General features: G+C 35.2%; 1 protein-coding gene across 1 annotated transcript; it reads left to right on the top strand.

The window, feature by feature from the left end:
- Window positions 1-30,174: 30,174 nt before the first annotated feature.
- LOC131044567 (uncharacterized) lies at window positions 30,175-70,577 on the top strand. Its single transcript, XM_057977921.1, has 4 exons — window positions 30,175-30,475; window positions 31,376-31,438; window positions 31,901-32,147; window positions 70,313-70,577. Exons 1-4 carry the CDS (start codon window positions 30,175-30,177, stop codon window positions 70,575-70,577), a joined length of 876 nt encoding a protein of 291 aa, XP_057833904.1.
- The last annotated feature ends 1,512 nt before the right edge of the window (window positions 70,578-72,089 follow it).

Here is a 72,089-nt window from a genome sequence, read left to right as displayed (position 1 = left end):
TATGAAGAAGAAAATGTAGCTCATAATATTACTCAGATCATGTCAGAAATAGAGACACAAGGTGGTAAAGAAGAAGAAGAAGGAGCCAAAGAAGAAGAAGTCACATAAGAACAAGAAGAAACCACAAAAGAAGAAGAAGAAGAAGCCATATAAGAAGAAGAAGGTGCAGAAGAAGAAGCGACAGGTCACTCTAGAGAGATTCAAATTGACTTGAATATTGGAGATGCTTCTAACCCTCATCAAATCCACCATGAAGAAACTACTATTGAGAAGGGAGCTACTGGATTTGGGATAGTGAACTTGGTTGAAGTTGCTGAAAAGGTGAATCGAGAAGAGAAAAGGACAAAGGTTATGTTACATAAGCACAATCCACCCTAATTTTCTTGGGCCTCAATTGCTATTGAATTTTGGAAATTGTTAGAAAAGAGGGAGGAAAAATGGAAAAGGGAGAGAGAAGTGTAAGAAGAAAAACTAAGAATGAAAGATGTAGAGATAAATATGTTGGAGGATAGAATAGACCATATTGCTACTCTACTGCCTCAAGCAATTGAGTGTAGGCCACCTCCTAGGGTATATTCCCTCTACTTGAAGGAATTGTATATTTCTTACAATATAATTAGGAAGTTGTCTAGATTAAGTTCATCAATAATAACCCCTGAAGAATTAATCAATGCTTATAACACCTCCTCTCCCCAACAAAAAAAATTGCTTTGTGATTTTTATCTTCACAATTATTCCATTCCATATACTCCATATTGGAATTCACTACTCTCAATTGGAGATATTCACCTAAGGGAATTTTTGCACTATATTCAAAATGAAAACACGAGACATGAGAAAGCCAAGGAATATATGGACATGGAACAAATTGTTCCTTTGCCATTGAGGGCTGAGGTAGGAGATCTTGATGAAATATATTACAGATGGAATCAACTTACTACCAAACTAGAGGTTAATAAGAGGATCTCATCATTAAGGGAATAAGTTTACAGTGAATATGAATAGATGGTAGGGACAACATCTAGAACGGTGTATGGACATCTACCCTGAAGATGAAATTGGCTACTTGAGGATCTAAAATGAATGGAGCCTCATTCCCTTAGAAATTATCATGCAACACTCAGAAGAGTAGCTACTTACATTCAATTGGGATGAGCTCAGTAAGAAAAATGGATACCCTTGATCTTCTAGCCACCTATGCTATGGTGGTTTGTTCCACACTGGAGAGAATTGTAGTATTATGATATGGAACAAGAAAAAGATAGATGGGAGAATTTCAAGAAGGATTGGGGGTTCTATTGGAGCCCTATTGCCAAGACTAGAGGGGAAACTTTGGTCGTTGATTTCAGACTACTTACCTGGAAGGAAAATCATAAACTTTTTGCTGGTGGACCAACAAAACCTTCAGTTGGGGGGTGTGAGGAGCCTTAGTTTTATACTTTTATTTGCATTCATTTTGCTATCTTTTAGAACTTTTATATTTGCTGATAGACTTTATATCATGCTTTAACCAACCTTATGGACCTATTTTGATAATCATGTCATCTATACTTTAAGACCTTTATTTTGACAAAACCATGAACTTTATGAATGCAAGTATAAGTATTTACTCATTTTGTGTGATTCATGAATATGTGCAATGGATGATCATGAAATGTGGATGGAATGCTTTCTCTAATCTTCGTGTTGTGGCTATGTGGAAACATTCATTGAGATGAAACATGGCTTCCTTTATAGCAACATGGTAACGTGGGAAAAGGATTGGACAACAAGGTGAGAAGAGGTCAAGGATTTTTGGAACTTGGGCACTAGTTGTCTAAGCTCATTAAGGAATCCATAGAACAATCATGATTCATTAAATAGTTTTGCTAATGGTTATGATGGATGTTAGAGATTATATAGGAAAGATCTACAGATGTTCAAGAATGGGACAGAGTCCTAATTGTCTTAGTTTTCCTAGATTTTGAAGTTTAAATTAAAGCTTCCACCTAGCTATTGGGAAGAGGAGAGACTCTTATGGGAATTGTTGTAATGATGGATGATATAAATCCATCTTGTATTCCTTAGATAGTTAATTACTATTTTCTTATCAACAAATGTTATGTTGTTCACTTGATTTCTGAATAAAGAGCATATCTACTTTATGAACAAGTTTATGAAGTAACTTTCATTGCAGAAGACTCACCCAGGCAGGCCCACTTGGTGAGGATTCTATCTGGTTATCTTTTATACCTTTTGTCTTTTGAGTTATTTAAATATGATCTATTGAATTGCTCATTGTCTGCTCCTACAACCATATATTATTTCTCTGTGTCTCTTCCTGCAGCTACGACAGAACAAAATAGTTATTTTTGTATAAGTTAGAATAATTTACATTTTGATAGTAGAATTTAGTATAATTTTCTTGATTTATGATTTTAAAAGTAATTTCCTTTCCTATGAAGATTTATTTAGCATTTCCATTCACTTAGAATAGGATAGACTTGTTCCTAGACACTCTTGGTGCATATATCTTGTTGTCTCATTTCAAGTTGTACATCCTCAGATTGATAGATAAATGAGACAGGGTAATGGGGTTTGGATAGTTGCTCAGTTAGGAACTTGTGTCTCTAAGTTGAGTACGAAGCTGTGTATAACATCCATTATTTTGTACCAATAGAGAGAGGGGTATAAATTATTTTAATTCAGTTAAATGGATGTCATTTTTTCATATTTATAGTTAAATATTATTACGATTAATTAAATAAGAGTAAATAAATAATAAATTTTTTGGAGGATGATATTTCCAAAATAATAATAATCAAAATGCATTTATTTAAATGTCAACAATATTTTTTCTCATTAATGTTTTCTTCCAACTTGTAATGCAAAGAAACGAATACTAGTCATTACACAAATTGTTTAAGAAGAACAACACATGGTTAAATGTTGTCTCTACAAATAAAGACATCAGTTACCCCAATGCATGCAAATAAAAGTTGCATTGATGGTTAGCATAGTCTTTATAACCTTTGAATGATAAAATAAATGTTAACATTGTGCATCAAACAACAAAATTCATATGGAGTGAGTGATGATATTGTGAAGACAAAGTAGAAAATAACTAATGATATTTGATATTTATTTATTAGGTGATGAAGGAAGAAAATGACCGATTCGATAGATATGAGTAGATAAGGAAAAAAGTAAAAACTAAGACAAAAAAGCATTGCATATCTTCAAGCCATGGTAATGCTATGTAATAAGTTTTCATGGAAAATATGATATAACAAAATCTTTACAAACATTAATGATAAAAATAGACATATTATTTCCTAATTATAAAAAGTTTGTAATTCACAAATATACAGTTATTTATTATACTTGTTGGTTAACGGATTTTGTTCTCTCCGAAATATAACAATATTGACCCTTAGCCTAGACAAGAGAACAAACTATTAACAATAGCTAGAGAAATTGCAATTACTTTGTAACTTTCCTCTAGATTTGAGAGGTACAACTCCCTCTTATGATATAAATTTAGGTTTTTCTGGGTATGCTTTTAACCAAAAAGTGGGAAAGGCAAGCTTTACAAATTTTACAAAGAAAAGAAAGATGATACTAACTTCACAAGATCTTCACAACAAAATATGAAGAACAACCTTGATATAACTCAAATATCAATCATCTACTAGGAACCATACAAAGATCAGTACTAGCATAATCATTGCATAGATAAGAATCCAGCAAAAATAGCATGCATAATATCTATCTCGAATTCAACATAACATAAGAAATCATCCTCCATCATAACACAAAGTCTATGACTTAAGAACATATATTAAAGCATTTAATGAATCATTCAGTTCTAGATATAAGATGATAGCATTAGATGCAAACTAAAATCCTTATTGAAATAACATAAAGTCTACTCCAAATAGAATTTCATTTAAGTTTTCTCAACTAGCAATGCTACTATAAACTGAAAAACTACTTAGATTCAAATTTTCAGAACCTCCTTAACTGCTTCCTCCCTATCTTAAATAGTTTGGCCTCTAGGGTAAGTACACCAAGATGGTGAACAAAAAGGGGGTTATAAGTCGCCACTTTTTTTTTTTTTTTTTTTCTGAAAATAGGTAAACCTGGACTTCAAAGAGCTATTTGAAGGTCATGCACTCAAAACTAGGCATTGAAAAACGAATAAGAATTGTAGTACTCTGAATCTAGTTTCTAAACTACTAATTTTTTTAAAAATTGGATAATATTAAGAGGGTAAAACCTTTCATGCACGAAAAACTGTTCCTGATTTTTTCAGAAAAATATAACATAGTTGTTTTCATGCGCTACACAAAATATATAGTTAGATTTAGTATTTTTCAAAACCCTTTGGTAGGATGATAGGTAAGAGTGAGATCTAGAAGTTGTGTATTTTTTTGTAATTGTTCGTCGATTATTTTATTTTTTATGATTTTTTGAAGTGAACACATCCTAGAAATTTGGTACCTGTTTGTGCGCTGGGCATAACTTGCATCAAAATAATCAAAAATGCAATTTTTTTTTTAAAGTGTATAGAATTTAGTGTAGAACAATAATATATAATTTATTTTGAATTTGGTCAAGTATATCAAAAGTTATTAAAAAAATGGTAGACATATGTCTATGAGGACTATCAAGGCACTAATAAAGAAAATTAAAGTTTACTATGCTAATGTTGTCCAAAAATTAAAAAAATTATATGGTCAGAAAACTAAGAAGATGTGTGAGATTGTGGTGGTAATTTTAGAGATACCCACTTCATCATTTGTAAACCTGATGACGATGAAGTCAATAAATCATGGTGGAGGATGAAAAAAAGTGTAAAGGAACAAAAATGGGGGGAAAATGGGCTTGCAAGCCTTAGGGTCGTTTTCCAACCCTCTTACCAAGCCAAAACCTGCACAGGTTTTGAAGAATCAAAAGTACTATTCACAGTTCTTCATAACCCGTACGGGTTATGAAGACATAATAATGTATGCTTGTAAACTTAGCATTTACTACACATGTTTTAGACATATCTAGATAATATGTGTTTATGTATGTATATATGCATATCTATAGTTATATATACATATATTTATATAGATATATGTATATATGTTTGTATACATGCATGTACCTCTTCTTTTCCTCTCTCTCTCTCTCATCTTACTTCCCCCATCATTGTCTTTGTCTATTCTGAGCCCTAATTATCTTTCTTGAGTTCTATCCCATCTCTCTTCCCCTCACACTTTTCTATTTTTTGATTGTCTCACCCTTCTCTCCTTCTTGTTCTCTCTCTACCTCATGTCTCTCACCCTCTCCTCCTCTGTCTCTGTCTCTGTCTCTGTCTCTATCTCTCTCTCTCTCTCTCACACACACACACACACATTATCCTATCCTATTCTCACCCTCTCCCCCTTCTCTCTCTTTCTCTCCCCCTCCCTCTCCCTCTCCCCCCTTTCATTATCTTAAAACTCTCTTTCTCTCCCTCTCTCTCTCTCTCTCTCTCTCTCTCTCCCTCTCCCTCTCTTTATCCTATTCTCCCCATCTCCACCCTCCCTCTCCCTTCCACTCTCCCTCCCCCCCTCTCCTTTTCCCAATCTCCCTCTCTCTCCCTCTCCCCCTCTCCTTTCCCCAATCTCCCTCTCTCCCTCCCCCTCTCCTTCTCTCCCTCTCTCCCTCTCCTTTTCCCAATCTCCCTCTCTCTCTCTCCCTCTCTCTCTCCCCCTCTCCTTTTCCCAATCTCCCTCTCTCTCTCCTCCCTCCCTCCCTCTCTCCCTCTCCCTCCCTCTCTCCCTCTTCCCATCTCCTTTTCCCAATCTCCCTCTCTCTCCCTCTCCCCCTCTCCTTTCCCCAATCTCCCTCTCTCCCTCCCCCTCTCCTTCTCTCCCTCTCTCCCTCTCCTTTTCCCCATCTCCCTCTCTCTCCCTCTCTCTTTCTCCCTCCCCCTCTCCTTCTCTCCCTCTCCCCCTCTCCTTTCCCAAATCTCTCTTTCTCCCAATGTCCCTCTCTCTCCCTCTCCCTCCCCCTTTCCTTTTCCCAATCTCGCTCTTTCCCTCTCCCTCTCTCCCTCCCCCTCTCCTTCTCTCCCTCTCTCCCTCTCTCCCTCTCTTCCTCTCCCCCTCTCCTTTTCCCAATCTCCCTCTCTCTCCCTCTCCCCCTCTCCTTTCCCTAATCTCCCTCTCTCCCTCTCTCCCTCTCCCCCTCTCCTTTTCCCAATCTCCCTTTCTCTCCCTCCCCCCCTCTCCTTTCCCCAATCTCCCTCTCTCTCTCCCCCTCTCCTTCTCTCCCTCTCTCCCTCTCCTTTTCCCAATTTCCCTCTCTCTCACTCTCCCTCTCCCTTCCTCTCTCCCTCCCCCTCTCCTTCTCTCCCTCCCTCTCCCTCCCTCTCTTCATCTCCCCATCTCCTTTTCCCAATCTCACTTTCTCTCCCTCTCCCCCTCTCCTTTCCCCAATCTCCCTCTCTCTCCTTCTCTCCCTCTCCCCCTCTCCTTTTCCCAATCTCACTCTCTCCCTCTCCCTCTCCCTCTCTCCCTCCCCCTCTCCTTCTCTCCCTCTCTCCCTCTCTCCCTCTCCCCCTCTCCTTTCCTGAATCTCCCTCTCTCTCCCTCTCCACCTCTCCTTTCCCCAATCTCCCTCTCTCCCTCCCCCTCTCCTTCTCTCCCTCTTTCTCTTTCTCTCCCTCTCCCCCTCTCCTTTTCCCAGTCTCCCTCTCACTCCCTCTCCCCCTATCCTTTCCCCAATCGCCCTCTCTCCCTCCCCCTCTCCTTCTCTCCCTCTCTCTCTCTCCCTCTCCCCCTCTCCTTTTCCCAATCTCCCTCTCTCTCCCTCTCCCCCTCTCCTTTCCCCAATCTCCCTCTCTCCCTCCCCCTCTCCTTCTCTCCCTCTCTCCCTCTCCTTTTACCAATCTCCCTCTCTCTCCCTCTCCCTCTCCCTTCCTCTCTCCCTCCCCCTCTCCTTTCCCCAATCTCCCTTTTCCCAATCTCCCTCTCTCTCCCTCTCCCCCTCTCCTTTCCCCAATCTCCCTCTCTCCCTCCCCCTCTCCTTCTCTCCTTCTCTCTCTCTCTTTTTCCCAATGTCCCTCTCTCTCCCTCTCCCTCCCCCTCTCCTTTTCCCAATCTTGCTCTCTCCCTCTCCCTCTCTCCCTCCCCCTCTCCTTCTCCCCTTCTTTCCCTCTCCCCCTCTCCTTTTCCCAATCTCCCTCTCTCTCCCTCTCCCCCTCTCCTTTCCCCAATCTCCCTCTCTCCCTCCCCCTCTCCTTCTCTCCCTCTCTCCCTCTCCGCCTCTCATTTTCCCAATCTCCCTCTCTCTCCCTCTCCCCCTCTCCTTTCCCCAATCTCCCTCCCTCCCTCCCCCTCTCCTTCTCTCCCTCTCTCCCTCTCCCTCTCCCTTCCTCTCTCCCTCCCCCTCTCCTTCCCTCCCGCCCTCTCCCTCCCTCTCTTTATCTCCCCCTCTCCTTTTTGCAATATTTCTTTCTCTCCCTCTCCCCCTCTCCTTTCCCCAATCTCCCTCCCCCTCTCCTTCTCTCCCTCTCTCTCCCTCCCCCTCTCCTTCTCTCCCTCTCTCCCTCTCTCCCTCTCCCCCTCTCCTTTTCCCAATCTCCCTCTCTCTCCCTCTCCCCCTCTCCTTTTCCCAATCTCCCTCTCTCTCCCTCTCTCTCCCTCTCCCCCTCTCCTTTCCCCAATCTCCCTTTTCCCAATCTCCCTCTCTCCCCCTCTCCCCCTCTCCTTTCCCCAATCTCCCTCTCTCCCTCCCCCTCTCCTTCTCTCCCTCTCCCTATCTCTCTCTCCCTCCCTCTCTCCCTCTCCCCCTCTCCTTTTCCTAGTTCTACATAGCCCGTACAGGTAGAACTAAGGCCAAAACTTCTAATTCTACATAACCCGTATGGGTTATGAGAAATTGTAAACATTGACATATGGGGTTTCCATAACCCGTACGGGTTATGGAAAAATCTTTATATATTTTAGTCCCAACGGCCTAAAAAAAAACATTGCAAGTTGTTTGAAGGCCCCACTGCTTTTGCACATGATTTTCTGGGACAGTAACAATCAGGTTTTCAGATTCTTTTGTCACTTTTTCCTTGGAATGATTGATTTTTAAGTTATTTTATAATTGTTACTTTAGATAATAACAAAATCATGATCATTTTTTGTTTTTTTGCTTTGATTATGATTTATTTGTCTTGTATTTTGGTTTTTTTTGAAGTTATTTTTATTATTGTTACTTTAGATTATAACAAAATGATGATCATTTGTTGTTTTTTTGCTATTTTATTGTGGATTGTCATCATGATGTTATGTGTAGGACAATGGGAAAGAATAAGAGAGGAACAAATTAACAAAGAGAGGCAACAAAGGAAAGACAAAGGGAGCATATGAAGAGATTACGTGAAGGTACGTCATCTAATGCACCTAATGAAAGTGATGAACATTCAACAATTGAAATTGATATGATTAATGCACCAAATCAAAATGATCAACATACACCAATTCAAATACATATGATGAATGCACCTAATGAATGCAATGAACATAGACCATTTGAAAATGATTCGGTGAATGCACATGTTAATGAAATTGAAGAAGATTTACCATTTGAATTTGATGTGATCAATGCACATAATAAACCTAATGAAAACGAAGAGCATGCACCAATCTTAAAACCTCTTAGAATAATTCATAGAAAACCAAAGTTCCTAATAGATATTGATGAAAATATTATGAAGCCAATGCATGATAAAATTTCCGAAAGAACTTGTAGAAGAACGGTTAGAAGAATTTGGAATAACTATTTTGAAAACTTAAATCAAAGTGGAAGATGCCAATTAGTTGTTGAAATGATTAAAAATCTGAAATTTAGAGAGACAATGAAAATTTTGGGGTTAAGAACATCCGAAAATAATAGTGAAAGAACCATTGTGAGAAATCTATTTGATGCATACCAGGCCATTGGTTCAAAATCACACACTAAAGATGCTAATGTTATCGTCATGTCCTCACATCAACCATAATGGGAAAGGAAATGAAAAAATCTCGTTTAATAAGCAAAACAAGCAAGTCATTAAGGATAAGTAGAATCACATTACACTATGCCTTAGAGAGGCGAGAGAAAATTGAAGATCCTAACAATAATTCTCTTTGGGCATTCTCTGGTAGACTCCCATGTGAGGACAAGGTTGTTGTTGATGCACTAAGAACGTTAATTGAGAGATTTTGGCATGACAACACAAGGGTTTCACCCAACCAAAGAAATGTTGTTAGACGGTGAATTGGAATTAGTAATCGTGAGCCACATCCAAAAAACTATTTAGATACAACTCAAACACAATTTTATGAAAGGTTTCTTCAAAGCTTTCCTCAGATTAAAATTAGTCAAAGATTTTTTGAGATGACAAAACCATTTTATGTTAAGATTAATCATTTTGTGTATGCATTTTTTGTGGGATGAATGTGAATCAAAAGAGTGTGTTGACCAATGGTCTTGTAGACCTTTGCAAACCCTAGATACATATCAACTTCCTAGAGCACTACAAATGAACCAGATTGAAGCATCAATGGATTTTGATCATGTATCAGACATAGTTGAACCAGGTAACTTAGGTTTCAGTGTGCTACAATTTTAAGCTTAATTTATTAGTATTAACTTATGTTGATTTTGGTATTAACTTATATCCTTCTATTAAATGCAGGTCATGTATATGCAGTTATTGCAGACGAGAACAACGAAGAAGGAACAGGTTACTTTTTGTGTCATTGTATTGAGGCCAAAAAGAAATTGACTTCTACAGTGGTTGATGGAGAGGGTATTGAGTACCCAATAGGATCCATTTTTGTGACAGGGACATGGCTTAGAAGGTACCACGTTGTTGTGTCAAGTTGTATTGAGACCTCTTAAACTCATTTATTTAGTATTTGTTGTATTGATTTTGGCATTATTCTTGTATAAAATGTAGGTACCCTATCAAAAATTCTAATGCCTGGTTGTTTGAGGACTTTGAGACACATAGACATATTCTTCATTACTCAAACCTTCTTGTTGCAACAAATATTCATTTGATTAAATATTGTGGTAGACCTCTTAACAAGGATTTGTGGAAAGCTCGTGAATCAGACCATGAGGCAATACTTGAGACACTAAGGGCTAGAGCTGATCCAGAAGGTTCACTTGATTGATTTTGGGCCATCTAGAAGAATAATTCTACAATATCGTAGAATAATTTTGACAATTTTGTATATATCTTTTGTGAAACATTGTAACTTCGCTTTTTTGGATGTGCTCTACATGCATATGAGTTGTAATATGCATATGAGCTATAATGTGCATATGTAGATGCCAAATTTTGTATATAAAAACATCAATGAGTTGTAATGTGCATATCTAGATGCTAAATTTTGTATAAAAAAACAACAATGAGTTGTAATGTGCATATCTAGATGCTAAGTTTTGTATAAAAAAACAACAACGAGATGTAATTTGCATATTTAGATGGAAAATTTTGTAAATATAAACAGTAATGAGCTTGATAGTTTATATAAGATGCCAAATTTTATATATGAAAGTGTCCATGGGGCTGATTTGCAAATTTTCAATATGAATATGCAATTTTTTTTTCCAAGTGTTTTGGGAAAGTTTTGAGTTATTATTGAATTACCCGATTTGAAGGGCTAGTACAAATAGTCCAAATCTGAGATATGATTTTGGTAGGCAGTGACAACATGACCCCATAGGTTCAAACGGATCATCCATAAGTGTCATGGTCTCCGAGTTACGCTACGTCAAAGTTTGACCATTTTTTCTGCTTTGAGCGCTCAAGGGAAAATGTCGCTACGAGGTGGCTCATAACGATCGGATGTCTTGGGGAGTGAGACAAGGGCACACCAAGCATAAACATGGCCACCCAGATGTGCTCACCTTGATGGTTCATTCCCACAACAATCAAAATGAAAGATGCACTATTTTGCCACCTCTCACTGACGGTTTTTGATGCGACAGAAAAAATCTCACCACAAGAAAACGAAATGGAGTTGCCCGAAACTGAGATAGGATTTTGTAGATAGAAATAACATGACCCCATAGGTTCAAACAGATCATCCATAAGTTCCATGGTCTCTGAGTTAGGCTATGTCAAAGTTTGACCATTTTTTCCGCTTTGGGTGCTCAAGGGAAAACATCGCTATGAGGTGGCTCGTAACGATCGAACACCTTGGGGAGAAAGACAAGGGCACACCAAGCATAAAACCGGCCACCTGGACATGCTCACACTGACGGTTTGTTCCGACGACAAGCAGAACGAAAGATGCACTATTTTGCCACCTCTCACTGACAACTTTTGACGCGACAGAAAAAATCTCACCACAAGAAAACGAAATGGAGTTGCCCAAAACCAAGATAGGATTTTGTAGGAAGTGATAGTACGAACCCATAGGTTCAAACGGATCATCCATAAGTTCCACGGTCTCCGAGTTAGGCTACGTCAAAGTTTGACCCTTTTTTCTGCTTTGGGTGCTCAAGGGAAAACATCACTATGAGGTGGCTCGTAATGATCAGACGCCTTGGGGAGTGAGACAAGGGAACACCTAGTGTAAACCCGGCCACTCGGATGCGCTCGTACTGACGGTTCATCCCCACGACAAGAAAAACAAAAGATGCACTATTTTGCCACCTCTCACTGACGGTTTTTGATGCGACAGAAAAAATATCACCACAAGAAAATGAAATAGAGTTGCCCAAACCCAAGATAGGATTTTTAAGGTAGAAATAACATGACCCCATAGGTTCAAATGGATTGTCCATAAGTGCCACAGTCTCCGAGTTAGGCTATGTCAAAGTTTGACCCTTTTTTCTGCTTTGGGCGCTCAAGGGAAAACGTCGCTACGAGGTGGCTCGTAACGATCGAACACCTTGGGGAGTGAGACAAGGGAACACCTAGCATAAACTTAGTCACCCAAATGCACTCGCGCTAACAGTTAATTCTCATGACAAGCAGAACGAAAGATGCACTATTTTGCCACCTCTCACTGACGGTTTTTTATGTGACAGAAAAAATCTCACCACAAGAAAATGAAATGGAGTTGCCTGAAATTGAGATAGGATTTTGTAGGCAGCAATAACATGATCCCATAGGTTCAAACAGATCATCCATAAGTGCCACGGTCTCCGAGTTAGGCTACATCAAAGTTTGATCATTTTTTTCGCTTTAGGCGCTCAAGGGAAAACGTCGCTATGAGGTGGCTCGTAATGATCGAATGCCTTGGGGAGCAAGAAAAGGGCACACCAAGCATAAACCCAGCCACCTAGATGTGATCGCATTGATGGTTTGTTCCCATGACAAGCAAAATGAAAGATGCACTATTTTGCCACTTCTCACTGACAGCTTTTGATGGTTTTTTATGCAACAGAAAAAATCTCACCATAAGAAAACATAATCGAGTTGCCTAAAACCGAGATAGGATTTTGTAGGTAGCAATAACACGACCCCATAGGTTCAAATGGATCATCCATAAGTGCCACGGTCTCTGAGTTAGGCTACATCAAAGTTTGACCATTTTTTTCGCTTTGAGCGCTCAAGGGAAAACGTCGCTACGAGGTGGCTTGTAACGATCAGATGCCTTGAGGAGTGAGACAAGGGAACACCTAGCGTAAACCTGGCCACCTAGATGCACTCACGCTGATGGTTTGTTCCCACGACAAGCAGAACTTCACTAAGTGATGAAATGATGAAATGATGAACTTCACTAAGTGCTTCAACTCTTCTTTTATAGGTGATGAAATGATGAACTTCACTTCATAAGCATGAAATGATGAACTTAAGCATGAAATGTCTTAATTGGTTCTTGAAATGATGAACTTCACTCCATAAGAACGAGTTTATGAAATAATAACTTCACTCCAATCTCTTCACGCATGAAGGACTCAAAGAAAATTCACTCAATCAAAATACAAAATATCAACATTACCGATATCAGTACTTGGGTATACACAATATGAGAAATAGATAGTTTACAAGTATATGCCATATGAGTTACACGTAATGAACAAATTGGATCACATTTCAAGACATATACACAACTAACAAATTTGATCACATTTCAATAGCAAATAACTAAGTTTCAGGAATATCATGTTTCATATATATCAATGAACAAATTGGATCGAATATCAAGTTTCATATATATCAAAATGAACAATAATCATGTACCTATATATAAAAATGGCATAGATGCCAAATCAATAATAGTTACAAAAATGTGGCATGTGCCATGACTGTCAAAGTCGATATATACATATACAAATGTCGAATATATAAAAAATTGGCCCTTCAATGACCACAAATATAACTATATGTCTCTATCCGTATCTATGACTGTGGCAGATCATCAAAATCGAGCCTCTTCAAAGCAGTACGTGGCTGCAAAAGGACAATTCAAATGTCTAATCAGATATATTTTCTCAATATAACATCAAAATAACTAAATACTGAACTCTAAATTGTTTGAAGTTGAAATGTTGATTACCTCATCTTTGTCTTCTACAATTCGGTGAGGCTAAGGATCCGTGGGATGTCCTGCAGGAGGCTGTAACTGGTAAAACAACATTAATACATGTTAATGATGTATATGTCAAATAACACATAATAACTAAAAATGAATAGACTAAAAAACTAAAGCATATCGGAGCCTTAGATGGATGTGTTGTGGTCATAGAAGGCAAAGTCATTGATGAATCAGTTACAACCATTTCCTATATCCATGGTAAGTGATCCAAAAGGAGTTAACTAGACGGTTTCAACTCCGTTGTGCACTTAGTGAAAAGGAGTTGATCTAAGACAGACATACCTTTTTCCTTGGTCATGTTGGATCCCATAATATACGTGTAGGACTTCTACTGAAATGGAATGGTAGAATAACAGTAGGAAGTTTGCAAGGAGCCTGTAATAGTTTAAAGACAATCATACAAGTTAATAACCCAAAGTTGTTGACAAACTAGATAAAACAAATATTTTTAACATATGTAGAAAAAATGCACACCGAAGCCTTGTATAGTTCTCCTGTAACCTTAGGAGGCCTTGTCAAATCTGATGTAGCTATTACCATTTCCTCTATGAAAAATGATAACGTATGATATAGACATAAAAGGATTTAGTTATTTTGAACAAGCAAGAATGCAATCCAAAGTGAATATGAAGATATCACCTCTTCCCTCTGCTGAACCTCATCGACATCAGGTGCATTCATTAATTTTGTAAACCCCATATGTTTCTGTATATAGAACAAATAAATTAAGTGCATTTATCAGTATCTACATATACATGTTTAATCATAATACATTTCAACAATTGAATTTAAATTGTAGTGAATTACCTTCTATCGTTTGGGTGTCTGAGAGGATATCTTTTTTTGCCTTAGAGTGCTAGAGGATGGCTTTCTCACACGAGATGTCCTTGAGGTAGGTGGGGTAAACTAATGGAAAAAAATTAACATAAGGGAAAAGAGCATGTATTTAATATATCACTTAAGTAAAAAATATATAAATCTAAATGGTACCGCATAGCTATCTTGGCCAAAGTCAATGGCTAAAAGCGTGATATCATCAACTTTGGACATCTCAGCCACTAATAAGCCCTACCAAATATCAAGTAATGATACATATAATTAACAAAATATATTTTGAATCCAATGTATTATTATATTTTTAACAAATTTACAAATCTTTACCTCTGGTGGCGAAACTACTCGTGACCATGGAGTCGACTGAATAGTATGTGGTGTACTCCCACCACCTGTTGCACCCTGCAATGCATTTTATTTATATGTCACTTTAAATTGTTCTAAAAATAAAAATTCATTTCTTTTTATAAGATTTAGTCACTTAATTGATAACATGTCATAAACAGAATTAAACGCACCTATGTCTGAGAGAGAGGGTACAACATATTGAGCAGTTTGTTGGTGAGGGCCACATCCTCTACAGTGGAAGCATGGAATCTACTCCTGCAACATGTACATGAATGAGATGTATCACCATCCTCATCCGCGTCAGTGTCTACACCAGAACATACACACTGGCAGGTGGGGCACATATGTTGAATGGGCTGGCTCATGCCAAATGATGCATGAGGTGCTGTTGATGAAGGAGGTGCCACTAAGGAAGGAGGTACTACTGATGAAGGAGGTGTTGCTAATGAAGGAGGTGTTGTAGGTGCTGGTACATCCTCTGCTCCGACCAGCTATGTCCCATGTTGAACAATGACATCAGTCAATGATGCAGCTGCCTGAAGAGTCTGTAATTCCGTAGACTCCTTCAAGGATATAGGGATAGTGACATGAACCATGGGTTTAGGAGTTGTATGCCTCCTATGTTGTGGATCTACCACCCTATGGGCCCCAGGTCTATCCTACGCAGAGCCTCTCCCTCTACCCTGAAATTGTCGGATGTCAAAGTAATTCGGCTTCTCGCTAAGGATAAACTCACAATACAACTTTCTCAAAAAATATAGAGGCACCTCCCAATTATTACAAGGTGGTTGGTCAAAGACCATATACCACCTATCCCAAAAAGCATCTTTCAACCTAGCATGAACACACCAATGTATAGGAAATCGAGTCGTATTTAGTTCTAGGTTGTTACTGGTAACAGGATCGGTGAAAAGAGCACATATGTCAGCTTTAACTATGCTCGTTTTCTTCACTTGATCATATGACAACCCATCCGCATAAAATGTTTGACATCTATCCCTCTATGAACCCCATTTCGTAACCTCCCTAAATACCTCATTTGCACTATTAGCCATTGTTTCTAGTGTTCTGGCAAGGGTTGAGTGGTGCTCAAGCTTAGAGGTCCTCAACCTATTCACCAATATAGAAATTTGGCCACTATTTTGTGTAAGGCGATTGATGAGATCCTCTTATGTGGCATCTACATGATCTAATGGAGGACGTGGAGGGTTTCGAGGTGGTGGTGGTTGTTGAGGAGCAACATTTTCAGGATTTTGAGGGTTTTCTTGTTTCTCTTGTGCAATGTTAACAGGGTTTTCCTGTGTTGCTTATGTAGGAGGAGGTCTTTGTTGTCTATTTCATTTTTGGGGATTGCTTGAAGAATCTGACATCAAATTAATAAAATCAAAACTTAAATCAATTAAAAAACTCTAATTTAATTAAAATGCAAAGAAAAATAATCAAACAAATCAAATCTTACTTGTTCGATGGGGTGCCATTGTTGAAAATTGCTTTTGATGACGGGAAAATAAAAAAATGTTGCAAACCCGTGTGGGTTCGATGTTTTTTTTGGTTTCTCCTTGCTGCTATTCCACGGGTTTTGGCGTTGAAAATGGCCAAAACCCGTGGCCTAAGCAAAAGAAATATGTTTCTCAAAACCCATAACTTTAAATTTTTTTATTTAAAAAAAATGTTCCTCAAAACCCATACCGGTTTTGAGGAACTTTTGGTTTTTTTTATTGTTTTTTCTGTTACCAAGCCTAGCACGTTTTTGAAATTTTAGAACCCGTACAGGTTATGAATTTTTTTTTTTTTTTTGGCATGTGGCCACTTTTCTGTTCACCATCTTGGTGCACTTACCCTCTAGCTAATTAAAAATAATTGCTTCTTAAAGATAGTTGGCAAAAGAGTTTTAAAACATAACTTAAAAATAAACGGTTCACTAGGACCAATAGTTTGAGCCAAAGACTTGAAAATTAAACAAACTAATTAAAGAGTAACTAAAGAACTACCATGTCTCCATCTGCCTCTTCATCTTCCAGTTCTTCCGCATCATCTGCTAAATCTTGGTTTCCTACTGTTGCATCTATTACACCAACCTAGGATTTTTGTGCCACCTATGAGTTCCTTCTTTTTTTGTATGCCCTGAAATTGATGAGAATTGGTGATATCTTTTCTCTTGTGGGTTTATTTGTAGCCTCAACTCTAATCCTCCACTAGGCAATCTTTTGGCTATCTTCAGTATTTTTTCCAGGAACATCCTTGACTTCTGCATTGATATAATTTAACACCACCATTACATCTTTTAGACATTCTAGGGAATTGGATCTAGCATTAGCTACGGAGAGACTATCTTCTACTTTTAGGCAAAATGTTCTTCTCACTATATATCCTCCTAACAACTCCATTCCATCATCTCCAAATATATTTATACCAATTATGGTGAAATGGCTCTTCAGATCTCATTGAAGATTTAGATTCTGAACAACCAAAGCTATAAGATAGGATTGGAATTCCTTTGTGACATGATTTTTCCAATCTAATATTTCTATCCAAATGGCAATGTTGTTTGTAACAGGATCCTCAATGATATGCTCTGAAGTCAAGACATTAGGAGTCAACGTGATGATTTCTTGCATCTCTAGAAGGACAACTGATAGTCTACCATTTTCTCTTTTTGACATTTGTAGCTCAACTCAATGCACATTGATCATCTCATTGAGAGTATCATAATTTCTCAAACCGTTCTCAATAAAAGACATCCCCTTTACCAAACTATCCCAACCATCGATTGCTTTGGCTATGGCCTATGATCATTTGACAAATTCCAACTTATTAGAATTGATAAGTTCTATGATAGACACTCCCATAGATGAACTAGTTGCAAAGATTTCAGCAGACCAAGTAGACTGAATAATGGAAGTGAGGGCGTCTACATATTGTGTGATCTCTTGATTCTTCCTTTCTACAGCTTTGGTTCTTTTGGATAAAATAGCAACATAGAGTTTGGCATGGTAAATATCACCTTTGGTTGTTGAAGGACCCATATTGATTCTGCTTGTGTTAAATTCTCCTTCTATAATTTATTGCTCACTTTTGCCTACACTGGGACTAGCAATCTCTAACACATGGTGTTCTATTTGTGGGTCCACAATCATCCTGTCCATTCGCCGTGCCTTCTTAGGTTTGGGTGTTTCCCCTAATAGGTGTATTACTATATCAACTCTAATCTTAGTGACTGGTGAGTATTTCTTCTTCTTCTTCTCAATCGCCTTTTTGAGCCATGGAGTGGATGAAGTATTCATTGAATTTTTTATAGCCAAAGTATTGGTAACAACATCAAACAGTAGCATGAGAACATTAGATGTGCGTGTCTATGGATCCACATCATCAATTAGGGAAACTAAAGGGTTTTGTTCTCCTAATTGATCAAGAAATTGAGTATCTTCTTCACTAGAGATAATCTGCAAAGTTGTTCTCTTCTTCTTTGGTGGTGTCACAACACCCGCTTCACAATCACATTTTAATTTCTGATTTTCTCAAGGGGGTCATTATCTCCACCAAATTGTGAATCTGTTCAAGATGCACTAGCTTCAAATATCAATTTCCCTATTGCTCTTTGAGATGTTTGAACAGTTATATCATTTTCCTTGGGTGTTCTCTTATGTGATGAGGAACTAAAATGAGTTTTAACCTTATGATTTAACAAAAAATGTGACCTATTTAGAACATGATAAGTTCTAGCCTTAATATATGCCTCTTAATTTTTTGGTCATTGGAATGGAGGTATTTTACAACATTCTAATATGATTCATCTATCATATTTGAACCATCATCTACAAAAAAATTAGGAACTGAAGGAATGACATTGAAAGCTATCATCTGACTTAAAGTTAGTCACATGAAATTTCTCCTGAAAACTTCCCTTTCATCAGCACAATCCTCCCAGAAATCTTCTAAATTTGGCACATGACCATACTGAGTGGCCCCATAGTAATTTTGTCAAACATAAACCTTACTATCAAAATGATCTCTCATGGGTAAAGAGCGAAAACCAAGATCAACTAGAAACTTGTCAGAAAACTTAGCAAATTCATTGTTTTACATGAAAATTTAGACAAAATCATAGGAAAAGAATATCCTTTCTTTCTTATTTGAACATATTTAATGTTCATAAATGCCATTTGGTAGCAAAGTTCCAAAAAGACAAGATAATCAAAGGCATAATGGGGTAATTTCAAAGGTTCTTATTCATAACCTCCAATTCTAAGACATGAGAAGCTTCTGAAATGAACATAGAAGCTACCATAATTCTAAATCAAAGTCATAGTTTCTTCTAATATTCTCTTTCCAGGGTTTCCTTCAATGTCCCTTATGAGTGTCATAGATGTGAGAAAAATTTCTCATGCCTTCTCCTTTTTGTAGATAAGGAAAATAATTTTAAATGGGGGCACCATCTGTAAGGTTACCCACTTACCTTAAGTCTAGCCAAGAAACCCTCCCAACAGCCAGCACATAGGAAAGCACAAAACACAAGTGAAATTGTTTCCTATCTTTGAATTTTACAAGTTCTTTGTGGAGTGAGTCACTCATAAAATTTGCCTAATCAACCTGATTTGTATCATAAAAAATAGTGAGAATGAATTGACACATCCAAGTAAGTGCACCAAGATGGTGAACAAAAAGGGGGGTATAAGTGGCCACTTTTTTTTTGAAAACAGGTAAACCTGAACTTCAAAGAGATATTTGAAGGTCACACACTCAAAACTAGGAGTTGAGAAAACAATAAGAATTGTAGTACTCTAAATCTAGTTTCTAAACTAATAAAGTTTTTTAAAACTAGATAAGATTAAGAGGGTCAAAAATCTCTTGCACGAAAAAATGTTCCTAATTTTTTCAGAAAAACATAACATAGCTATTTTTGTGCGCTGTAGAAAATTTATAGTTAGATTTAGTATTTTGTAAAACCCTTTGGTAGGATGATAGGTAATATTGAGATATAGAAGTTGTGTATTTTTTTGTAATTTTTCGTTGAGTATTTTTGTTTTTATGATTTTTTGAAGTGACCGCATCTTGAAACTTTGGTACGTGTTCGTGCGCTAGGCATAACTTGCATAAAAAAAATCGAAAATGAAAACTTATTTTTTTTTAATTGTATAGAATCTAGTGTAGAACAATAATATGTAATTTATTTTGAATTTGGTCAAGTATATCAAAAGTTATTAAAAAAATGGTAGACGTATGTCTGTGAGGACTATCAAGGCACTAGTAAAGAAAATTAAAGTTTACTATGCTAATGTTGTCCAAAACTAGAAAAAATTATATGGTCAGAAAGCTGAGAAGATGTGTGAGATTATGGTGGTAATTTTAGAGATACCCTTTTGATCATTTGTAAACCTAATGATGATAAAGTCAATAAATCATGTTGGAAGATGAAAAAACGTGTAAAGGGACAAAAATGGAGGGAAAATGGGCTTGCAAGCCTTAGGGTCATTTTCCAACCCTCTTACGAAGCCAAAATCCACACGGGTTCTGATGTGCAAGATAACCCGCTTGGGTTTTGAAAAACAAAAAGTACCATTCATAGTTCTACATAACCCATATGAGTTATGTAGAACTAAAACCATCATTTTGAGTTTCACAAAACCCGTACGGGTTATGAAAAACCATCATTTTGAGTTTCACAAAAGTTGTATGGGTTATGAAAAACCATCATTTTGAGTTTCACGAAACCAGTACGTGTTATGAAAAACATCATTTTGAGTTTCACAAAACCCATACGGGTTATGAAGACATCAAAATGTATGGTTGTAAACTTAGCATTTACTACAGATGTGTATCAACATACATATATAATATATGTTTATGTATGTATATATGTATATCTATAGTTATATATACATATATTTATATAGATATATGTATATATGTTTGTATACATGCATGTCTCTCTTCTTTTCTGCTCTCTCATCTTCCCTCCCCCATCACCGTCTCCATCTATTCTGAGCCCTAATTATCCTCCTTGAGTTTTATCTCATCTCTTACCCCCTCACACTTTTCTTTCTTCCAAGTCTCTCACCCTCTTCTCCTTCTCATTCTCTCTATCTCATCTCTCTCTCTCTCTCTCTCTCTCTCTCTCACACACACACACACACACACACACATTATCCTCTCCCTCTCCCTATCCTGCTTCTCTCTCTTTCTCTCCCCCTACCTCTCCCTCTCCCCCTCCGCCTCTCTCTCTCTCTCTCTCTATCTCTCTCTCTCTCTCTAACTATCCCTTCTCTCTCTCTAACTCTCTCTCCCTCCCCCTCTCCTTATCCTATTCTATTGCTCTCTTCCTACCTCCCCTCTCTCTCTCTCTCTCTCTCTCTCTCTCTCTCTCCTTCTTATCCTATTCTATCCCTATCTTCCTACCCCCTACTCTCTCTCTCTCTTTCACTCTCTCTCCATCCCCTTCTCCCTATCATATTCTCTCCCTCTCTTCCTATCTCCCATTCTCTCTCTCTCTCACTCACTCTCTTCCTATCCCCTTCTCTCTCTCTAACCATCTCTCCCTCCCCCTCTCATTATCCTATTCTATTGCTCTCTTCCCCTGCCTCTCCTTATCCTCTCTCTCTCTCTCTCTCTCTCTCTCTCTCTCTCTCTCTCTCTCTCTCTCTCTCTCTCCCACTTCCTCTTTGGTTCCTAGTTATACATAACCTGTACGGGTTATGCAAAACTAAGGCCAAAACTTCTAGTTTTGCATAACCAGTACGGGTTATGAGAAATCATTCCTCAAAACCCGTACGAGTTTTGAAGAGCTTTTTTTTTATTATTAAATATAATGTTCCTCAAAATCTGTAAGGGTTTTGAGTAACTTTTTGTTTTTTTATTATATTTCGCTAGGCTTGGTGTTACCAAGCCTAACACATTTTTGAATTTCATAGAACATGCATGGGTTATGAAATTTTTTATTTTTTTTTTGCATGTGCCCACTTTTCTGTTCACCATCTTGGTGCACTTGCCCATCCATTCTTCAAAAAATTAAATCCCATGTCTACCAAATACACGACATAACAGAACAATGATATCGACAATGTTATTTTTGAATGATTTTGTTTTTATCTGGGAGGGTAATTTAGATTTTCCTGGACAAGGGGTTTTCAACCAACCCTAAGTAATGGTATCAAGACACCAATCTATCTGGTTCTATAGGAATTTCCATCCCGACTGGAAATATTAATTCACTTCATCTTCCCTCTCAGGAATGTGTAGTACGAGAGAAACATTTTCTATATCAATTTTAGCTACAGAGTTTGATTCATTCTCTGAATTTCATGGGAGTCGGGATGATAATGTTTCATATAGGTGAAGACTAATTTTGGATATGCAACAAAAGAAGGATAACCCCCTGCTTGAGACAAACCGGATTTCACAATTTTGTGTGTAATAGGAGACCTTTCTTTGTTATGCAATCTCTTATGAATGTCATGCATTTTAAATGACCCTATCTCTACATCCTTAATATGGTCTAGCATACTCTCAATTGGTTGGGAGATTTTGGGTTCCATAGAAACCAGAGGGAGAAAAGCTAGGGTTTCCAACAAAGGATGAAAACTCAAATTGGGATAAAATAGAGGAAAATCATGGGAAGAACAGATTTTCATGAATGCTATATTATCAGACTTCCTCTACCTTATCAATGGGAACAAGGAAAACTGAAAATTTCAACAAATTGGACAAAGAAAAACCTTTCTTCTCAAACCTAATTTTCGTGCTCATGCTTGAATGCTCCTTTAAATTCACCAGAAGTTTCAAATGCAAATGACACGAGCTAAGGTGACAAACATATGCAAACCTAGAGCAATTAATTCATTTATTTCGGTGGTTGTCATACTGCATTGATATTTGAATTGAAACATTAAATTAATGTTTCGTCTGTCACACTTTACAAAAAGGTACCATGCTGACATCACTACATCGGTTGTTGATGATATAGTTGTTTCCATTAGAGAATTCGACCATTGCACTCTTTGAGAAACATAGAAAAATAGAATGTGTGTTCTGAAAATCCCTAAAGTATGATCCGCCGATACAAGACTCGTGAGGGACCTACTGACGCAATACTATCAGGAGTCAGAGATTAGATGGAACAAGGCTCGACAACAATGAGAACAAATGGGTTACACTTCAGTGATAAGCTGACAAAGCGAGGTTGGGTCCCTTTGGACATAATTTAGACTTAACACCTAGAGTAATGTTGATCGTTCGATTGGGTAATTTAGAAACTAAGGAATTTAAAGCATGATACGAATGACCCAAAAGGTTTTTCTAATTTAGCGAAAATGAGGGGTAACAATGCTAGCATTTCCAACTTAATAACTAACTAAGAGATTCGTTATACCTCTTCTTTACTTAAATGTGGGGGGGTATATAAAGAATTTGTCAACTAGTGCACTTCCTCTCAATTCTGCTCCAAATCAACTTCATTCTTTTATCTCATTTTGATTGCATGAATCTTTTGTTCAATTTGTCATTGTCACTAATTTAAATTCAATGTTCCCACTTCATCGTTGAGTTAAATTTTACGAATTTTTATTCTTCAAAGAATTGATTGGTCTTGGTCTAGGTTTTGAAATTTCAAATGCTTTTGGACTTTATGGAAGTAATTAATATTTATTATGCTGCAATTGAGGTAGGATTAGCACTCATTTTGCAACTAAATTTCACATGGTTATCAACACCATACCAAGTAAGGTTCCACAAGTAAATGGATAGCTAAAAAAGTATTATGAAGATAATCAAGATAGAAAAGTCGTTACTTCTTCTCTTTCCTCCTTATGTATATGTACATGTATATGTATTTGTACATGTACACGTACACATACATGTACACGTACATGTACACGTACACGTACACGTACGCATATATATATATATATATATATATATATATATATATATATATATATATATATATATATATAAGTAGCATATGTTGTTTGGTTAAATGGACATCAATTTTAATTATGCAAGATTTTTCATTTTTATAGTTAAATGTTTATAGGATTAATCAATGGTAAATAAATATTGAAATGATAATTAATAGTAATGGTGAAAAATAATAAATTTTGGAGGATGATGTTTAGAAAATAATAATAGTCTTAATGCATTTATTTTAGTGTCTACAATAATTTCTCACATTCATGTTTTCATGCAACTTGTACCACATTTAAACCATGCATTTAAAATTTCTTTCAAACAACTTTTGTGAAAGGTAGTTGAGAAGACAAGATTACTCTAAGATGTGTACAAGTGAACAAGAAACAAGCTAAAATACCAATAATAATACTTGGATTTCTCCATCCACTAGAAAATCTAGTCTATGTTTAGATTTTTCCATTCTTATAATTAACATACTCTCACAATTTTAGTTGTAGACTAAGCTAAGATAAGATAAGACTTGTATTTTGCAGATAAACCTATAACCATCACTTGACAATAAGAACTAAGACAAGATAAGACTTGTATTTTGCAGATAAAAACTATAACTATCAGTTCACAATACGAACCAAATTCACGTGATCAAAATGCAGAAACTAATACTAATATATTGAGTATAAACCATAAAGATAATTATTCATGAATTAAATACAACACTTTAAAAAACTAATATTATAAAATATTTCGAAATCCTCCATAAAACATAAATATATATTATTAGCTTCATGATCATTTACTCTCAATAAACCATTGGTGGCTCAATCCTATTAGTTGGATAGGAAGATACCTCTATCCCATTGGGCTTGTCAATTGCTAAAACAAATTATACTACTTTATTTAACCGACCACCGGCCATCTTTTCTATGGATACCCTTTGGAATCAAAGCAAACGTAAACTAAAGAGTACCATGGACGAAGAACTTTCCATAGCAATTCACTAGATGTATACGAAATTGAAATACTAAGAAAATTTGAATGAGATGTTTAGTGCAATCAGGTTGTGGTGGTGTCCAAGTCGTTGGAAGTAGATTGAGTAGAGGTCAGACGACTTAACCACTGGTCACAGAAATCGTCCGTGTAATTTTTATTTGTATCGCAAGGATACCTGTGAAGGCAGTCGTCCCAGCAGCTGGTCTCAAAAGGGTACTTCTCCCTCACCACTTCCCAAACGGCAGTGTTGCACTTGAACCCCAAGCCCAATGCAATCTGCCCACTTTGAGCCGCCTCTTCGCTTTCAAGTATGCAATGTCACATCAGCTTTACAAGTATGAGGTTTCTTTTGTACGACAATTGATCTCACCTTTTTGGGGTTGGTTTGGACAGTTTGGCAAAAATCATGCTGATGTGACATCATATTTGATTATGCAGCCTTAAAACCTTAATATAAGCAGGGGATTTGTCAAGTAAGCTGCCGTAAAAAATTGGGAGTGATTAGAAATTTCCACGTATGATTTTGAGAAGCACGAATTTAGGGTGCACAACTACTCGGTCCTCTCCCCTTTATATTTAATTATTATGTTGCCAACATTTGTCAAATTTATTTAGTTTTGGATATTAAATGGTGGTTGTATACTTTAATTATTCTATAAAGTTGGGAGTTCAACAATTAATTTTTTTTTTAGGGTAGTTATTTTATATGATGGTTGTTGCATGATATAATTATTATTTGAAATTGTGAGGTGATCAATTAAATAAAAGGTATTGAATGTATTTTTCTTCCAAATTATTAATATGGTACCATTACATCTTTTATTTTAGAATACATTAGTGAAGCATCGTAAATTGCATCCCTATGCAAATTCTTGCTTAGCTAGGCCCCATTTTAGTGTTCTTGGGCTTCCATGTCAGACATGCTTGGTCTAGCCCCAATTTATCATCTATTTCTAGCATCTCCTTCTCATTTTGGCTCTAATTTGAGGCCACATTGGGGTAGCAAGGCACCCAAGGTGCCCCGCTCCCAAGTGCAAGTCACCTAGGTTACCTCACTCCTCGATGTTTTGCCCTAAATTTAAACCATAACACGCTCGGCTAGGTTAAGTAGGAAATATTTTGTGGTGTCGGTTTGCTTTGAGTTATGTATACCAAAATGCTTGGGAGAGGTATATAAGCAAAGTATCCTCCCTCATTTTGACAGAGTGCTAAGAAGCATGACAATATAGACATGAAAGGAAGAAACAAAAGACAATTCAATTCCAAGGGAAAGAGATCAAGCATCAAAGCATTGAGGAATAGAAGTAATTGACAAATCTATGCATTTGTGATGGCCTCCACGATCTTCTCTTCCTAAGTTCAACTACATTCAAGACAACATCATATCTTCATATGATCATTATTTCAACATCAAACAGTGTTTATGAAGGTATACACATTCTATTTTTAATTCTAGCCTCTACAACGTAACAACATGCCTTCAATTCAAGTTCAATACAATTAAATTTCAAGGTTGATTCAAAAATCTGGGTTTGACTTAGGAAAACCCCTTTCTACCAACATTTTTCTTTTTTTTCAGTTGTGTAGGAACAAGTGTTGCACCTACAAAAATAGGTACAAACTAATTAGGTGGAGAACTACAATATGCAATTTGTCAGAGTAAAAAGTACTAGGAACGGGCAGACCATAATCACTGAATCCCAAGAGAAAGTCGATTTGAGTGTGCCAGTCCTTCCATTTCTAACTCAAATTTAGGCTATAGGTTAGTTACAATCTATTCTTTTGTCTCCTCTTTTGAAATTGGTCTACCAGTTTATTGTTTTTCTATGCATGTGGAAAGTTGTCAATCTTAGCCCACTCAATCCTAGTTCATTTGATTTTTATTTACAATTACATAGTCATCTTCAAGTACCCCACAATGAAGGATTATTGCATCCACTTTGTGCTTGAGCCTTCTTGACCCTAGTGGAACATCTTCCTTCCAATATAAGGTAGGGCACTGAAATAGATTCCTTTTTTCCATGCATAAACTTGTGAATCCTATTTCCCCCACCATTACATTTTGGTGAACTTGACATATCCTATTCTTACTTATGATTTTCAAATATGATCTGTATGAATTTCATTAATTCATATCTACAATCATATAGCTTATGCATTTAGAGATTCAAATATCCTTCATTAAATGCAATGTTTAAATAGTCAATTTGTTAAAGATTTGTATTATATAAACATTTCCTTATTATCTTTATGCATGAGTTTTATGACTTTGATCCCTACATCTAATATCCTTCTGAGAAGAACTTATAGACTTATGGCTTCCCTAAGAGGCACAAAGCCCAATTCAACTAACATTTTTGATGGAAACTTAAGTGAAACTTCTATTCCTACACATGAAATACCTAATATTGTTGATGATCATTCTTCCCACACTTCTCATGATGAGGATGACTCCCTAACATGAGTGACTCCTAACCAATTAGTAAATCTTGTTCATGATTTGTAAAAGCTTGAACACTGGATGGGTCAAGAACACTCAAATAGTGAGGCAATCCCCTTGATGTGGATTTGTTATATGGCATATCTCATATTGTGAATGATAATATTATGTCCATGGAAAGTTGCATTGAAGCATTTGACTTTTATTATCCCCTTAATACCATTCAAAATACAAATGATGTCTCAACATCATTGCCTAATGTGCCTACTTATACTCTACCTATCATGGCTACATTTACATTAAATTTCAATCCTACACATGTTAGTCTTGGAGGAATTCCCATCATACCTTCTTCTATGAGTGATCCATGGATTTCCCAACCATCTCCTATACCTACTTACCATAATGTCCCACTTTCATTTTCCAATGATCCATCCATTTCCCATAATATTTGTCACAACCAATAATTATAGGTATTTTATTTAATTATTTTTTGTCTTATTTAATAACTATAAACACAATACCGGTGGATCTCCCTTTGGGAACCCAAACAAACCACTATGTTGAGGCTATGGCTGCCTACATTGGTATAAAGTTGGCTATGAGGGAGAACTATAGGAAAAAATGGCAAGAAAGTGACTCCCTCAACATTGTTAAGTGCCTTCTTGGTCTACAAGTCCCTAGCTAGATTGTAAAGACTTTAATTAGAGATACATTAGGGATGTTAAGATCCCTTGATAATTTTAAAATCTCCCATGTCTTTCAAGAAGGAAATAAAGTTGCCAATGGCTTAGCCAATCTTGAAGTTAAGCATACTACTATTAAATGGTAGGGGTCCCATGATAGTATCCCTCCAGAGATTAAAAATAGGTCATTTATGATGATAGAAAATCATGTTTATTTGGGGGCTATCCAACTCCTAGTTATGTTGTACATTTTGCATAAGTAGAAGGATGGGATGAGGTGTCCATATAATTACATTATCAAAAAAGGCAAGTTTTGTTTTCTTGCTAAGTCTAGAATCTTTGCTCTTTTTTTGTGTTGTATTTTGGGGTTCAGTGGCTTTTTATAGTGTTCTCATAGACTGGATTGTAGGCCTAATATGGGTAGTGATAGAAATAGAATGGATCTCACTTATTTTGAAAATGGGAAAAACTAGATTGAGGTGTGGGATGAAGTTTTGGGTAGAGGGATTATGCCCTACATTGAAAACCTTCATCGCCATGACCCTAGGGCTACTTGGCTCTTCATTAAGAGCTAAAAGAATGTCACTTTACAAGTTTTTGGAGGAGAATTTGTGGTGGACGAAACCCTCATTGTGAAGGTTATTGGGATGCTCATGGATGAGAGAGAATTTTACAGGGATAGGAAAGCAACAAAGGAAGCTCTTTAGAATTTCTTCTAGAAGAATGGGAGGTCTAAATTTTGCCGCACTGTAGAATATGGAAGATACAACCATGAGGATCTCAAGTCTTTATGGGAAGATTTTGTTGAGGTGATAATAAGGTACACAACCTTAGATGGCAGCTATAAGATAATTTTAGCCTATCATTTTACCATTTTGAATCATTTTAGGCATGATAGGTGTATTTTTATTCCTTTTTACTTGGTCTCATCGTTGAATAATAGTATTGCTGGAAAGAGACACTTCTCAGGTCATCAGATGTTGTCATTGATGTAAATTTAGCTCAGCATTCCCATCTATAGTGATTGATTTGCTTATACTAAAAATCTATGTGAAAGTTTGGTTGTCTAGTAAGTTAGTAAAAGGCATCCGACAGAGTGCAGTATATTGATCAGTATTTCATTTTCAGTTGAATATTTTGGTTTGCGGAGCTAAGGGAATCTTGATAGATGTCTATAGTACCTTATTCCATGATCTTAGCCTCTGGTGATGATTGTTGTGCAAGTTAGAAGATCTAGTGTATAGGGTTTTGGGTTGAAAACTGTAGTGTCGCCGACTTGTATGATTGATTGTTGTGCAATTTTGATGGAGAAGTTTTGGTGATTTTTTTTTTGTGTTTGAGGTTATTTAGCCAACATTTGGGAAGCGTGTAAAAAAATCTTTTTGGTCTACATATGCATTGGAGATTGGATTCAATCAAAAATTCATACACGTTTGGTGAATATGTTAAATGTCTTCAGCCAACATGTAGCCGATATGATTCAATGTTGTGAATATATAAGGATGATGTAATTGATTTTTTTGAGTGTGGAAAAAGGTTGTGTGATCAATAGTGCGCAATTTCAAGTGCACAATTCAGAGATTTAGTCTCTGGATTAATGCAAAATAGCAAATTAGAGCAGTATAAGGAAGAGTATGAAATGTTTGATTATTGTGCTTAATTGAAACTATTATTGGGCATTTGTAGATGATATCAGTTAGTTCAAAAGATTCTATGATATTTTGTAATTATTCTAAATGAAGTGAGGCTTAACTGTTTTGAGTAGTGATCTCTAAGCAGTGTGCCTGAATGGATGTGCACTCCCTATAGTAATATTTCTATACTTTTGTAGAGTATATTTATATTGTGGGTTCATCCCCATCGTGTTTTTTCCCTTAATCAGATTTCGATGTATAAAATCCTTGGTGTTGTGGTGTTGTGGCTATTTGGTTTATGTTCTTGCATCTTTGTTTTGCTCACATGCATTAAGTGGTTGAAAGCTCAAATTAATAAAGTTAAAGATTGCAAAACATTGATTCAGCCCCTCTCTCAGTGTTCCTTGATTCCAACAATTAGTATTAGAGCCAGTTCCTCGGAAAAATTATAGTATCTTGAAGAGGATCCAGGAAGGTGTTTCAATGGATTTCGGTGGTTTTCAACATCAACTTCTAGTTACACTAGATGATCTTGATCAGTCCAAACTTGAAGTCTGAGAATTGCAAGGAAATCTTAAGGATGCTAAGAACTTCATTCAGTCATTGAAAGAGCAGTTGAACAAGTTGAGAGAGAAGAGAAAGGAACTTTGTGAAAAGATGAAAGAGAAGGAAAGAAAATGCATGGAAGATGGTCACCTGAGTCAAGCCCTGAAGGAGAAATCAAAAGAATGTGTGAAACTTGTAAAATAAAATGCAACCCTAAATCATGAGATGGAATAGTTATTGTGATGAGGTTGACAAAGGAGATTGAAGAAATGAAGAAGAATGAGGATAATCTTTCTCAATCCCTGAAAGATAGATCTGATGAATGTTGTAGACTTAATTGTGAGAATGATCAACTGAAGCTTGAACTGCAACAATCCAAAAACAATGAGGAAGAGCTTGAAAGACATATTATCACTCTTATGGATGAACTTGTGACTGCGAATGAATACAAGGAGAAGTTCAAAATTAGCTTAGCTAAGCTTGATGAGAATCTTGAAAGCCAGAAGGATGAAGATGATAAAAGAGGTCTTGTATTTAAGAAAGGTGAAAGCTTTGGATCTAGTCAAAAGTTAGCAAATTAGAAGATCAAACCTAGAAGGTCTCCGGTAAGACAACCTAATGCTCAAAAGTTTAATGGAAATTGTTTTGTTTGTAATTAATTTGGTCATGAAGCAATTTAGTGCAGAAATAGGATGAATCGTAATGGTCCATCTTTCTCTGATCAATGTTTAAAATGCAATAAGTATGGACATAAGTCAAATGAATGTAGAAGTATGATGAATAACTCTTTCAGTAGAAATAATATTAGATGCTATGCATGTGGTAGGTTTGGACACATTCCTGATCAGTGCAGATCAAGAGGAAATCAAGGGAATTTTAGGCCTAGACAAGGAAGTGTGGTGTACTACAATTGCAATAAATTTGGTCATATTGTAAGATTCTACAAAAGCATGAATATGAATAGGAATGGTCTGGAAGATAAGAACAAGAATGTGTAAGCAGATGATAAAGGCACAGTGAAATTAGGTGAGATTCAGAATCAAATGAAGAAGACATAGGTTAAGAAGAGCGATAATGATGCAGGGAATGGATTTGTACCTGAGTCTGGTGCTAGAAATTCATCCAAGAATTGAGTTAAGGCCTCTGGTCTAGGGGGAGTTTTTCATGAAAATCCTATACACCTCCTTGTAGCAGATGATACCTAAATCCGATAGATTGGCAAATGTTATGTTAGGGTATTGCATATGATTTGAGGTGTTCTCCAAAATAATTTGAGCTCCAATGAAGATCCGCAGATGAAATCTATGGAGCAGTCTGTGAAAGCTGATTATCCAAAAGGTTTAGGGAAAAACACATTTAGTGCACCCTAAAAGTTAGATATGCAAGCGATAAAAGAGAAACTAAAAGATTATCAAGCTGATGTAAATATTCCCTCTGTTCCAGGAAAGAAAGATGTAGATAAAGATAAGCATCAAGATAAGTTGAATAAGGTTGAAGAGGATGCAGGTAAAGGTACTGAGGATGAGGATACATAGAATCCTCCATATCAACCTATGGATTCACTACCATCCATGGAGGCTCAATCCCGATTGATGATGCAGGTCTGAAAGAGGTCAAAGCAGAAATTGATGTTGAGGACAAAAAGGTTGAAGCAAGAGACATTGCAGAGGACGTGAAAGATTTTTTTGAGAAGGATAAGCAATTTTTTGATGATTCAACACTATCCCAAGGACCTATTAAACTTATCCACCCTCTCTCCTATACAAAAATTGAAGTTAGCAACATTTTCTTAGGCTAAGGCTAGAGAGGAAATTTTGGAATCTCATATTGGGGATAGTGAGTTGCTTAATCTTGATTCTAGTGTACTACAAGAGATAATGCCTACATATGTCAAGGACACTTCATATTCTCCATCAAGGTAGCTAAAGAACTTAATTAAATCTGTAAGTACTCATTTTGAATCTTTAGAGAAGTTAGCAGAGATTAAGGTATGGAATGAGTTTGATGCTAAGAGATTTGGTGAGTTGCAAAAGATGATTGCTAATGATAGAAGCTTGTTAGACACATATGTGAAAGGTATCCAAGATGCCTTATCTAAAGGTGGAAATGTCTACAAGTCTTGTTTATCATTTCCTAAGTTTGTTGCAGATATTGAGAAACACATTATGGCAAATGAGAAGCTACTGACAATTATATCTCAGTCATTTGATCCTTTGTTAGTCTTAGTAGCCAGTTAGGAAACTCAAGTTATATCATTGCTGGAAAAGATCAAGAATATGAGCCATAAAAAGGAGAAGATTATTGGTAGAGTTGGTGAGATCCAAAGTTTCATTACTCCCAAGTTAGACACAATGCTCAGTGTATTGAAGGGAGCTTAGGATGTTATTGCCACAAATGATGCATACATATCTAGTCAGTGGAAATGCAATCATATCTCTTTAGTGGATTAATCTTAGTCTTGGAGTTCCTTGAGAAAGGTTGGTATAGTCACTTGAGTTCATTGAATATTACTTTTTCAGATATCTTTAAGTTCGTGTAAAGGTCTCTGTGTACATATGTATATAGAATTTTTGTGTAAATTTTTTGGCATGCGGATTCCTACCTTTGCTATTGATGTCAAAGGGGGAGTGTAGGGAAGTGAAAAATATTGTATTCATCTCAAGGGGATTTTTGGAATTTTGATATTTTGAGTTTTACAGTGTATTCATATGTTGGTACTAATTCTGACACTTAGTCATTTTTCACTATGTTGCCATCAATGCCAAATAGGGAGATTGTTGGCAATCGACACTGCTCAAGTCATTAGATGTTTTCATTGGTGGAAACTTGGGTCAGAATTCCCATCCACAGTGATTTATTTGCTTATACCGGAAGTCTATGTGAAGATTTGGTTAGGTCCCGTAAGTTAGAATAGGGCATCTGGTAGAGTACAGTACATTGATTGGTATTTCATTTTCAATTGAAAATTTTGAGTTGCAGAGCTAAGGGAAGCTTGATAGATGTTTATAGTACCTTATTCCATGATCTTAGCCTCCAGTGATGATTGTTGTGTAAGTTAGAAGATCTGGTGTACTTTTCAGGTTGAACAATGTAGTATGGATGACTTGTGTGATTGATCATTGTGTGGTTTTGATGAAGAAGTTTCGGTGATTTTTTTGTGTTTGAGGTTTTTTAGCCGACATTTGGGAAGCGTGTGGACAATTATTTTTGGTCCGCATATGGATTCAAGATCGGTTCAGCTGACAATTCATACACGTTTGGTGAATATGTTAAATGACTTGTGTCGACATGAAGTCGATATGATTCCATGTTGCGGATATATAAGGATGATGTAATTGATTAATTCAAGTATGGAAAAAGGTTGTTTGATTGAGAGTGCACAATTTCATGTGCGCAATTCAGAGATTGATGCTCTGGATTAATGCAGAATAATGAATCAGAGTAGTATAAGGAAGAGTGTGAAATATTTGATTATTGTTCTTAACTGAAACTTTTATTAGGCATTTGATTCCATTTCAGCTTCCATCTGAGCCATCTTCTCCTTATATTTCTTGATAGCTTCTTTGGTAAAGCCCATCTACTCAGCCACAACCTCAACCATTTTAGTTGCTTTTCTTTTCCTTTTGGGTTGAGTGAACTTCTTATGCAGTTCCATATCCTTTTCTTTGAACGTGCTAAAAAAAATTTCTGAAGGGTCAATCAATTTTCTCAAAAGGTGTTGAGAATAACATTGAAGAGTTGGAGTATCAACCTCATAACCTATAGGAACTATCCACACTATCCTAGGCTCAATTGCCTCCATATGGCATTGGTCCTTGTTGACCATAAAATAGATAGTATCCGCATAATTGTCCACCACTTCCTTAGGGATCCTCTCACTATTTTTCATTTTGCCTTGGAAGGTTTTGAAGGAACTCCACAAGGCAGCTGTTTGATTTTCTCTATTTCCCAATTTTTGGAAACTTTGCTTGATTTGAGTGGCTACCAGTAAGTCATATTCCCATTGGACCCTGCCTGTGCTGGGGATTTCATTCGTGAAGTACAGTGCTAAACAAACAATTAGTGAACTGAATTTGAAGACATTCTTCTTGTCTATTTTGATTTTCTTTAGATTTCACATGAGCTCTTCAAGAAGAACTATGCACAAGTCATACTTCATATCCTCTTTCACCATCTAATAGGCTGCATATATTGTGGTACCAGAGACCAAGTTCAATCTGCTAGACTGATAAACATTGTATCCAATAATCATCGATGCAAATTTGACATCATGCTCTAAGATATCATCAATTGTCATTGACCTGCTATCAAATTGAGCATCGGTTAGCTTTGTGACGGTTGGGTTTGTCACCTTTCTCAAATTAGGTTTTCCACTGGTTTGATTTAGACATGTGACTGCATGAATTACCTGTTGGGCTATCTTGTAAGGTCTATCCAGCCATATGAATTCATCATGGACGTGGATCAAAATATATCTCACTCATTCATCCTAATCGAATATCAGAAAATGAACAAACTCTGTGAAACCCTTCCTTTGTAACTTAGCATCTTCTGGTTTTGCGTTTCCAACTTGATCCATTATCTGGTCAGTATACAAGATCAAGATATTTGTATTTCCGGTTTCTTCAATTGTGCAGTGAATGTATGCCCTAACATAATCAACATGCAAAACTCCATATGGCACAGATGAAAAAGCACCATTGGGATCGTTCCCAATAAACTTAAAATGATGTCTTTTGAATTGAGGCCTTGCATGCTCAGAAATTTCTACTACCAAAGGATTATTAATAGAAGAAGATGCCATTTCAAGAAAATTTAGGGTTCAGAACACATCTTGGTAAATACCTTTCTCTTCTATCAAATGCACAAGAAATTTTGGTGAATCACCTCAAGCCTTCTAATTGCCTTGAAATCTGGTTCACCTTGCACTGCAGCTTTAACTCTTCATTCGCAATGTGAGAAATGATTCATATTTTTCCATTTTTAACTTTATAAACCCTAAATTTAAGTTGAAATAAATGCAACTGTAAAGTTAAACATATGTCTTGTTCAGTAGAATCCAGTCCACTGGATTCCAAGATCTACATGATGAATTCCAGATAATCATCTCCAAGCATCTACAATCAACCTTGATTGATCACATATCTATTTAGGGGGTTCTACAAGATTGTGCATGAAGATTCCACCCCCTAAGGCCAAAAGTATTAGTTACCGGATGAAGATCCTACACCGGATTCAGGTGCAGATCCACTATCGATCTTGGATTCATCTTTTCTAACCCACATCTTCTCATGCTTATTCCGGACCTCTTCTACCTTTTCCTTGCCTTTCTCATTTTATTTGCCTCTATTTACCGGATCATTATTCTTGCTTCTACAAAATTTTGTAATGTGACTGACTTTTTTGCATGCACGACAAACAACATTTCTCTGCATAGGTCTAAAATGCATCTGATTTGGTCTCATCCTGCATTAGTTAGAGATATGTCCAAACATCTGACAAGCATAACATCTCTTGTTCTGAAAATTGTTCATTAATGCTCTACACTATTTGACTTGTGACCAAAATTATTGCATATGAAACACTGGCCGGTAAAGATGGGACCATTGTTCATATTATTTATTCCATTATTCATCCTACTTTTGCATTGATTTTCCATATGACCAAATTTATTGCAAGTAAAATATCTACCATTGAATTTGTAGGCACTAGGTTGTCTTACCAAAGGATTCTTGCTCTTAGGTTTTGCATTTCTTTGTCCGGAACCTGAGAATTCTCTTTTATCATATCCAAGTCCTCTCATGTCTTTTCCATGTCTCTAACTATCCAACATCTCATCAATCCTTTCTGAGCTAGCATTGAATTTGTCTTTCTATTCGTTTTGTTGTCCTTGATTTCAGCATGGCTAAAATCATGAGGCAACCCTACAAAATTGGTTTGTTTCATACCTTACATCCTTCAGGAGAGGTTATCGACTCCATCAGTTAGCTCCTTTTCCTTTCCATCTTTTGTTTTTCTTGTTTTTAAGTTCTTTTATTTTTTTACAGTTTTGCGTACAAGTCGGACTTTAAAGTCCGACCTACAAGGTTTTCCTTTGAAAAAATTGCACATCTAAATTTAAAGTTCAACCTGCAATGTATTGGTTCTTCCCCCTATAGATCACACTTTAAAGTTCGACTTGTAGGTAATTCTTCTCCTGCAGATCAGACTTTAAAGTCCGACCTGCAAGGTCTTTGCCTTTGCACATCAGACTTTAAAGTCCGATGTGTAGGTTGACATTAAAGGGGTTGCATGTTAGACTTTAAAGTCCGACTTGCAAGAGGTTTTATCTCGCATGTCGGACTTTAATGAGGGCATGACACGTTTAGTAATTAATGAGGGCATTAATTGCTAAAAGTGAGGGTTATTTATTAAGTTTTGAGTTTTAATTCCTCATTTCGCTTGCAATTTCTTTCTCCTCGTGTGCCTTCTTGCTCATCTCCTCCATTTCAGATCTTGGTCATCTTGCTGATTCATCAATCTCTCTTGATTGTGGTGGATGAGGTAGGTTTGTGTTTCATTTTAGGTTTTTCCTTTTTGTTTGCATCTTCTGTTCTTCATTTTTGTCGCTCCCTTTATTTTTCCATTTTTGAGATAAAGGGACACATCGGATTTTGAAATCCAATTGTTCCCAATCTTCCCTTCCTTTTTCTTCATCTGCATGTCGGGTTTCAAATCCCACATGTAGGTGAGGGAAGATGTTTCCTACATATCAGACTTTAAAGACCGATATGCAGGAGATATCCTTCTTTCTAACATGTCGGGTTTTAAAACCCGACGTGTTAGCAAAAGGGTTATGTCTTACATATCGGACTTTAAAGTCTGATATGTAAATTGGGTTTGTTCGACTGACATGTTGGGTTTCAAAACTCGACATGTCAATCGATGTTCTTCCCCAAGAACATCAAACTTTAAAGTCTGATGTGCTTATCCTTTGAGTATACTTACCCTTGCACATCAAACTTTAAAGTCTGATGTGGTAATAACTTTTTCCCAACTTGCACATCGAACTTTAAAGTCCGATATGCAAGGAAGATGCTTTTCCCCTAAACATTAGGATTTAAAGTCTGATGTGAAAATTTTGACTCCTAAGGTGCAGATCAAACTTTTTTCCCCGACCTGCCAATTTTTGACAGTTTTGTTCCCAAGTCCGTTCTAACTCCGAATTTTTTATCCATTTCATAAAATTTGGTTTTCTGATGATGATGAATATCAAAGAAGTTAATCTTTGGTGTTGAATTTAGTTCTTTGTAAATGTCAAAAACCCTCTCAAGACAAATTAGAGCCTTCCTCAAGTCAATTGGAATCCTCACCAAGCAAACCATCAACAAAGAAGATGAAGTACAAGTATGATAAATACTTGAATATGTACCCAAAAATATCAATAGATTCCAATATCAAGGAGATCAAGGATACATAAATTTGTCATGTCAATATGTAGGAGTTCATTGATTGAGTTGAGAAATCTCATTCACGCCTGACAAACTTGATCAAATCAGAGTTGCACAAATATGCTTCCTTCCTAATCATAGCTCATGATCCAGATTTTGTACTAGCAGTGGCGGATCATTTTGATCCAAACACTAGACAAGGAAAGGATGCTGATCAAAATGTGATTATGACATTGGACATTATTTTCTTTAACAAATTCTTAAAGGGTTCTCTAGTCGAAGAAGTGGCCGACATTTCTCAAGAAAGTGCTCAAGAATATTTTGAGAAAAATGAGGTAAAATGTAAGAAAGTAATTAATACAGTTTTTCTCCCTGCTGCTAGAAATTCCACCACTTCAAGATGGTCAAAGTATCTTCATAGAAGTAACTTTAGTGAGGAATACAATGATATGGTCACCATGTTGGCATGGGTGAAAGGCTTGAAAGATTCTCATTATTTTCAAAGTTGGATGTGTTATTATATGAATATAATCAGGAAAGGAGCTACCAAGATTGATTGGGGTGAACCTATCAGTGATGCACTCTCTGCACAATTGAAGGAGGTTAAGATAACACTGAAATTCTATATGACCTCATACCTTGTATATCCATCTGCCTCCATGAGGCAATATCTAGTTTTATCTACAAAAGGTGACAGGAAGTTAGTACCTGTCTGGAATTATTATGATCAACTCATGATCAATAATCAAGGGAACCATTTCAGAAGAGTCAATGACGCTTTCTTTGTTGTTTGGAAGTGTATGTTTGATAAAGAATTGCAGAAGAAGAGACTGTTAGAGGTAGCATATAACAAGGTTTCTCATTTTGGATGTGTCTTTCTTTAGTTCCCTACATTTACCTACATCTAGGTAGGATGTTTCTTAGGAGAACCTTTCATTTTGCCAAGATATCCGTCTGACAAAATTGTACTCATGGAGCTATGTCGGCAATTGATTTATGTACACGAAAATCAGTCACAAGCCCATAAGATTGAATTAAAATTCCTAGAATCTATTGGCTGGTATTTAGTTATGACTAATCCCAAGGCCAAGAACATGGAAGAGGAAATGCAATGGAATACCATGAGGAGGTTCAAAGCATGAAATAATTTTAATTTTCATGGCATGAAGAATAAGATCAAAATAAATTAGACCCATTTTTTTAGGTTTGAAGATGTATGGGCAAATTGTCAAGATGAAGAAGACATAAGGAGAATGGATTTTAGTCGTCTTACCTTAGAGGAGATTGAAAATCTGGATCTGGCTAAAATACCAATGACATAGTAGACCCAGTCTATTATGAAAGAAAAATTGTTGATTCTCCACTCCCACCAGTGCAATGGTAAAAAAAGGAGAGTAAATCTATTACTCAAAGAATTTCCCCTATTTTGGCAAATACCAATGCATGGTTGTTGAAGAAGAATCTTAGAATGAAACAACTTCTGGCTAGTTCTAGTGATGATGACAATAGTGATGGTCCAGTTGGTAAAACAACTACAGCTGAAACAAGGACCAAAAGCAAAGAATATTTGCAAACACCACCTTCAGTCCCTTTGACACAATCTAAGGGAAAAGGACCTAAAATAAAATTCACAATCAAAGGGTCTAAAAAAGGTGAGTCTTCTTCAGTAGTGCAAGAGACAACAACAAAGGAGCCAAAGCAGCAATTTATTGAGGAAACTAAGAAGGAAAAAGAACCAGAAGAAGGGGAAATTCCTCATTAAGAGGAAGCACAGCTCAAAGGACCAACACTTCAAGGAGAGGGTAATACTCTCACCACCTCGCAGGTATCAACTCATCCAGAAGTTGTTATTCATTCTATTGAAACTTACTTAGATCAAGAAGATGATGAATTTGATGGTGAAGAATTAGATATGGAAATACCACAATTAGAGACTGCCCAACAATATTTTACACTATCCAATTTTTTTAGTTTGGATGATATTCGATCAACCACTATTGAATCCTCAATGTTTGGATTTTATTGAAACTATGGAGCAAGCATTTGCTGAACAATAAATGGTGACTTTACCTTCTACAACGGTCATAGAAGAAGTTCCACCCCTTGTAAGTACTAAGATAGTTACTGATGTACCTTCAATTATTCCATCTATAGTTGTTATAAAGGAGGTATCAATAGCAACTATTGTCGCTACATCGGCTGGCACATCACAAGACACTTCAGTCTTGATACCAGTAATTACATCCACAACTGCCGCAACTTCAATTCAGTTTGCTTCTAAAATACCAGTTGATACTCAACAAGAGGCTACCACTCCACCCGCCAATCCAGAATTACCACCTTGGATGGAGGTAGTAGAACCCCAAAAAAAAAAAAAAGTAATTTCACTTGATGAGTTTGATTTTGAACAGTTGGTTCCCCCAAAACCCAAAGGTACAAAAAAGCCAGACTATTTCTTGGGTATTAGTAGATCTAGCTACCAAGAGGAAACATGTTGAGGTCATGTTACCATCATCATATAAGAATAAAGGTAATATACAACCTGGGGACTATACTATGCAAACTGTAGAGCTTGGAGTGGAAACGCATGAGAACATTAAGTTGGATCCCCAAACAAGATGAGAAGAATGAGTTAAAACAAAAATGTGAGCAATTAACCAGTGTTCTTCTCAAGGTTACACAAATCTCCCAAGAAATCGAGCCTATTGGTTCCTCAATAGATACTGAGGCTCTCAAGAAGGTTGAACAAGTGGGAGTCAAGGGCCAAGTAGTAGATGAGTGGATTACATGATTGAAATTAGAAGGATCTCATCTTCTAAGTTCAATAATTAATTTGTTGGCTGATTTTGAAGTAATTCAAAGTCAAATGCAAAGTATTAAGACTTCCTTATCTCAAGAAGTTGAAGATATTGAGAGAAATGCAACTCTTTGGGACAAAATGGAAGACTTCAGAATAGATGTCCTCATAGAGAATAAAGTAGTTCCAACAAGAGAGAAGTATATCCAAATCTTGTCATTGTTGTCTCACAAGAAAGAGACAATAAGGTTAATGATTGCAGAGCTAGATCGAGAAAGGAAGGAAGGTGATGATAGGATTGATCTCATTTCGGCCAGGATTGATGACATTCCTTGTTATCTATATGATGATAATCAAAATCTTGTTACTAGTGATGCCATCACATAGGAATTTATTTCCCTAATGGATCACTACACGGAACATGATTTCTCTCTAAGTGCATTTGAGAAATTGCTGGAGATTCAAGTCACTTTTGAGTTCCTTGCATCCATGTTGAAAGATGGAAAAAAGAAATATATAAAGGCTGAGGATGCACTCCCATGTTCGTATTATCATTGATTATACCCCAATGCTAGACAAAGCTGAGATGGAGGCCATCTTGACCAATTTTGAATAATTTCACAAATCTAATGAGGAGGAGAAAGATGAATAAAGTGTCCCATTTTTGACATTTTCTTTCTGCATAGTTGCATTGTTAGATGCTGCTAGTTTTCTCCCAACTGCATAATTTCTTTCTGCTGTAGTTGTAGTCAAGTGGGACTGTGTAGTTGAATTAGTCATCCGTGCCCACATTTTTCTCCACTCTGCCCAATTTTTATCTCAATTAAGACTTTGTGCTTTTGATGTAAAAAAGTGGATTCAAGGAAATAAAGATACCAATTCGATAGTTTCCAAGCTTTGTGTTGGACTAAAGATTGTGATTGTGACTGGAATCATTCTTATGTTTAGTTCTCATAACCATTCTTTGTGATCTTGAATCTTTTGGTGAAATTGTTAAAGTTTATGAAAGATCTTTCCAATTGTGCAAATAGACTTTGTGTTGTTTACAGATTTGGAAAATTTTCTTATTTTAAGTGATTAATGATAGGCTTTGTATTCTACTATTTACTTGTGGTTTTAAAGATTGGGGAGGTACACTTGAAGACTTTGAGATAAAGTTAGATTTCTTACCATTTGTGATAATAAGCTTAGTTAGAATTGCATTCAAGAAAGACTTTGTGCTTCTTGGTTGTAAGTTTTGGTATAATTTGTTGGATTAGTTTTTTCATTTCTTTAAGTATCAAAAGTGATAAAGAGTTGTAACAAAGTGGAGTGAGAATACATAGACTCTAAAAAAAGAGAGTTATATGCTTGAAACTTACCCACAAATTTTAGTTTCTTGTTAATTAGAGAAGAAATTTTAAAGGGAACCTCCCTTTGATGAGAGGAGAGATTAATTTCTCAACATAGCTGTGTGTGAATCACATATTTTGTGGTTGGTATGATAGTGACAAAATATTCACCCTACACATTTGCAGTAGCAAGTTCATCTCTCAAGGCAACAATATGTCTTTCAAGTTCTTTACCATTAATCCTTGATTGTGTCAAGTCAAGTTTCAACTGATCATTCTTATAGGTAAGCTTGAAGCATTCATCTGATCTGTCTTTCAATAATTGAGTCAAACTTTCTTCATTCTTCTTCTGGTCTTCAATATCCTTAGTCAACTTCATCATAATGGATTGCATTTCATTCTTCTATACAATATTCTCTCTAGCAAGCTTATAATATTCATCAGCTTTGTCTTGATTTCCAATGCTTTGTTCTTCTTTCTCCTTCAACTTGTCCATCAGCTCTTTCCTCTTGTCTCTTGAAGTTTTGACTTGATCTTTCAAATCATTAATGAAGTCTTCAACTGCATTCAATTTTTTCTTTAAGGAACTTATTTTATTTATTGCTACATCAAGATACTCAAGTGCCACACAAATATGTCTCTACAAACTAAAATCCATTGATTCAATCTCTGAAACCTTCCTCAAGAGGTTAGGCTTCCTTAGAGGAACTAGGATTTGATACCAATTGATGGAATTAGGGAACACTAAGAGGGGGGATGAATCAGTGTTCTACTGGTAAAAGAATTTTTAAACTTATTATCCTCATACCACAAAAACCAAATGCAAGAAAGTAAAATGAAGAAACACAAGATAATAAACCACAAGATCATAACACCAAGATTTTTATGTGGAAACCCTGAAAGGGAAAAACCACAGTGGGATTTGAACCCACAATATTATTCCACTATGGCCAGTAGTAAAACAATATTACATAAATGGGAATGCACTGCATTCAGGCTTACAACCTAGAGCTCACTGCTCAAATTACAATATGGAAGTCTCACTAACTTATAGATCTTTTACAAAGATAACTATAATGATTGAACTCCAAAATAGCATCAAGCAATGCTTGGATAAATTTCGGATAAGTGCAAAAAGTCTAACTATAACACCTCTATAACTTTGCTCTGTTATGCTTCTCAGTTAGCTACTAGATAAAGAATGCACATGTGAAACTGTACCAAATAGGTTTCTCGATCATCACTCTCTTATATCATGAAATATCATACACTAAAAATATATTCTATAGCGGTCATATTATACGCAATCAAAAATAAAACATTCATCAAGTCAACCATCCATATTATGCAATGTAATATGTAACTAGGTGTCGACTAAGGTTGGATCTCTAAACCATATGCAGATCAACCAAATGATGTCAAAATGATTTACACATGTCAGCCCTATCATCTCATGCATGAATCTCACACCGCAATCACCACAAGAATTCCAGACCAAAAGTGCTCTGCTTATCCTGAAATACCAATGATAGATTATTAGACCATTTTCCTTACTGATTACCAGAATCCATAACTATTGGATGGGATTTCCAAGAATAGTTGCCACCAATGACAACCCTAAACCATTATACATGCACTAGAATCCATCAAATGAGTGTCAATTTCCAACACTTATGAGGATTTGAGATTCTCTCCTAAACCAACTAATGAGGAATCTCTAATTGATTGGTGTTGTTAGATAGATTTGATACCAGGAATAAACTGAGAGGTGGGGGTGAATCAATTTACCATCAAAAATTAGAACTAACGCATATCAAAACCATTAAAATGGAGCACAAAGAAACCAACACAATGAAGGATAGAATATGAAAGCACAATACACACAATACTAATATTTTGACGTGGAAAACTTAGTAAAGGGAAAAACCACAGTGGGAAACCCTACCCATAATCAGATGATACTTCTGCAGAAGTATGTCAAATTATAATGGGGATTGCACTTGAAATCAAGCCAACAACCTAGAGCTCACTGCTCATCATAAAAATAAGTCTCACTGAGTTACAAAAACATCGGACTACAATCCAGAAGCAATGAACTATGAAAGTAGCATCTCCTAATGCTTGATACAGTTTTGGTTAAGCATAGATGTATGTCCTACAATACAAAAACCTTCACCGAATGATATATCACTTGTTCACAAATAAACCTTCCTCTAATAATTTAGACATACCCATCGATCCCATCTAGGTATAGATATTCTAATTACATGAATAAGTCACCTATAAATACAAATCATCAACCTTATTGACAAGGCTGACTAAAACCTAAACCCAAAAACCCATAATAATACAAATTACATTACATGGTATCACCAGACCAATATTATGATTTACATTCATATCATGGACCTAAATAAAGTAACCAAACAATTCCATATACTGGAAATTCCGCTAAGACCAAAATCCAACACGCTTCACCAACCGGTAGAAACCCTTAGTGAAGTAACATAGAAAGTCTAACCAGATCCAAATAGGACAACCATAATAGCACACCAGCCAATGCAAAGTCACTAAACACTCAAAATATGATCAAGAAGCACCTTCAGTATGATAGAAACCAATTCGATAATCCAGACCAAAATCGACTGACCAAAACACCAAATATCACTTACCGGTAAAGCTAACTGGTACCGGGAAATACCAACCGGGAACATAAATGATAGTTACTGAAGCACCAAAACATAAACCAACAGAATATGGCAAACAAATAACCATCCAGAGTAAAAATCCAAAATAGATTCCAGAGATCTAATCATACTGAATCAGAATCATAGCCAAAACCAAGATGATCACCAAGACTAATCAAGATAGGTCCAACTGAGATATAGTGTTGACATCAATGACAACACTTACCCAAATCCAACATATTGCAAACAATCTCCCCATTTGGCATTGATGGCAACACTGAATGTGAAAAATATTAAAGTGCCAAGGAATGCTAAGAATCTCCCTCAAAGATATGATTGATTTTCACATGAATACCACCTATCCCCCTTTGAAATCAATGAAAAAGGATGGATACCAAAGAAAATAAAAATTAAACCAAACATGTTGCTACTCCCCCTAAGTAGTAGCATCATCTCATCAACCCAGATCAAGGAAAATATCTGATAAGCTTACTGGATTGATGCATTCCTGCATCTCTAAGTCTCTTTAGGAGGTTTGGTAATGCCCAACTGATCTCTGAGATATTCAAAATTCTCTTTAGGCAATGGTTTAGTTATAATATCTGCAATATGCTCCTTAGTAGGCACATAAACCAATCTGACTTCCTTTGCTTCAACCTTTTCCTTCAAGAAATTGTACCTTATAGAAATGTGTTTTGATTTGGAATGAAATACCGGATTCTTTGACATATCAATAGAAGTAGTATTATCACAGTGAATAACAATAGGCTCATCATAAATTACCCTTATATCTATTAGCATTTGTTTCATCCATAAAATATGAGTATAGTCACTACTACATTTGGCCTCAAATTCCGACGACAGTTCGTCGAGATTCTGACTACAATTCATTGGACTTCCGATGAGCAACACCATCGAAAAATTATAGTCAGAGTGTCCGACAGTGCTCAAGACCATCGATAAAACTCGATAAGTTGTCGAAATTCCAATGCCTTGCTGGTAATGTTTTGATGGCTCAGATGTCAGAATAAATTGAAATTCCGATGGCCCCCCCACTGCTTAGCCGTTGGTAAAACTCAATAAGTCGTCAGAATTCCAATGAAAACTAGGGAATTGACACCAACGAGGATGATGTATATGCAATGGTTCAGGCATCTAAATTTAGACAGCCCTGTCACTATGTAGTTGTCAGAATTTTAATGGCCACAAGGGCATCCACACCGACGAGGATGTTGTATGTGTGATGGTTCGGGCATCTGAATTTAGGCAGCCCCATCACTATTTAGCTATCGAAAGTTTGATGGAAACGAGGACATCCACACTAACTGGGATGTTGTATGTGTGATGGTTCGGGTGTCGACAAAAATTTATAGGTCGTCAAAATAAATTGGGTGGGCGTCGGAATTCTGACGCCCCCTCACTACTTAGCCATCGACAAAACTCGATAGTAGTCAGAATGAATTGGGTGGGCATCAGAATGCCAAATCCCTCTCATTGCTTAGCCGTCGACAAAACTCGATAGTTGTCAGAATAAATTGTTTGGGCGTCGGAATTCTGACGCCCTCTCACTTCTTATCTGACAAGGATGTTGTTGGATATACAACATCCTTGTCGGATGCTTGGGGGATGGAAAGGTTTTCACTTATTGACTAGTACGATAATACTAAAGATTCACTATTCTGTATCAACCAACCAAATGTCAATCAATTTGACAATCTAATCATGTGACAGTTCGGGCATCGAATGCTTGGTAGATGGAAAGATTTGAGCTGATTGACCAATATGAAAATACTAAAGATTCATTATTTTGAATCAACCAACCAAATGACAATAAAAACAATTTGACAATCTAATCTTTCCACTCGAAGACCAGCCTCAAAAAACCATATATGATTGAAGAATTGTGTCCCACATTAAGTTCTCTAATCCCATCAATAGCCACCGATAGGTAGCATACCATAAGATGGCATGTGAGGCATTACCATTCCACTAATACCTAGTTGAAAGCAAACTCCCATATGCACTCACATGCCATGCATTGGAGGTGCTAGCAAAGAAAAGGGGAAGAAGCTGAACATACATATTTTGTAAACAAAATAGGCACTAATTTATTTCTGCAGAAGATTTAAAATGTTTATTAAAGAGAAACTTAAAATATTCATAGAATTATCAAAGTATATCAAGAACCTGAAGTAGGTATGGAAACACAAAGTCAATTATATTATTCATCCAGGCAAGTTCCAAAGCAACATCTAGTCTAATCAAGTCATAGCATATGAACAAGCATGAAGCAAAGCATTCTTTCTTGCCCTACAGTTCCAAATGCAAAAGTAAGTCCCATTTCAATGCCCCAATCCAATAAGAAAATTCAAAATATGCTTTAGCCTGTGAGAGAGAACAACCAACTATATGTTTTACCAATTGTATACCTGTTCCACAAAATACACCGACAATTCCTCTGCAAGTTCATGATCACCCAATTGAGAACTAGTTTCTATTCCATCCTTGTAAACATTATCCTTTTTAGACAGTGCAATATTTTAGCACAATTTTTTCTATAATTTCCTGAAAAATACTATTTTTCTATAATTTCCTTAATTATGCTCTTAAAAGTGCACGTGCTATTTTCTATAATTTTCTTAATTATGCTCTTAAAATGCTATATTCTGTAAAAAAATTAGGCACAGATTTATTTCAATTTTTAAAAACCATCAGTAGAGTAGAACAAGTGCTCCTTGAGGCTCAATTAAGAAAAATGCATACCTGTTGAGCAACAAGATCTTTCTCTTCTTGGACAGCCTTTAACTTGTTCCACAAAATACACCAACAATTCCTTTGCAATTTCACAATCACCCGATTGAGAACTAGTTTCCATTGCATCCTTGTAAAGATTATCCTTTTTAGACAGTGCAATATGTTAGCTCATAATTTTTCTATAATTTCCTGAAAAATGTTATTTCTCTATAAACTCCTTAATTATAATCTTAAAAATGTGCATGCTATTTTCTATAATTTCCTTAATTATGCTCTTTAAATGTTGTATTCTGTAAACAAAATAGGCACATATTTATTTGAATTTTTAAAAACTGTCAGTAGAGTAGAACAAGTGCTCCTTGAGGCTCAATTAAGAAAAATGCATACCTGTTGAGAAACAAGATCTTTCTCTTCTTTCTCCTTGGATTTCTCTTGTTGAACAACCTCTAACTTGTTTCACAAAATACCCATTCCACAAAATACACCAACAATTCCTTTGCAAGTTCACGATCACCCGATTGAGAACTAGTTTGCATTGCATCCTTGTAAAGATTATCCTTTTTAGACAATGCAATATGTTAGCACATAATTTTTTTATGCATTCCTGAAAAATTCTATTTTTCTATAATTTCCTTAAGTATGCTCTTAAAAATGTGCATGTTGGGTAAGTGCAAGGTAATGGGTCACAAATTGGCAGAAGTCCGTGAATTGGAAAATGTGCTCTTAGAAATAGGGGCCCGTTTTCAAAAAACGGGGCCCATTTTTGCTTTGGGTTCCCGAGGCAAAAAGTAACAAGGGCCCAAGGCGAAACTAAACGAGCCCCTATTTTGTTCTTAAATAGGGGCCTGCTTGAAAACAAAACAGGGGCCCGTTTTTAAAAAATGGGACCCCATTTTTAAATCCGATTTAACCCCTTTTTTGCAGGGCACATTTTGTCATTTTAATTTGCAACAAGTGATAAAAGGATATAAAAAATGACCCCCCATGTTGTGGACTCCATTTCAAGCCTCCACCACTATCCCAGGTACACATTCGATCATCCCGTTTCATATTTTGTAATTTTCTTGTATATTGATCATGTTCTTAGGGTATTATTTAAGTTTTTTTTTTTAAGTAGCCTATAAGTAAATTTGCTTTTACATTTTTAAATTATTAATTTTGATCTAAAATATTCTTCAACATTTAACCCTAAACCCTAAACCAAAATCAACAAATTTACAAATCAAAACCAAATCTAGATAGTTAACAAAACAAAATATCAAATTTACAAGATACAAGATATCTCACAAACATCAAAACCAAAACCAAATCAAAATAAAACCAAAAGTAAATGGAAATCAAAACAAAACCGGAAGTAAATGGAAATCAAAACCAAAACCATATTGAAACAAAACTGAAACTAAATGGAAATCAAAACCAAAACCAAATCCAAACCAAACTGAAACTAAATGGATGTATCAAAACCAAAATCAAAACAAAATATTCATTAAGAATTATCCATTGACCTAGTCAAATTATTATAGATTTGATAACTATTTTCCTATTATTCCATGACATGACATAATAGTGATAGTTCTGATACTAATTGTTAAGTATAGATGCCAAGCTGACAAGATGAGAGGGGGGGGTGAATCATACAAACTTAATCTTCCATAAAATCAATAGATTCAACCTCGATAGCTTTCACAGATATAAGTAACCAAAACTATTAAACATGCAACCTTAAGAACACGTAATCATAACAACACTCATAACACCAGATTTAACGTGGAAACCAAAATAGGGAAAAACCACTGTGGGATTTGGGACCCACTAAGAAATATACTCTTCTAGAGTATGCTCGGTTAAAAGTAAATCCTGTTAAAGATTACAAACACATTGCTAGATGTGACCCAGTTAAGGGATTTCCCTCAGATCTGTTAGGATATTCACCTTGTTAGAGGTCACCTTGTTAAAGGGTTTCAAACACTCAATCAGAATGTCACCTTGCTAGAGGGTTTTACAAATAAGACTGTTAAGTCCACTCGGTTAAGAGATTTTCTATCACTTTGCTAAATAACAGTAATAAAAATATATCTGCAACTTTGCATCTAAAATGCTAAAGAAGATTCTTATTTTCTCAATACAATCTAGTCATAGGACTTATCTTGAACCTCTGCTGGGTTCTATACTCTGTTAATCAAATAGGTCTTCAAGATTTTGTGCTCGGTAATCACTATGTAGCATCCATGTGCTTACACTTGCCTGCATACATTGTTTATCAATAGTTCCTTATTTATAAACAATTTGCTAACCACTTAATCTCCTTGACCACATATCCCATGATCAATCATAGCCATCAGATCTTCAAACTTGACCAGGTTCAATGTATCCTTCGATCTGAAAACATTTTACCTTGCCTTGGAACTTGCATACATTTCTTGGAACTTGTGCTAAGGTATTATGATTCAATCTGAGCTGTAGATCTTTTTGTTGATCTTCCATTGCCATAGATTCTTTAACAAACTTCATGCATGTCATACCAATCATTTAATCAATTCCAGCTCATCAGCTTCCTTCATTAAATAATGCTTTTAATCATTTAATGCATTCTATTACAGCTCAGTTGCAACTCGGTAAATACTAAACTTCATTCGGTAGGCATTTTGCATTCATTAACCAATAGCGATAACCTTAGGGTTTACCGACTACGTTCCTTAGGGTTTACTGACTAGGTTCCTTAGGGTTTACCGACTAGGTTCTTTGCTCGGTAACATAGTATAGTATTAACCTTGCAATCAACAACATATGTAGGATATCAAAACAATCTAAACATCATGATCTCATCATTGTCTAAATTGGTAATAGTTTCCCATTGAATAACTTATTTCTCCCCTTATTCATCACAATCTCTATGTATTTTACCGACATCTTTATACTCATCAAATCATACTTCTTAAGATATGGCAACATCATACTGAATTAGAAAATCAATTTCTTGACATCAATGAAAAAATAATAATATTAAGACAGTAAACATCCTTAATAAATTATATCCATAATCATCAACAACCTTCTCAATATCCTTATTGAAATGCCAACAATCTTTCCTTGTTTGTTATAATGCCAACAATCTCCCCCTTTGGCATTGATGGCAAAACCAATTGATTTGACCTAATTGATTCAGATATAGATTGCTGTGAGATTCTGAAATGCTCTCCCCCTGTCATCAGACTTCTCCCCCATACAATATTCTTCTCCCCCTTTGACAAAAATGCCAAAAAGTAAAGAACTAAAACATGATTTCTTCCACTGAGAAGTGAATTCCTTGCTGTTATGTGTCAACTCAGTCTCGGTCAGAGCATTATGTCTTCAATTCCTATTCCCTATTTTTGTTTCCTACACACCTTTAGAAAACATCCTAAAGTGTGTAAATCAGCATCAACTCCTAAAAGATATTCTTTAGAGTCATCGAATTGATGCTTTCACCGAACTCGGTCAGTGAGTAGAAGATAGGGGTAGGACCCCTAACTTACTTCTGAGATACTCAAAAGTGTCCCTTGGCAGTGGCTTGGTGAAGATATCTGATATTTGTTCCTTTGTGCTAACATACTCCAACACCACTTTCTTCTCTTAAACTGCTTCTCTAAGATAATGACATTTGATAGATATGTGCTTTGTCTTAGAGTGCATAACAGGATTCTTTGAAATGTTAATGGCACTAGTATTGTCACAGAATATAGTTACTGGCTCGGTAACTTTCTCATTTATACCTTCCAACAGTTGTTTGATCCATGCTATATTGGTACAATTCAATGTTGCAGCAACATATTTAGCTTCTGATGTTGACTGTGAAACACATCCTTGTTTCTTGCTAAGCCAACTCACTAGTCTTTCTCCTAAAAAGAAAGCTCCTCCACTTGTGCTTTTCCTGTCATCTATGTTGCCCGCCCAATTAGCATTTGCATAAACTTTTAAATCAAAATCATTTCTCTTGTTATATACTAAGCCATAATCTTCAGTGCCTTTCAAGTATCTGAAAATTCTCTTGATTGTTGTCATGTGTGTTTCCTTGGGATCTGCAAAAAATCTTACAACTATACCTACTGCATGTGCTATGTCTTATCTGTTGTGAACAACATATTGTAGCTTTCCAATCATGGATTGGTAAAGTGTCTCATCAACAGATGCAGATTCATCATTCTTTAATAATTTATAGTTGGTAGTCATAGGAGTACTTACTGGTTTTGAGTCCTCCATTCCAAATTTCTTCAAGATTTCCTTTATGTACTTGGATTGAGTAATGAAAATCTCATCTTTCATTTGTAGTATCTGTAAACCTATAAAATAATTTATCTCACCGATTAATGACATCTCAAATTCTTTGCTTATTTCATTTCCAAATTTCTTCGCTTAAAGAGTCATTTCCAAAATAGATAATATCATTAACAAATATGGCTGAGATCAGTATTCCATTTTCATCATTCTTCATGTACATATTGTTGTTTTCACTTGTTCTTATAAAACCAATCTTGATCAAATAAGTGTGCAATCTCTCATACCATGCTCTAGGTGCTTGTTTCAAACCATATAATGCTTTGTTCAATCTACATACCCGATCTTTATTCTTGTCTTCAACAAATCCTTCAGGTTGTTCAATATAAACTTCTTCTTCTAATATACCATTCAGAAATGCAGATTTGACATCCATTTGATATACTTCAAAAATTTTGAAAGCAGCATATGCCAACAATGTTCTTACTCCTTCAAGTCTTGCCACAGGTGCAAAAGTCTCACCATAATCAATTCCCTTTTCTTGAGCATAACCTTTGCAAACTAGTCTTTCTTTATTTCGAATGACTTCACCTTTTTCATTCAGCTTGTTTCTGAAAATCCACTTTGTACCGATCACATTTTTGTCCTTCGGTCTTGGGACCAGTGTCCATGTGTCATTCTTCTTGATTTGATCAATCTCTTCTATCATAGCATTTATCCAATCTTCACTATTAAATGCCTCTTTCACTATCCTTGGTTCAAATTCAGATATCAGACATGTGTTTTGTCTCAGTTTGTTTCTTGTCATCACTAGATCATCCTTATCTCCTATAATATGACTTGATGCATGATTCTTTCTGACATACTTGGCTAATACAGGCTCGGTAGGCTCTGTATGATCTTCTTCATCACTCGGTAACTGAATATCCTCTTTATTTTCTTTAGTAACTCTCTCGGTAGGACTTGTCGGTTGAACATAGACAAATTCTTCATAATCTTCTAGTTCCTAAGAATTTCCTTCATCATTTCTTTCTGCAAATTCATCAATTTTCACATTTGCACTTTCTACTATTTTGTTAGATGATTCGATCAGACATTTAAATGCTTTACTTCTAGAAGAATAACCAAGAAATGTTCCTTCTTCACTTTTCTGATCAAAGTTTCCATTTCTCTCATCTTTGTGTACATAGCATCTACTTCCAAATATTTTGAAGTAACTTACATTAGGTTTCTTGTCATACCAGATTTCATATGGTGTCTTCAAGGTTCCTTTCTTCAATTGTACTCAGTTCAGGGTGTAAACTGTAGTGCTGATTGCTTCTCTCCAAAATGTTTGAGGTACCTTCTTTTCTATCATCAAGGTTCTTGCACAATCCACAATTGATCTGTTTCTTCTCTCAGCTATCCCATTTTGTTGTGGAGTTCTCGGTGCAGAGACTTATCTTTTTATACCATGATCATTGTAGAATAAGTTAAACTCATCAGAGGTAAACTCTCCTACTCTATCTGATTTGAGACATTTTAGTTGTCTTCCTGTTTCATTTTCAACTCTTGCCTTGTACCATTTAAACATTTTAAAAGCTTCTAATTTTTCTTTTAAAAACATAACTGACATCATCCTTGAATAATCATCCACAAATAATATGAAATATTTATCACCATAATAACTTTGAACTTTCATAGGACTACAAAGATTAGTGTGCACAAGATCTAAAATTCCCTTAGAAGTGTAGGACTTACTTGTAAAGCTTGATCTTGTCATCTTACCCATCTAGCATCCTCGGCACATAGCATTCTCAGGTTTTTCCAAACTCGGTAGACCTCTTACTCGGTGCTTCTTGCTTATTTTGATCACATTATCAAAATTTACATGACAACACCTTTTATGCCATAACCAGGTATCATCTATCTTTGCATAAAGACACTTATTCCGAGTTGAGTCAAGGTGAAATGTGTTACCTTTTGTTTGAGTCCCGGTAGCAGCTAACTTTCCATGCTTGTCATGAACTTTGACAATTCCTTTCTGAAATTCTATTCGGTAACCTGTGTTGTTTAGATGTGCTACACTCAACAAATTATATTTAAAACCTTCAACCCAATAAACATCATTACATTTAGCATTGTCAAGAAGTGTTATGGATCCTTTACCTTTTACCAGACATTGTGCATCATTACCAAATCTTACATAACCTCCATCATAATCTTCTAACATAACAAACTCGTGTTTATCACCTGTCATGTGATGTGAGCATCCACTATCTATGATACAAGAATCATTAGTATTTATGTGAGATATTAGGTCTTTTTCTTCATACCTTTCTTCATCTGATCCATCTTTGATAGCCACATAAACTACTTCATCTGTATCAGTTTCATCTGATTTATCATCATTTGATTCATCATTAGCTATTAGGCATGACTTTCTATCTCTTCTTCTGAAGTCTCAGTATCCTCTTTAATGATTATTTTTCTGTCTGTCATCTCGGTAATCTCTCTTTTCAGTAGAATCTTTGTCAGTATAGTTAGAAGCCATATGTCCTATCTTATCACAATTGAAACATTTCAAAGGCAACTTTCCTTTGTACTTACCTTTTCCTCTCGATAACCTTCTGGCTAATAGTGCTCCAAACTCTTCTTGCTTTTTGATTTCCTCATATAGTTTGTGTACTTCTTCCATGTTCTTACGAAATCTTTCACTTGCTCCACTGTGATTCCCTTCAGAATACTTACTTATTCTATCATTATAATCATTAGATTCACCAAGATGAAAAGAACTAAATGCAGACTCAATTTTATTTACTGAAGACCCACTGTTATCAAAATTACTTAATTCAAATTCATGTAGCTTACCAATAGTAGCATCCAAAGAAACTGGCATATTGGGTATAGACCTCAATTCATTGATTTCAAAGACTCGGATTGCATAAGTAGGTAGAAGGGTTCTTAATAACTTACTTGTGACATCCTTCTATTCAATGGTTCCTCTTGCTCCTTTGATTTGATTGAAAATCTCCTTTAACCTTGTACTGTACTGGGTTATGTTCTCACCTTCATTCATTCTCATAGATTCAAGTTGTCCTCTTAGACTATCCACTTTTGCTCTTTGAACATGTTCATCACCGCCATACACAGATATGAGCTTGTCCCATATTGCATTGACATCATTGCAGCCTTCTAGATCATTAAACTCTGAGTCGGTCAATGCAGATGTTATTTAAATCATTGCTTGAATATGTTCTTGCTTTGCCTTTATCTCTTCCATTGTCAATGTATAGGTGCTCGGTGTAATGAAATCATTCTCCAGATAATATACAACATATTCTCCAACTCCTGATAGGTCCAGCTTCATCCTTTACTACCATGTAGAGAAGCTTGACTTGTTCAGCTTTGGTGCATCCCTCTTATACATCTTTGGATCTTTTCCTCAGGTACCTTTAAACTTTTTCTTCCAGAGTCCAAAGGTCTGATACCAATTGATAGTTCTGATACTAATTGTTAAGTACAGATGCCAAACTGACAAGATGAGAGGGGGGGTGAATCATACAGACTTAATCTTCCATAAAATCAGCAGATTCAACCTCGGTAGATTTAACAGATATAAGTAACCAAAACTATAAAACATGCAACCTTAAGAACACATAATCATAACAACACTCATAACACTAGATTTCATGTGGAAACCCAAATAGGGAAAAGCCACTATGGGATTTCAGACCCACTAATAAATATACTCTTCTAGAGTATGCTCGGTTAAAAGAAAATCCTATTAAAGATTACAAACACATTGCTAGATGTGACCCGGTTAAGGGATTTCCCTCAGATCTGTTAGGATCTTCACCTTGTTAGAGGTGACCTTGTTAAAGGGTTTCAAACACTCAATCAGAATGTCACCTTGCTAGAGGGTTTTACAAATAAGACTGTTAAGTCCACTCGGTTAAGAGATTTTCTGTCACTTTGCTAAATAACAGTAATAAAAATATATCTGCAACTTTGCATCTAAAATGCTAAAGAAGATTCTTATTTGCTCAATACAATCTAGTCATAGGACTTATCTCGTCCCTCTATTGGGCTCTATACTCTGTTAATCAAACAAGTCTTCAAGCTTCTGTGCTCTGTAATCACTATGTAGCATCCCTGTGCTTACACTTGCCCACATACATTGTTTATCAACATTTTCTTATTTATAAACAATTTGCTAATCGATTAATCTCTTTGATCACATATCCCATGATCAATCAGAACCATCAAATCTTCAAACTTGACCAGGTTCAATGTATCCTTCGATCTGAAAATGTTTTACCTCACCTTGGAACTTGCATAAATTTCTTGGAACTTGTGCTAAGGTATTGTGGTTCAATCTGAGCTGTAGATCTTTCTGTCGATCTTCCATTGCCATAGATTCTTTAACAAACTTCATGCACGACATACCAATCATTTAATCAATTCCAGCTCATCAGCTTCCTTCATTAAATAATGCTTTTAATCATTTAATGCATTCTATTACAGCTCAGTTGCAACTCGGTAAATACTAAACTTCACTTGGTAGACATTCGACCTTCATTAACCGATAGTGATAACCGTAGGGTTTACCGACTAGGTTCCTTAGGGTTTACCGACTAGGTTCTTTGCTCGGTAACATAGTATAGTATTAACCTTGCAATCAACAACATATGTAGGATATAAAAACAATCTAAACATCATGATCTCATCATTGTCTAACTTGGTAATAGTTGCCCATTGAATAACTTATTTCTCCCCTTATTCATCACAATCTTTCTGTGTCTTTTACCGACATCTTTATGCTCATCAAATCATACTTCTTAAGGTATGGCAACATCATACTGAATTAGAAAATCAATTTCTTGACATCAATGACAAAATAATAATATTAAGACAGTAAACATCCTTAATCAGTTATATCCATAATCATCAACAACCTTCTCAATATCCTTATTGAAATGCCAACAATCTCTCCTTGTCTGTTATAATGCCAACAAATAGGACCAATTATGGACCTATTATGGCATTTCATGACACAATAGGACATGTTATTCCATCATTTCATATCAAGGCATGTTATGGCATAATAGGAATATAGTAGGACATGGCATAATAGGACACATTATGCCATTATGGCAAATTATGTTCCTATTATGCCATGTCATGGTATGATAGGACCAACTATGGACCTATTAGGACACATTATGTCATGATGGCATAATATGTCCTATTATGCCATGATATTGCATAATAGGTCCATAGTTGGTCAAGGCATACCATGACATGGCATAATAGGACCTATTATGACATCATGGCATAATATGCCCTATTATGCCATGGCATGCCATAATAGGTTCTATTATACCATGAAATGGTACAGTAGGACCGTTTATGCCATGTCATGGCATAAAGGTCCTATAATGGTCCTATTATGCCATGTCATGGTATGATAGGACCAATTATGGACCTATTATGCCATTATCAAAAATTTTGCATGTTGCACCATTTTGTCTCAAAAATGTAATCTTGACATCAAAAACTATACTAGAACTATCAAGATCTTTCCATTAAGATATGCCAGTTTTCTCACCAATCACATCACCATCTACATGCAAGATAGTCAATGAATTCATGAAATCCATAGTGAAACTGAGACATCGAGAGCCTTTACTTGTAGTAAGATTTGATCCATTGTAGTAAATTTCAGTTCATCTTTCAATATTGAATTTGTGATACTTGGGTTAAATATTTCTAGGAATTATTTTTTTAGGTATTGGACCTTTCAACCAATAAACGAAAAAATTTAACCACTTCTAGCAAGCCACCATTCCAATTCTTTAAATTGAACATATGTACCAAAATTATTCTTAATCCTCATTAGGCAATACAAAAGTTACCACTATTAGTTATTGGTATCTTTCTAGTGCCTTGGATCATTTTTAGGTGACCATGTGGCCTTTTGGGCTATTCTAGTGGGTTATGGGAAGTCAAAAAAATAGGAGAGATACATTTTAAATTTCATGGATTAGACAATCCATAATTAAAACCACAATTTGAGCTACTGGATATTGGGGTAACTAAAAAGTCATTTTAGAAGAGGGAAATTCAAATGTATAACCTTAAGTAATTAACATTACGAGCTTCAAATTTTAGATATAAAAGTTTAGGCTTAGTTTTATTCCATGTCATGGCATAAATGTCCTATTATGGTCTTATTATGCCATGTCATGGTATGAAAGGACCAATTAATGGCATAATAGGACACATTATGCTATGATGGCATAATATGGTGTATTATGCCATGACATTTCATAATAGGTCCATAGTTGGTCCTATTATATCATTTCATGGCATAATAGTCCACCTTTTATGCCATCATGGCATAATAGGTCCATAATAGGACCTATTAAGCCATGACATGACATGAATTTCTCAAATTGCCAACTTCATCTAATTCATCTCCAACACTGAAGTACTAATTCAACATGCTTACTTAGTATGATAGGACCAATTATGGACCTATTATGCCATGACGACATTGCATAATAGTCCACCTATTATGCCATCATGGAATAATAGGTCCATAATAGGACCTATTAAGCCATGACATGACATGATTTTCTTGAATTGCCAACTTCATCATCTAATTCAACATGTTTACTTAGTATGATAGGACCAATTATGGACCTATTATGCCATGTCATGGCATAATAGTGCCTATTATATCATGTCATGGCATAATAGGACCTATAATGCCATGAAAACATAATAATTCCTATTATGCAAGGACATTGCATAATAGTCCACCTATTATGCCATCATGGCATAATAGGTCCATAATAGGACATATTAAGCCATGCCATGACATGATTTTCTCAAATTGCCAACTTCATCATCTAATTCATCTCCAACACTGAAGTACTAATTCAACATGTTTACTTAGTATGATAGGACCAATTATGGACCTATTATGCCATGTCATGGCATAATAAGTCCATAATAGGACCTATTAAGCCATGACATGACAAGATTTTCTCGAGTTGCCAACTTCATCATCTAATTCATCTCCAACACTGAAGTGCTAATTCAACATGTTTACTTAGTAAATGACCACTTAGAGAGGTTACCATCTAATATATTAGTACTATTCCAACACAAAGTACTAATTCAACATGTTTACTAGAATTGTGACTAATTATTTATTATATAAATTACTTTATATATGTTGATCTTATCTTACTTTTTTTACAAGTTCATGTATGGAATATTTTATATTGATTTTAATAGTTGATGCATTTTATAAGAAATGAATGCATTAAATTGAATATATAATAGATTTATGAAATTTTAATGAAAGTTTGTATTAAGTTTTGTGTGTAAATTTTATATTTAAAGATTCAATAGTATGTACATGTATATTTTTTTAAGTTCAATATTATACTATATTTCATGTGTATCTCATTCAATAACATAGAAATGTTACTATTTATAAATGTTTTTTTTAAAAATAAAATAGATTCTTCTTTGACATTGAGTTGTATATAATTCATGTATATCTTTATATATGCAAGATCTCTTTGTTATGATGGATGTTATTGACATAGATGAATTGTTAGGTGAGAATCCCCCACCATAACCCCCTCTTCCTCCACCTCCACCACCACCTCCACCTCCACCCCCTAGATTAGATGAAATCCATTTAAGAGAAAGAATTAATGAAAACCTACTAGTTATTGAAAAAAATATTACTTCAATCCAAAATGAGCCAATCACCCCCCGCCCATCTTCTAGAGTTTGCAAAATCAATGCTTATTGTTGTCGAGTCAGTTAGATCAGTTGATTATCAATTAGATCAATTTCATAGATGACAACAAGAGTTGTGTGATTTTTATGCTGATGGATTAACTTATAGGCAGATCACTGATCTTAGAATAACCAAATCTCATTTATGTCCATATTTTACTAACCCAAAAACAAGAGAACCAATGCAACCTACCCAAAAAATAATTTCAATTAGGTGGTTTGATCATCTAGAAATGGCTAGACACTTTTGGGATAGATGGTGGATGATTTTTTATTATCCACCACATCATAACTATGAGGTACCTTTATATTTTTTGAAGAAATTATACTGTGAGTTTGTAATGCACCAAAAACCAGATTATTTTGATATTAAGTCATTCCAAAGTGTTGGTCGTGGAATGCCACAACATAGATTGGGGGCACACAGTAATAATCCCCTACGAGATCAACACATGGATCCACTTGTTTCTCCATTGATTCCTACAGATGTGCATAATACATCATTCATTTCAACATTAGATGCTTTGACTTCCCTCACAGGTAACCTGAGTGAGCAAGTTGCACACATGGCATTCACTCCTCGATCGATGCCACATATGTGTACGAGCTATCATCAGATGTGTGTAGCTCCTACTATTGATCCAAGATCCACTTCAGTTACAACTGAGCATGATGCAATAGATGATACTATGATGACATCATATATGGATTTTCTTTGCTCCGATGATCATCTTGAGCAGGTATAGATATATATACATGTACATGTCAATCTAATACTTCATTAAATATAGGTATAAATTAAGTGCATGTCTTTTTTTTATATATTCTAATACTTCATTAAATAAATTTGGTTTATGTATATAAGGACTACACCAAATGTTCGAGTCAATATTGCATCTACTCCTACATAGCTCAGCACACCTTTTGGGGTATAGTGTCAATTTCTATCTATACATTGTACTATCTTTTTAAGTTAATATGTTATCATCGTATACTATAAAATTTTCATGTTGATACATTGAATGCTTCTTTCTCCAGGCTTTGGGTCATGAGGGACCCTCTACATCACATCAAGAAGAGGGTATGACAATTGTGACACCATCTATTGTATGTATCTTAGAATTCATAAATTAAATATGTTCTTACAACATTGTAACTTAACTTGAAATTATTTAATACACATATATGTTCAATAAATATGATTTCATTAAATGCATGTTTGCAGGTGGACACTACTATCAAGATAGGTTATCCTCATCATTTTTATCAGAGCCAATTTGAACACACATCAACATCCTTTGAGGTCTTAATATGTAATACTTAATTTGACCTTATTTTGACTCTTAATTTGACATTTAAATGGACACTTTGAATTTGACCTTGTACAGGACTTAGCTAGCACTGCATTTGGCATTGAGTTCAATGTACATACACGTCATGATGCACAAGATACTGCTAGAGGAGATGAGCAACCTTATGTACAATATTTTATTATATGATTATTTAATCAAATTATAATTATTCATTTTTAATTAATAAAAAAATAAACACATGTATGTGCTCATGTTCGTTATATCATGTTTTTTATCTTGTATACAGGATGGTACAACTCCTAAGCATATAGTACATGCAAAAAAAGTTACTGGAGTTGATGTGTGCACGCATACCGTGGTAAGTTTTTATCTTAATTTATAAATTCCAACTATATTTGATAAATGATTATCTTTTAATAGTTAATCAAGTATTTTAATATTATTTTTTTCTTGTACAACATGAGATGGGTGGATCTGGACCACGTCTCAGGGAGAAGAGACCATGAGATGTTATTGATGATAGCACTTAGATTTTAATGCTTATTTGGCTTTGATATGATGTACATGTACTTTTTTATGGACTTTACACATTTGTTTACACGTGTACTTATTTTTTAACATTGTATATATTGTCTTCGACATGCACATACTTTATATATATGGATAGTTGCATGATAGGATTAGATCATATATATTTTTTGGACTACATATATATATTCAGATTAGATATTATATGGATTTCATCATGTTACCATCTAGATATATATGGATTAGATATTATATGGATTATGTGGACTTGAAATTTTATTTATGGAACTTGTGCTTAAATAACTTTATATGGATTGTGTGGACTTGAAATTTTCTTTATGGAATTTTCTTTAAATAACTTGTGATTAGATAAAATAAAGGTGTACATTGTGAACTAACAATGATGATAAGACCAAAGTATCAAAACATATCTTATAATTATAACATATTTTAAACTAAATTAAAAATTATTAATCATCTGTATAGATACGCAAAATATATAATCAAATATATAATTACCATTACAATAATAATGATGATAAGAGAAAAGTATCAAAACATAGGTTTAAATATATAATTACCATTTCAATAACAATGATGATAAGAGAAAAGTGTAAGGAACAAAGTAGGTGGTATGGTGGGATCCAACAAGTAGAACCAGTGTGCTATGTATGAAATTAAATTTACCCCATAGAATATATAATATATTGAATAGAAATTGATTAAAAAAAAATTATCTCATTCATAAATTTGACCAATAGTCTCTCATTTATGTATATTACACAAAGTGTAATCAAGCAGACCTATCTAAAATCTTTGACTTCATCTCCTAAGGGACTTGCAAAAAAAAACATATAGTATAAAATACACAATCATAATTCAACATTCAAGTGCAAGAATATTACTTTACTCAAGTAAAGTTTAAAAATTTAACCTTAGACATATTTATAAATGCACAAATAATAGTATTCATTGATGCCATGATTAGTTTTTATAATGAGGATACATTCAATTTAAAATACAACATAAAGCATACATCACGACTCTTCAAAGGGAGTTGCCTTAAGGGTACAAAACTAAATAACTTACTTGTAATTATTCAAATGAAACATAAAGTATGCACAAATAACTTGGTTTTCATTGATGCCTTCTACTTGTGGTACACCTGAAACAAAATTAATAGATTAGATTTTATAATTAGGATGCATGATTTAAAATGCTATATAAAATATACATCACGACTTTTAAAAGGGAGGTGGATTAAGGGTTTAAAATATAACTTACTTGTATATATTCATTTTGTTATACCATTTGCATCCTCTCTCTTTTGCAAAGAATCTATAATTGTCTCATGCTCTTCCATAGAGAGAGTCCACAATTGTTTATTAGTAGGTCTGCCATGATATCTATCCAATTTTATATTAGTTTCCACTACCAAATGTGAGTAATGTATAATATTCTTCTCTAATTCATCATCTTCAAATGTGGACAATCCATTCTTTCTTGTTAGATATTTGCATACCTAGGTTCCAACAACCACAGATCCTGTTGGATACTCATAACCATCATCATCTACTCAAGGAGTGGTTAGCTTATGTTCTAGCTCTGCACATCAAGCCAACCAATACTTTATCCCCTCTTGATTGTCCTATGGTGCAACAACAACATAGACATGTCCTATGCACAAAACAATTTTATTTTAATATTTAATGAGATATAAAACAAAAAAATACACTGTAAGATTTCATATATGTACTATTTAATAAATCAAAACAAATTTCAAAAACAATTTTACCTTGTTGTATAAGATTTGAAATGTGATCATAGTCATTTGATGCAAACATCTAATCCATATCTTCATTAGTTCTTTCATGCGGATCATTTGCATCTATGGGTGTCAATGATCTTTGTTGCCATTCTTCAACCCATTCTTTATTCTCACAAAATTCCCAATCTCCAGAAACACAAAACTGACAAAAGCAAGCAAGCTCCCTTATGAATATAGTCCATGTGTTTGAATGAGAAATATTAAACGAATGCCATTTAGCTGATCTAATGATGGTATTACAATCATGCTAAATAGGAATACCATCTTCCTCTACCAACTAGAAGAAATGTCGAATTATAGAGTTCTCAGTTGATCCTTTTGACAACTTTGAATTGCAGCAATCTACAACTGCACGAGCATCTCTGAATTTCACTACATCCTCGAATTTCAATTGTTCTCTAGCAAGAGGTCATTTTACATAGGCACCAGCTCCATCGTGTTCCCCCTTACCATGTCCCGCTTCAAAAAAACTCCATAAATGTTGGACATTGGTTTTCTTGTGAACTCTGCATAGCCAATAAAACATTCTTGCATTTTTGAATTGTCCAGTGCAGTTATCTAACCATATCATATGTTGTTTCATGTAAATTTCTCTTTCCTTAAGATTATCATGAAATACCTTGAAGCAATACTAAACAAACTCTGACGAGTGTAATCAATTATCACTAACATAGAAATGATAGTCCCTCAAAAAAAAATTGTTATCTTTTGTACTATCATGGTCATGTCTATATATAATGTGCACAAATATGGCCACTTGCATTGAGTTGTAGTATTGTGATTGAGTTTCCTCTTGTGGTTTTAGAGTATAATTTTCTACAAAATCCACAACTGATACTATTGTTCCAACTGGAAATGTGTTCTTGCATATGCGAAACTGTCCATCAAGCCATCAAGCATGTTGGGAATGTTTCACATATTTTGGAACAATATGACTTTTAAACTCACTGATAAATGTATTCACACTATTATGTTCTGTAATCAATTCTAAACATTTCACCATCTTTCACTCCTTTAAAGGGTATTCTATATTTTTAAATCTCCTAACATCAACCATTTTTTGTACAAAATCAGATGAAACATGTTCATGCAAACATTCACCTATCAAAGTATAGTTCCCACATAAATTGCAAAGGCCATAAATGCATGAAGTGGAAAGAAATAATTGCTCATTAGGTGGTTTAAAAAATAAACTTTCAATAAAATCTTTTATAGTTTCAGGTGGAACATAAACACCACAATCCTACACAAGATCATTACTGTGCAACATACAACGTATATATTGAAAAACATCATAATAGTAATGAAACTGAATATGAGTTTTATAACAACAAGATATTCTTTTTTTATTGATTTTAACATACCAGGGTTTACATTTTTCAAATGATCTATGACTAATTCGTAAATTCATTAACATAGATTCATCACTAATTTTTTTAAAGAATTCAGTTTGAGTCATGTCAAGAAGGTGTTTTGGATGAGGATCATGGATTTTTGATCCCACCCTTAACTTTAAAACATCTCTAGCATTTGATGAAACTCTAGTGTTATAATGCCAAAATTTTAAGATTAATTGTTTAGTTTCATCATTTAATTTAATGTCCGACCTTTGAAGTCTACCACTAAAAGTCCAACAATGGTCTAGTGGATCAATTTCAATTGTGTCTCTTCTTTTGGCCACTCTTGACAAGTTTCTACAGTGTAAGTTTAAATAACCACTTATATCACTTAACATTCTTTTACTAACAATTATTTTGTCAACTATAGCAGTTGTTATAACTCTACATGTCATATTCTTATCTTTAGATTGACTTGTTTTTTTGATAGAATCGATGACACTGGCAATAGTAGATACAACTTGCTTATATGATTCATCTTTTCTTTTTGGTTTTGCATAGATACCTATTTTTTCATGACTTTATGCATTTTTAACATTTTTATTAATTGTAGCATTAATTGACATTGGAATCCTAACTTTTTATTATAGAAAAATTGTTTATATAATCTGTTCGCATGTGTCCTGATTTGTCTCCAAGAAACTAGCCCATTAAGATTATCTAGCACATTACAATCAATAGTAAACAAATTATATTCATTTTCTTTCAGAGAGGGTGGTGCAATATTTTCAATTTTTATTTCTTTTCGTGTGTATTAAATTTATATCTAGCTTCATTTAAATCAGAAATTTGATTGGCATTATAGTCTTGGGGATTTAAAAACATACCAGGATTCACATCCACATGAAAATTTGCATCAACAGTCATACCCATGTTTGATTCTACATTTCTTACGTCCATCATGATCTCTTCAATGGTCTCATCTACAACAGGCACTGACCTAGATGCTTCAGTATTATTCAATTATCGTTGTTGTGATCTTTGATCTCTTTGGGATTTTTCCTCCTTCTCTCTTTATGCTTGAATTTCATCTATTGTCATTGTCTTCCTTTGTTTCTTTTGACGTTTCTTAGAACTCATTCTTACAAACTCCTCTTCAAAAAATAATATTTCTTTTTACCGAGTTCTTTTGAAATTTGTGTAAAAATGTAGTGCCAAATGTTATAAAAAAAATTTGTCAGTACAGATTCCAATGGTAATTTGGTAAATTGATGCAATCTATCCTTTTTTTGATAGTAAAGGTAATTTAGGAATGGGTCCCCATTTTGAAAATAGAGGCTCGTTATTTAAATAATGGGGGCTCATTCCTAAAACCAATGGTTAAAAAAAGGAACGGGCCCTCGTTTTGTGGAAGTTGATTCCACAACCCGCCTTTTGTCTCGAGATTAGGTCTGGGATAGGCCTGGGATGGGCACACCTGAGACATGGACCTACAAATTCAAATCTCCATGAACAAAAGCACAAATATGAACTTCTGAAATAGTTTGCGTGCCTCTAATTAGAGAATTTTTATACGAAATTAAAACCCATTTCATATTATACTGTCTAGAATCTAAATATGTAAATTTATTTAAAAGTTGATTCTTTTAACTATTTTTCATTTAATTTATACTAAATCGGGTCCATAAACTTGAAATATTAACTAACATTTTTAATTTAATAACTTTTTTATTTTAATGAATTTTGAAAAAAAATATATATCTCATCAATCTAACAAAATTAATTTCTATTTAAAAAAGAAAAAATCAAAAAATGTTAAGTTTATGTCAAATTATGTGGGTCGTACACGTCAAATTTTTAAAAAGATAATTACAGACATTAAAAAATTAATTTTAAAAAATATTTAAAAAAAAATACAGAAAAATATGCTCATCAATCTTCAATGTGTTACAAACCATTTCTCAAAATGGTTTGAGAAAATAATTTTAATTGTGTCAAAAAGTGTCGGTCGTACACATGCATGGTATGGTCCTGAAACAGACATTTTTAAAACATAGTTTGTAGAAATCCATTCAAAAAGTTATTTTTTATTATGTGGGTATTAAAATAAATTACATATTTGGAAAGTAGACTCAGAGGGCTATCTTTTATATTGCTGACTTTTTCCAAGATTCAATCTCCAAGTGTTTCAAAATTTAAGCTCAAATGAGACAAAATCTGGAAATTAGGGAAAACACTTCCACTTTTTGGCCAAAAAGTGGACTCGGCTTCTTACACTGACCCTGCTATTTTCTATAATTTCCTTAATTATGCTCTTAAAATGCTATATTCTATAAAAAAAATAGGCACATATTTATTTGAATGTTTAAAAACCATCAGTAGAGTAGAACAAGTGCTCCTTGAGACTCAATTAAGCAAAAACATATACCTGTTGAGAAACAAGATCTTTCTCTTGTTTCTCCTTGGATTTCTCTTCTTGGACAACTTCTAACTTGTTCCACAAAATACTTGTTCCACAAAATACACCAGCAATTCCTTTGCAAGTTCATGATCACCCAATTGAGAACTAGTTTCCATTGCATCCTTGTAAAGATTATCCTTTTTAGACAGTGCAATATGTTATCACATAATTTTTCTATAATTTCCTGAAAAATGCTATTTTTCTATAAATTCCCTAATTATGCTCTTAAAAATGCACATGCTATTTTCTATAATTTTCTTAATTATGCTCTTAAAATGCTATATTATGTAAACAAAATAGGCACATATTTATTTGAATTTTTAAAAACCGCCAGTAGAGTAGAACAAGTGCTCTTTGAGGATCAATTAAGCAAAATGTGTACCTATTGAGCAACAAGATCTTTCTCTTATTTATCCTTAGATTTCTCTTATTGGACAGCTTGTAACTTGTTCCACAAAATAGACCAACAATTCCTCAGCAAGTTCATGATCACTCGATAGAGAACTAGTTTCCATTGCATCATTGTAAAGATTATCCTTTTTGGACAATGCAATATGTTAGCACATAATTTTTCTATATTTTCCTGAAAAAATGCTTTTTTTCTATAATTTCCTTAATTATGCTCTTAAAAATGTGCATGCTATTTTCTATAATTTCCTTAATTATGCTCTTAAAATGCTATATTATGTAAACAAAATAAGCACATATTTATTTGAATTTTTAAAAACTGTTAGTAGAGTAGAACAAGTGCTCCTTGAGGCTCAATTAAGCAAAATGCATACCTGTTGAGCAACAAGATCTTTCTCTTCTTTCTCCTTGGATTTCTCTTCTTGGACAACCTCTAACTTGTTCCACAAAATACACCAGCAATTCTTCTGCAAGTGCACAATCACCTGATTGGGAACTAGTTTCTATTGCATCCTTGTAAAGATTATCCTTTTTAGACAATGGAATATGTTAGCACATAATTTTTCTATAATTTCATGAAAAATACTATTTTCCTATAATTTCCTTAATTATGCTCTTAAAAATGTGCATTCTATTTTCTATAATTTCCTTAGTTATGCTCTTAAAATACTATATTCTGTAAACAAAATAGGAACATATTTATTTGAATTTTTAAAAACCGTCAGTAGAGTAGAACAAGTGTTCCTTGAGGCTGAATTAAGCAAAATGCATACCTGTTGAGCAACAAGATATTTCTCTTCTTTCTCCTTGGATTTCTCTTCTTGGATAGCCTCTAACTTGTTCCACAAAATACACCAGCAATTCCTTTGCAAGTTCACGATCACCCGATTGAGAACTAGTTTCCATTGCATCCTTGTAAACATTATCCTTTTTAGACAGTGCAATATGTTAGCACATAATTTTTCTATAATTTCCTGAAAAATGCTATTTTTCTATAATTTCCTTAATTATGCTCTTAAAAATGTGCATGCTATTTTCTATAATTTCCTTAATTATGCTCTTAAAGTGCTATATTTAATAAACAAAATAGGCACATATTTATTTGAATTTTTAAAAACCGTCAGTAGAGTAGAACAAGTGCTCCTTGAGGCTCAATTAAGAAAAATTCATACCTGTTGAGCAACAAGATCTTTTTCTTCTTTCTCCTTGGATTTCTCTTCTTAGACAACCTCTAAATTATTCCACAAAATCCCTGTTCCACAAAATACACTAGCAATTCTTCTGGAAGTTCATGATCACCCGATTGAGAACTAGTTTCTATTGCATCCTTGTAAAGATTATCCTTTTTCGACAATGCAATATGTTAGCACATAGTTTTTCTATAATTTCCTGAAAAAATGCTATTTTCCTATAATTTCCTTAATTATGCTCTTCAAAATGTGCATTCTATTTTCTATAATTTCCTTAGTTATACTCTTAAAATACTATATTCTGTAAACAAAATAGGAACATATTTAATTGAATTTTTAGAAATTGTCAGTACAGTAGAATAAGTGCTCCTTGAGGCTCAATTAAGAAAAATGCATACCTATTGAGCAACAAGATCTTTCTCTTCTTTCTCCTTGGATTTCTCTTCTTGGACAACCTCTAACTTGTGCCACAAAATACACTAGCAATTACTCTGCAAGTTCACGATCACCTGATTGAGAACCAGTTTCTGTTGCATCCTTGTAAATATTATCCTTTTTAGACAGTGTAGTATGTTAGCACATAATTTTTCTATAATTTCCTAAAAAATGCTATTTTTCTATAATTTCCTTAATTATGCTCTTAAAAATGTGCGTGCTATTTTCTATAATTTCCTTAATTATGCTCTTAAAATGCTATATTCTATAAACAAAATAGGCACATATTTATTTGAATTTTTAAAAACCGTCAGTAGAGTAGAACAAGTGGTCCTTGAGGCTCAATTAAGAAAAATGCATACCTGTTGAGCAACAAGATCTTTCTCTTCTTTCTCCTTGGATTTCTCTTCTTAGACAACCTCTAACTTGATCCACAAAATACACCAGCAATTCATTTGCAAGTTCACAATCACGTGATTGAGAACTACTTTCCATTGCATCCTTGTAAAGATTATCCGTTTTAGACTGTGCAATATGTCAGCACATAATTTTTCTATAATTTCCTGAAAAATGCTATTTTTCTATAATTTCCTTAATGATGCTCTTAAAAATGTGCATGCTATTTTCTATAATTTCCTTAATTATGCTCTTAAAATGCTATATATTGTAAACAAAATAGGCACATATTTATTTGAATTTTTCAAAACAGTTAGTAGAGTAGAACAAGTGCTCCTTGAGGCTCAATTAAGAAAAAGGCATACCTATTGAGCAACAACATCTTTCTCTTCTTTTTCCTTGGATTTCTCTTCTTGGACAACCTCTAACTTGTCCTTAACAAGTTCATCAACCAGTTCTAAGAGATTTCCACAATCCATCATATAATTATCAAGAGATTTCTGGATTCGATTGTGTCCTTTGGGGATTTGGAGGAAGAATACCTCAGAATGAACACTACATATACCAACTGAAAATTTGCCATTCACAATAGGCAGGAAGGAAAATTAACAGATGAAGATGGGCCACCATTCAACATTGATTTGTTTAGACACTACTTGCAGTACACATATATGTCATATGGGAAAGTAGGAGGGGTGGAGGTTCCTCGTCTGGCAAGCACTGGGCCACTGGTGTTAGCCTTTGATATACAAATGTATGAACCTAGGCTTTTTGGCTATGCAACATATCTGGTGGAGAGGTTGCACGAAGGTTTTTTAAACCTTAGGGATGGTACTCATCCCAATTTCAAATTTTATTCTCTATTGATGCATCTAGTGTTATTCTATGGATATGTAAAGGGTTTTTGGCCTGAGGGCCTAAAATTAAATACTAAGACTAGGGAAGGTGAGGAGAACCCGTCCAATTATGGACATCTCTTTGGGATTCTCGATATATGAGATCCAACTATATTAAGTTTGAAGAACTTATCATGATGCCATTGTACCGAATGTATGGGATTTTATGTGAAGGGTCTATCTCTGATGAGATCAAGAGGTTCCTAAGACCTAGGGATTATGATGAAGGACACATTGTTGATCATAACTGGGGGGATTGGTTTGTGAATAAGGACTTTACATGTTTTAGAGTATATGGATTTGAGGGGAGCCCCTACATGCTACCAAAACTAGTACCAGACAAAATAGCTTATCTAGAGATTGTGAGACAATTGAGTGTGTCCAACGCTAAACATTTTGCAGATATGTGTAAGCAAGCCTTCCTGCCTGGGACACTAAGTTTTGGTGATTTCACCATAATATCAACCAAAGCTTATGAAATAACTGATAAGAAGCTGATAGAAGAATACAATTTATATGAGCATTATGCTAGGAAAAAATATGATCGTGAAGGATACATTCAATCTTGCAAGAAGAGCCAAAACTTGGGAGGTTATCTGCATGTCAGTATTGAGGTTGAAGATATCTTCAGGAACATGGAGGATGCAGATGCCAAAGAGGTAATTGATCAACTAAATAATGAACTGGCAGAAAAGAGACGAAGACTCGAGGAAATTGAAACCGAGGAGGAGGAGGTAGAAAGTGAATCTGATGAGAATGCAGTTATCTCTAGATGGCGAGTGCCAGAGAAGGAATAAGAGCTAGACATGCAGGGCCAAATAGAGACAACATTAGAAGTTCATGCTGACTCTCAGTTAGAGGAGATTTTTGCTTTTGTTGTTGATGATGTTTTTACTCATTCCAAAGATTTTAAAACATTCTTGTACAATTTTAAAGGGAAGAAATTGAGGGACTCTATTCACAACATAGTGCTTGATAATGAGGCTGAGTTGTTAAAGAAATTAAAAGAGGAAATTGATGCAGAGATAACCACAATGACCCCTCAAAAGGGGAGGCAACTACTTATAGAGGCTGGGCTGATTTTGTTTTCTAGATGGGACCTCAGTGCTTCATTTATCTTTGACAGTTTATTGCATTCAGAAAACAAGGAATTCAAATTGGATATACAAGGTGTTAATGATGTATTTATTGGTTCAAGATTTGATCAAGATGAGGAATCTTTGAGGTTATGGGCTCTGTACCCTCCCCACAAGAGACCAAAGATCATTGATATTGACAAGGCCTTTGACCATATGATGAAACTAAAAGTTGGTGTAATTGATCCAATTGTTTTTGCTGATATCGGAGTGGATATTTCAAAATTCAATAAAGCACAGATGGTCAGAGTAGTGAGGGAGAGGAACCAGTAAAAGGCATTGTATGAATAAACACTAAGGAGAAGTGGGCAACATGTGCCAATGGTTCTTACTTCGGATAGCTCTCAATGGAAGAAAAAATGTGAGGAGTTGCAGGAAGAAAGTAAAAGGATATTAAAACAGATGCAAAGTGTGAGGGAAGATACTGCTGGTGTGTTACTAACTAAAAGATTTAAATTTTTACAGGGCTTTCTGAAAGAATTCTGGATAGTGTTTCAAAAGAACATGGACAATGCAGTTTCACACAATAGAATTTCAAACATATTAAGAACAAGGTTGCATGATAAAACAATGGCCAAAGCAGAAATAGAAGAAATTGAAAAAATAAAGAGGTTGCTGGCTAAACACTATAAATTTGATGAATAATTACAATTTGAATATGATGAATGCAAAGATACTGTTCAGCATGGTTTCCCATAGTTAACTAATCAGAAGGGTGAGATAAAGGATAAAGATGTATGGATCTCTGAATGCCACCCTTGATATTGCCAAAATTGCCAAAATTGAATTGAAAGAGACTGTGAAATAGATGGAAAACTTTGTCACGCTGGAAGTCATTGTCAGGGATATCATCCACGATGCAGACACGTATAAGTCAAAGAAGTAATTGGTGTTAGGATAACCGGTGGACAACAGAGAGGGGGGCTGGGGGGGGTTGAATTCATTGTCAATAGATTATATTAATCAGACCACTTCATAACCTTTAACCGGAGCACATGAACATTAAATATCATAATAACAGAAATAGATACCGGTAAGAAATAGAACTTAAGAATGAAACAGAGAATTAACACAATGCAACCATACCACATAACACAATGATTTGTACATGGAAAACTCGGTAAAGGGAAAAACCACATTGGGAAGCCTACCCACAGTCATATGATACTTTTG

The sequence above is a fragment of the Cryptomeria japonica genome, chromosome 9 (genome assembly GCF_030272615.1).
Source record: "Cryptomeria japonica chromosome 9, Sugi_1.0, whole genome shotgun sequence".
NCBI lineage: Eukaryota > Viridiplantae > Streptophyta > Pinopsida > Cupressales > Cupressaceae > Cryptomeria > Cryptomeria japonica.
Note: the sequence above shows the minus strand (reverse complement) of the source record. Positions and strands in the feature narration are given on the sequence as shown.

Excerpts from the sequence above, each read along its gene's own strand:
- LOC131044567 (XM_057977921.1), top strand. The coding sequence starts at position 30,175 with ATGAGGTTGACAAAGGAGATTGAAGAAATGAAGAAGAATGAGGATAAT. Across the intron at positions 30,476-31,375 it reads AGGTCTTGTATTTAAGAAAG|GAAAGAAAGATGTAGATAAA; the intron begins GTGAAAGCTTTG and ends CCTCTGTTCCAG. Across the intron at positions 31,439-31,900 it reads TAAGGTTGAAGAGGATGCAG|AGAAGTTAGCAGAGATTAAG; the intron begins GTAAAGGTACTG and ends TTGAATCTTTAG.